At 44.2% G+C, this 71,882-nt stretch overlaps 3 protein-coding genes across 3 annotated transcripts; 2 read left to right on the top strand and 1 right to left on the bottom strand.

Moving 5' to 3' along the window:
* Window positions 1-35,225: 35,225 nt before the first annotated feature.
* On the top strand, window positions 35,226-37,989 carry d2hgdh (D-2-hydroxyglutarate dehydrogenase). The gene is given in 7 exon segments (XM_082962892.1): window positions 35,226-35,554; window positions 35,652-35,820; window positions 36,014-36,157; window positions 36,277-36,419; window positions 36,554-36,719; window positions 36,924-36,957; window positions 36,959-37,989. Coding segments are annotated over 7 exon segments (996 nt in total). The 5' UTR covers window positions 35,226-35,431; the 3' UTR covers window positions 37,176-37,989.
* A 2,811-nt stretch (window positions 37,990-40,800) lies between these two features.
* Window positions 40,801-50,683, bottom strand: acvr1l (activin A receptor, type 1 like). The gene is made up of 11 exons (XM_014150433.3): window positions 50,539-50,683; window positions 46,470-46,540; window positions 45,853-45,923; window positions 45,504-45,758; window positions 45,190-45,401; window positions 44,999-45,098; window positions 44,664-44,810; window positions 42,996-43,271; window positions 42,598-42,795; window positions 42,323-42,453; window positions 40,801-42,127 (listed from the first exon to the last, which is right to left on the bottom strand). Exons 3-11 carry the CDS (start codon window positions 45,908-45,910, stop codon window positions 41,996-41,998), a joined length of 1,509 nt encoding a protein of 502 aa, XP_014005908.1. The 5' UTR covers window positions 45,911-45,923; window positions 46,470-46,540; window positions 50,539-50,683; the 3' UTR covers window positions 40,801-41,995.
* Window positions 50,684-59,849: 9,166 nt separating this feature from the next.
* Window positions 59,850-64,673, top strand: otomp (otolith matrix protein). Its single transcript, XM_082962450.1, has 10 exons — window positions 59,850-60,052; window positions 60,244-60,380; window positions 60,601-60,703; window positions 60,788-60,866; window positions 62,608-62,714; window positions 62,810-62,984; window positions 63,628-63,695; window positions 63,854-64,038; window positions 64,250-64,409; window positions 64,494-64,673. The coding sequence occupies exons 1-10, from the start codon at window positions 59,956-59,958 to the stop codon at window positions 64,502-64,504; spliced, it is 1,122 nt and encodes a 373-aa protein (XP_082818576.1). The 5' UTR covers window positions 59,850-59,955; the 3' UTR covers window positions 64,505-64,673.
* Window positions 64,674-71,882: the final 7,209 nt, after the last annotated feature.

Raw genomic sequence — 71,882 nt, 5'->3', positions numbered from 1 at the left:
GTGATAGAGGGGAATGAATGGAGGAATGTGTGATGCTCTTGAGTCTGATTGGTTAGATCAACTGGAAAGACATGGATAAGAAACATTTCTAACAAGTTTTTAAACAATGGGCTCTGTTGGCAGGTCTAAAACTACTGTTCTATAGTCAGCTGATATTGATTTCCTTAATTAATAATATATTGAACAACAATACAAGATTTCAGGGACACCTACTCTTCAATCAAATGTTTTAGGCCTAGATAATTACACATCCAGCAGATCTTATTTCTCTACCAGCATGCGTACCGTGAAGATCCCTCGACTGCAACAGCTCTAGTTGATTTAATCCATCAATCGCTCAGGTCACTTGACCAAAATAAACTTATGGTTGAACTGGTTCTTGATTTTAGTGCTGCATTTGACCTTGTTGATCATATGGTTAATAGCTGAGGCCATTGAAGAGAGATGTTCTCTTGAGCACTCACTTCTTTGTTGGAACTTTGTTACTGAGGTGTCCTAGTCTATGGAAGACCTGTTTTACTGTAGTAATGTAGGCTATATATTTTATTAATGATGAAGAGAATGATGAGAAACACTGACATTAGTGGTAGGTTGAGATCAAACAAGTAACCTAAGTAAACCTGGATGCTAGTTGTGAAATCTAAACCATATTGACGTTGAATTAGGCCAAAACAGCTGTATTATGAATGGTCAACCATTTGATAAGAGGTAGAGCATTTTATTTTAATAAAAAATGTGGTTACATGGATTCAATGTAAATATTAGGTATGACTGTGCTGCATAGGTATAAAAAAAGTGAATTGTTCCAGCATTTGATTACACATGAGAGCTTCTGTGGGTAGTCATGGCAATGGGGCCTTCATTGTGACATCACAAGATTCTGATTCTGGGAGGTTAGCTGTTGCACAGACAAACAGAACAGTGCAAAGAGACTGATTCAACTAACCACTGACAGATTATTAATGTCCTATTTCATTAGCGAGAGAACACGCTGCTTACTTGAGAGGTAGGTTGTAATATAACTTACTGTTTAACTATGTTTCTGTAGAATAACTACTTTTCAAATGACTTGTGTAATTAACATGACCTTTTAAGTAGGCCTAACATGCAATCATGGTAACAAGTGAAACTATTGACGAGAGACAGTTTGCATGAATCCATTTGTTTGTGAGAGAATTGTTGATCCTGACACCTGAGATGGCATGTTACAGTTGTTGTAGTGAGCCAGCCTAATGGCAAATACATTCTATTGATGAAAGAAAACCCCATCTCTGTGTTAATCCACAACATATATTGTAAACAATTATCTCTATAAATATGTAACAAAAGGGTCGGTTGAGTAAAAAACAAGTAGGCCAACCTAATTTGTAGTTGCTAATTTAAAAAGAAATAGTAAGGTACAGAGAGAGCCTGAAGTTTGCTTTTTAAAGTCTGTGTGGTGCTTTGTCATCTCCAATGGCGACGCCTTGCATCACAATGATGATGTCGTATAGGATATTGTGCACATAATGATAGGAACAGCCAAAATCAATTTTCCAGTTGCCAACTTTTTACTAGTAATTCAGATAGGCCTATTGCGTAATCATCTCTGGATCGGGATTGTCACTTGCTTAATTGTAAGTAAACGGGAAGAAATGTGTGCACATCGTAAAGAGATGTATTATTCTTTGGTTAGTAACACGCCACTTACTACAACGTTATGTATTTTCCAGTGTTATTGTTAGCTAGGAGGAAGACATGGAGGGTTCAACGCTGACACAGAGGAGGGCTGAGTGTCAGTTGAAGGAAAGGGAGATCCAGACAGACTACATGATGGAGCTGGGAGCCAGGTTGGCTCTGGTGAAGAAGATCCAGAGGGAGCAGGAGAAGGAGATGAAGAGGATTTGGTTTGAGACGAGGAAAATGCCGAGCCTGATTGAGGAGGTAACAAGACCAACTTTGACAAAGTCGACTAGAGTTCTATTAAACAATATTGATTAAAGCAAATATATGTCAATATACGTGCAAAATGTGACATATGCCATTGAATGTAAGCTAACAGTATTTTGTCTGATAACTTTTCTTGTGTTGTATCGTGTAAGTCTCTCTTTGAGTATTATTATATACATAGTTCTCAGTTCTTATGGTTGCCTTGTCTTGAAACATTTTTTTATAACAAGACCAAGCGATCTCTCGTAGACCTTCATATCAGGATTATGTAGTTGTCCCACCTAGCTACCTTAAGTTGAATGCACTAACTGTAAGTCGTTCTGGATAAAAGCCTCTGCTAAATGTCTAAAATGTGCCTCAAAATTGAGCTCAGGTGCATCCTGTTTCCATTGATCGTCCTTGAGATGTTTCTACAACTTGATTGGACAAGTGGTAAATGAAATTGATAGGACATGATTTGGAAAGGCACACATCTGTTTATATAAGGTCCCACAGTTGACAGTGCATGTCAGAGCAAATACCAAACCATGAGGTAGAAGGAATTGTCCATAGAGTTCCAAGACAGGATTGTGTCAAGAAACAGATCTAGGGAAGGGTACCAAAAAAATGTCTGCAGCATTGAAGGTCCCCAAGAACACAGCGGCCAGCCACCATCATTCTTCAATGGAAGACATTAGATTGATGAGCAAAAAAAATGATTTAATCAGTTTTAGAGTAAGGCTGTGAGGTAACAAAATGTGGAAAAGTGAAGGGGTCTGAATACTTTCCGAAGGCACTGTATATGTGATGGTATAAGTCTATAGTGTTCACTCATAAAGTATGTATGTACTGAAGGTGATCACTTTCATCAGGTCTGTTTCTTTTCTCCCGCAGAATGTGAGAGATGTGACCAACCGTCCACTCACTGAGTTCATGGCTCCCTGTATTGACTCCCTCCCACCACTGGCTTTCACCAATCGGAGGCCTATACCAACCATGTTGCATCCCCCCTCTCCATTGGCCATACGCGCTCAGGATGCACAGCGGTTCATTGTATTTTCCTACTTTGTCCCTGCTGAGTGCCCAGTTGCCACAGATGCCACTGCAGATGTATCTGCTGGTAAAAGAGAGGACTTATCGACAGATACACATCTTTCCTCAATGCTTCATCGATACCTGCCACACTTCTTTAACGATGACTCCATTCCACCACAGCAGACAGAGGGAACCACTGAGGTCTCAGTTGCTCCAGTGGCAATATCTAATATCAAGGAAGAGGACAGATTCTATCCTTTCTCCCTTCCACCACTGGCTCAGCGGTTCATTGGCAATTCATTCAATGTCCCGGAAACCTCCCAGCTTGCTGTTTCAGCCACGGAGTGCCGAGTTGCCAATGTGGCCACTGCAGGTACAGCCACTGTCAAGAGAGAGAACCGATGGGAAGCTAGAATTCTTCCTTCAGTGCAGCCTCCATGCCTGCCACCAGTCTTTGACGATGACTTCATGCCTCCAGAGCACACAGTAGAGGATGCCTATGAGGTCTCATTTGCTACAGAGGCCACTTCAGACACAGCTACTGTTGATGGAGTGGACAGATCAGCAGCTAAATGCCCTGTCCCAATGCTGCCTCCAAGTGTGCCAGGTGTCTTTGACATTGACAACAAACTGTCAGGGGCAGCAGCAGAGGGAACCAACAAGTGTCCAGTTGCCAGTGAAACAACCAATGATGTGTCCACTCACCTCAAAGAGGACATGGCAGCTGATCAAAGCCCTCCTGACCCTGCAGCACTGCCTCCAAGCTCACCATATATCTGTGACTCTGACCACAAACTGACCAAGGAGGAAAAAGAGGACGCCACAGAGTCCTCCCTTGCCACAGAGATCACTGCAGGCAATTCCATTGTCCAGGGAGAGGACCTGGATAAAAGCCCTGCTCCAAGGCTGCCTCCAAGCTTGTCACACATTTTGGACAATGTCCATAAGCAGCCAGAGGAGACGATAGAGGGCGCCACTGAGTGCTCAGTCGCCGCAGAGGCATCAGTTGCTAATAGAGAGGATCCATCGGCAGCTACAGCTCTTCACACAGTGCTGCCTTCAAGTCTGCAACTTGTCTTTGACAATGACTACAAACGGCCAGAGGAGGCAGTAGAGGGCGCCAGCAAGTGTCCAGTTGCGAGTGAAGCAGCCGCTTCTGTGTCTACTGTCCTCCAAGAGGAGTTTTTGACTCATAAAAGTCCTCCTGCTCCCGCAGCACTGCCTCTAAGGCTCCACTGCACCCACAACATTGACCACAAACAGCCAGAGGAGACTGTTAAGAACACCACAGAGTGCTCAGTTGACATAGAGGCATGTGCAGTTGCATCCACTGTCAAGAGAGAGGAACTGACAGGTGATAAAAGCCCTGTCCATGCACTTCCTCCAAGCCTGGAATGCATCCATGACAAGGACCACAAGCAGCCAGATCAGAAAGGGAGGGGCACTACTGTGGAGTTGGATATCTGCCCTCACGGTCACCAGCTGGTCTCAGATGCTAACTTAACTCTGGCAACCCGCAATGATGAGCTGCCCACCCCTCTGATCTGCGTGGTCACTAAGACGCCTGTTAGAGTGGGAGCCTCCATATGCAGGTCAGAGGAGGAGGAACCCAGGCCCTGGACCCTGGAAGAGGCAAAGGTAGGTGTCCTATTTTACACTACTACTTTACAGGGATGGTGGTCAGTTCCATTTCAATTCAATACGTTGAAGAGAACTGGAATTTTAGAGTACTTCCTGAATTGACCGGAATTGAAATGGAATTGACCCCAACCCTGCTGCTCTTTGCTCATAGTATAAAACATCACCCCTCACTAGGGTTATTAGGCCATCATTGTATGTTGATCACTCAATTGTGTATTGAATGTGCCACATTGAAACAATTTTACACCTAGACTCAATGTTTTCCTGTTAGGATTATTGCATTGGCATTGAAATTGAGAGTGAAGAGAGGAGCGTCAAGGAGATGAGCCCGAAGGAGGGATTGAAGCATGAGGCAGACTGTGCCCATTCCAAGTGCTCCAATGGGATGGTTTCATCAGAGAGAGCAGTGACCATCCTGGGAAGAGTGGGCTTTCTGGTCATGAACCCCATGAAGAAAATCCCGTTTTTGAAGATGAAGGAAAAAGAGGAAAATAAGAAACTGAATAAGAAGTTGAAAGATGATGAGAAAGAGAGAAAGGAGATGAAAGACAAGGAGGAGGAGCAAAAAAAGAGGGAGAAGAAAGAGATGAATGAGAGAGAGAAAGAGCAGAAGAAAGTCATGAAGGCTGAGAAAAAGAGGGAGAAGTTAGAACAGAAAAAGAGTGAGAAGGAAAGCAAAGAGAAGGAAAAGGCAGAGAAAAAGAGGTTAGAGGGGCTGATGAAGATACATAATGCCATGATGAAAGACAGAATTAAGAAAGAGAAGAAGTGTTATGAGGAGCTGAAAAAGAGAGAGAAAGCTCAAGCTGAGTTCCTGGAGATGGAGCGAAAGATTCAAGTAAAAGAGGAGAAGAAGAGAGAAAAGATGAGGAAAGAGGAGAGGAAGAGACTGGAGAAGAAGAAAAAGAGGGAGCCAGCTGGAGGTGGAACTGAGAGGGTGATAGAAGTGCAGGGAAGGGATGAAAGCTTGAAGATGGATGAGTAGACTGGGTAATAGAGAGAGAGTAGGGAGGGAGGGAGGGATATGGTATTTTTGCATGCAATGAAAAAACAAAGAATTAAAAAATAAATAAAGAATGTTTACTCTGTTCGATTTTTGTTAAGGCATACTGTACAACACTGTATAAACACAAAATGTTTACTTTTCACAAATCTGGGGAGTGTATAAATGTTGAATTCCAAATCTACCCGATGGAGAGGGGCAGTGCTGAGATGAGATGAGGAGGATGAAAAAGGAGGGGAGTGGATGGATGGTGGAGAGGAATATGATAGAGAGGAATATGATAGAGGAAATATGATAGAGGACATATGATGGAGGACATATGATAGAGGGAAAATGATAGAGGGAATGTGATACAGAGGAATATGCTATTTTATTTTATTTATTTTATTTAACTAGGCAAGTCAGTTCAGAACAAATTGTTATTTACAATGACGGCCTACCAAAAGGCAAAAGGCCTCCTGCGGGGATGGGGGCTGGGATTAAAAATAAATAAATACAATTTAAATGTAGGACAAAACACACATCACGACAAGAGAGACAACACAACTTTTTAACCAGGTAGGCCAGTTGAGAACAAGTTCTCACTTACAACTGCGACCTGGCCAAGATAAAGCAAAGCAGTGCGACAAAAACAACAACACAGAGTTACACATGGGATAAAGAAATGTACAGTCAATAACACAATATAAAAATCTATGTACAGTGTGTGCAAATGTAGTAAGACTAGGGAGGTAAGGCAATAAATATGCCATAGAGGCGAAATAACTACAGTTAAGCATTAACACTGGAGTGGTAGATGTGCAGAAGATGATATGCAAGTAGAAATACTGGGGTGCAAAAGAGCAAAAATAAATAAATAACAATATGGGGATGCGGTAGTTGGGTGTGCGATTTACAGATGGGCTGTGTACAGGTACAGTGATTGGTAAGCTGCTCTGACAGCTGATGCTTAAAGTTAGAGAGGGAGCTATAAGTCTCCAGCTTCAGTGATTTTTGAAATTCGTTCCAGTAATTGGCAGCAGAGAACTGGAAGGAAAGGCGGCCAAAGGAGGTGTTGGCTTTGGGGATGACCAGTGAAATATACCTGGTTGGAGCGTGTCCTATGTGTGGGTGTTGCTATGGTGACCAGTGAGCTGAAATAAGGCGGGGCTTTACCTAGCAAAGACTTATAGATGACCTGGAGCCAGTGGGTTTGGCAACGAATATGTAGTGAGGGCCAGCCAACGAGAGCATACAGGGCTTTGGTGACAAAACGGATGGCACTGTGATAGACTACATTTGCTTTGTAGAGTGTTGGAGGCTATTTTGTAAATGACATCGCCGAAGTAAAGAATTGGTAGGATAGTCAGTTTTACGAGGGTATGTTTGGCAGCATGAGTGAAGGAGGCTTTGTTGCGAAATAGGAAGCCAATTCTAGATTTTGTTTGGATAGGAGATGCTTAATGTGAGTCTGGAAGGAAAGTTTAGGTTTGTTAGCACACTGTCCAAAGAAGAGACAGATCTATACTAAATGGTGTCGTCTGCGCAGAGGTGGATCAGAGAATCACCCGCAGCAAGAGCGACATCATTGATATGTACAGAGAAAAGAGTCAGCCCGAGAGTTGAACCCTGTGGCTCCCCCATAGAAACTGCTAGAGGTCCGGACAACAGGCCCTCCGATTTGACACACTGAACTCTATCAGAGAAGTAGTTGGTGAACCAGGCGAGGCAGTCATTTGAGAAACCAAGGCTATTGAGTCTGCAGATAAGAATGTGGTTATTGACAAAGTCGAAAGCCTTGGCCAGGTCGATTAAGATGGCTGCACAGTGTGGTGGCTAATTTCTGCATTACCAAATGAGGAGAGTTACAAACGTCACATACCAGTCAGAGTTATACTTAAACTACATCTTTAATAATAAGAGCTTTTGCAAAAGCACTTTGACTTTCAATGATGCGCTATCTCTATTATGAACCATTGGAAAGTGACTACACAAAAGTACAAAGATCTTTTATAGCCAAGATACACCCCTCTGAACCTACATGACGAACCACAGATCTTAGAAACAGTTCACAAAGGGACTTTATATTTAAGAAAGGAGTATCCCTTAGCCAGATAACATTCGCTATAAATTATCGTTCAGTTTGGTCCCTAATGACGAGGTTCTAATCTCGTTCCTGGTACTTCTTAGTACAAAAACACCATCTCATCCAATGGAATAAATCAATTGTCCGCTCTAGATACTCCCATCTCAAGTAAACCCCCTCTTGATCCCACTCCTGGACAAGCTCACAGAGGGGAGTGACTTGCTCACAGACATTGTGGAGACAAGTAATTGGTTCCCCATTAATCACGCCATCCCTTCACATGGTTTAACAGATACATTCACATATGAAGACAATGTTCCATCCTGTCCTCTTCCCTTTCTGATATTCTGCATAGCACCAGGGATATGTGAAAGACAAGTCTGACCTCTCCCCTCTCTGGGCCCCAAGTGACTGAGCCCCAGCTAAGGGAAGCCATGCAACTGTCAACACCAGAGTCCAAAGGGATACATTCTAATGACAAGTATCTCACATAAGCATATTATGCAAATAAAACATCTTAATTATCTATGTTACTTAACTAATTCTGATTCATCCGCCACAACAGTACTGTCTTTTATCAATTACGTTTTTGATATCGTTTAGGACATTGAGCGTGGCTGTGGTGCACCCATGACCAGCTCGGAAACCAGATTACGTAGTGGAGAAGGTACAATGGGACTCGAAATGGTCGTTGATCTGTTTGTGAACTTGGCTTTCGAAGAATTTAGAAAGGCACGGCAGAATGGATATAGGTCTATAACAGTTTTGGTCTAGAGTGTCTCCCCCTTTGAAGAGGGGGATTACCGCGGCAGCTTTCCAATCTTCGGGGATCTCAGATGATACAAAAGAGGGGTTGAACATGCTTGTAATAGTGGTCGCAACAATTTCGGTAGATAATTTTAGAAAGAGAGGGTCCAGATTGTATAGCCCCGCTGATTTGTAGGGATCAAGATTTTGCAGCTCTTTCAGAACATCAGCTCTCTGAATTTGGGTGAAGGAGAAGCGGGGGAAGGGGGCTTGGGCCCGTTGCTGCGGGGGGTGCAGAGCTTTTGGCCGGGGTAGGAGTTGCCAGGTGGAAAGCATGGCCAGACGTAGAAAAATGCTTCTTGAAATGATCGGTTGTCATAGATTTATCGGTGGTGACAGTGTTTCCTAGCCTCAGTGAAGTGGGCAGCTGGGAGGAGGTGCTCTTATTCTCCATGGACTTTACAGTGTCCCAAACCTTTTGGAATTAGTGCTACAGGAATAGGGAGAGGCATGTGTAGCCGAGTGATCAAAGGGTCCAATGAGCAGCAATAGGTGAAATTACGTCGGCAGACCAGTCGTGATGGATCGTCGGGGCTCCGTGTCATCAATTAAGGTTCCAGGCCAATTGGCAAAATAGGTATTGTAGCCCAAGAATTAGCTGGTATACCTTTTCGGCTAGCTCAAGGCTAACTGGTGTTTGATTCAGGACAGCGGCGTTAGCCAGCAGTAGCCACTCGGTTGGAGCTAGCCAGCTGCGATGATCCGGTGTAACGGTCCAGAGCTTGCGGCAGGAATCCGGTGATGTGGTAGAGAAAAAGCAGTCCTATATGCTCTGGGTTGATATTCCGCTGTGCGGACTGGCAGGTATTGACCGAGCTGAAGCTGGCTGGTGTCCGAGTTAACGCTGAATACCGCTAGCAGGTGCTAACTGGCTACTAGCTAGTAGATATTTAGCTGGCTATCTTCTGATGGTGGTTCCAGTTCTAAAGTATAAAAATAGCAGATCCGTACCACATTGGGTGAGGCGGGTTGAAGGAAAGTATATTCACTTCATAAATGGAAAGCAAGATTAAAATATATATGAAATATGTACGAATAAACGAGGAAACCGACTATTTACACGGGACAAGACGGGACAAGACAAACACACGTCCGACTGTGTCACAGAAGTTGTCATGTAGAGAAGAGGACCAAGGCACAGCGGGAATATGGATACTCATATTTTAATTTTCAAAAAAAAGAGTAAAGCATCCACTGAATAAACAATAAACACAACAAATCCGATCTTACTTTGCTACCTGACGGTTTTTTACTTTTTCATTACCGTATATTTTTACTTTTTCCCTCACTCAACTTTTTTCATTCATATTTTTACTTTTTACTTTTTCCCTCACTCAACTTTTTTCATTCAACTTTTTCACCCCGGAGGTTTTATCTGGACATGGTTCGTCAGGACTTCAAACAGCCGAAGCTAAGTAACATTAACATGATGCCTTCTAATTGCAGTCGTTGTACTTATAATATACAGGAGAACGATCGCCTTACGGCAAGGATAGCTGTGCTGCAAGCCCAGCTTCAGACGCAATCGTTAGGCAAGGGTAATTTCAGTGTAGGAAAGGATGAAACAGCGTCTGTGCCACCAGTAAGTACAGATAGTAACGTTAGTATAAACCCCCTCGCACGGTCCCCGCAGCCGGACAACTTTCTCATGGCTTCTGGAGGGAAACGCTGTAGGAATGCTCAACCGGTGTCGCTTATTCACCCGACAGAAACTTTCAACCGGTTCTCCCCATTAAGCGAGTCGGAGTCGGAGGCCGAGACTTCTCTGGTCTCTACTCCTCCCGTTGTGGGGTCTGAGACGCCGACGGCTCCCACCATTAGCTCTGACAAATTGAAAACCCTAGTCATTGGCGACTCCATTACCCGCAGTATTAGACTTAAAACTAATCATCCAGCGATCATACACTGTTTACCAGGGGGCAGGGCTACCGACGTTAAGGCTAATCTAAAGACGGTGCTGGCTAAAGCTAAAACTGGCGAGTGTAGAGAGTATAGAGATATTGTTATCCACGTCGGCACCAACGATGTTAGGATGAAACAGTCAGAGGTCACCAAGCGCAACATAGCTTCAGCGTGTAAATCAGCTAGAAAGATGTGTCGGCATCGATTAATTGTCTCTGGCCCCCTCCCAGTTAGGGGGAGTGATGAGCTCTACAGCAGAGTCTCACAACTCAATCGCTGGTTGAAAACTGTTTTCTGCCCCTCCCAAAAGATAGAATTTGTAGATAATTGGCCCTCTTTCTGGGACTCACCCACAAACAGGACCAAGCCTGGCCTGTTGAGGAGTGACGGACTCCATCCTAGCTGGAGGGGTGCTCTCATCTTATCTACGAACATAGACAGGGCTCTAACTCCTCTAACTCCACAATGAAATAGGGTGCAGGCCAGGCTGCTGGCTGTTAGCCAGCCTGCCAGCTTAGTGGAGTCTGCCACTAGCACAGTCAGCGTAGTCAGCTCAGCTTTCCCCATTGAGACCGTGTCTGTGCCTCGATCTAGGTTGGGCAAAATTAAAAATGGCGGTGTTCGCTTTAGCAATCTCACTAGTATAAAGACCTCCTCCATTCCTGCCATTATTGAAAGAGATTGTGATACCTCACATCTCAAAATTGGGTTACTTAATGTTAGATCCCTCACTTCCAAGGCAGTTATAGTCAATGAACTAATCACTGATAATAATCTTGATGTGATTGGCCTGACTGAAACATGGCTTAAGCCTGATGAATTTACTGTGTTAAATGAGGCCTCACCTCCTGGTTACACTAGTGACCATATCCCCCGCGCATCCCGCAAAGGCGGAGGTGTTGCTAACATTTACGATAGCAAATTTCAATTTACAAAAAAAAAAAAACAATGACGTTTTCGTCTTTTGAGCTTCTAGTCATGAAATCTATGCAGCCTACTCACTCACTTTTTATAGCTACTGTTTACAGGCCTCCTGGGCCATATGCAGTGTTCCTCACTGAGTTCCCTGAATTCCTATCGGATCTTGTAGTCATAGCAGATAATATTCAAATTTTTGGTGACTTTAACATTCACATGGAAAAGTCCACAGACCCACTCCAAAAGGCTTTCGGAGCCATCATCGACTCAGTGGGTTTTGTCCAACATGTCTCTGGACCTACTCACTGCCACAGTCATACTCTGGACCTAGTTTTGTCCCATGGAATAAATGTTGTGGATCTTAATGTTTTTCCTCATAATCCTGGACTATCGGACCACCATTTTATTACGTTTGCAATTGCAACAAATAATCTGCTCAGACCCCAACCAAGGAGCATTAAAAGTCGTGCTATAAATTCTCAGACAACCCAAAGATTCCTTGATGCCCTTCCAGACTGCCTCTGCCTACCCAAGGACGTCAGAGGACAAAAATCAGTTAACCACCTAACTGAGGAACTCAATTTAACCTTGCGCAATACCCTAGATGCAGTTGCACCCCTAAAAACTAAAAACATCTGTCATAAGAAACTAGCTCCCTGGTATACAGAAAATACACGAGCTCTGAAGCAAGCTTCCAGAAAATTGGAACGGAAATGGCGCCACACCAAACTGGAAGTCTTCCGACTAGCTTGGAAAGACAGTACCGTGCAGTATCGAAGAGCCCTCACTGCTGCTCGATCATCCTATTTTTCCAACTTAATTGAGGAAAATAAGAACATTCCGAAATTTATTTTTGATACTGTCGCAAAGCTAACTAAAAAGCAGCCTTCGCAAATGGAGGATGGCTTTCACTTCAGCAGTAATACATTTATGAACTTCTTTGAGGAAAAGATCATGATCATTAGAAAGCAAATTACAGACTCCTCTTTAAATCTGGGTATTCCTCCAAAGCTCCATTGTCCTGAGTCTACACAACTCTGCCAGGACCTAGGATCAAGTACTATATCTCTTGACACAATGATGAAAATAATCATGGCCTCCAAACCCTCAAGCTGCATACTGGACCCTATTCCAACTAAACTACTGAAAGAGCTGCTTCCTGTGCTTGGCCCTCCTATGTTGAACATAATAAACGGCTCTCTATCCACCGGATGTGTACCAAGCTCACTAAAAGTGGCAGTAATAAAGCCTCTCTTGAAAAAGCCGAATCTTGATCCAGAAATTATAAAAAAACTATCGGCCTATATCGAATCTTCCATTCCTCTAAAAAATTTTAGAAAAAGCTGTTGCACAGCTACTCACTGCCTTCCTGAAGACAAACAATGTATACGAAACGCTTCAGTCTGGTTTTAGACCCCATCATAGCACTGAGACTGCACTTGTGAAGGTGGTAAATTACCTTTTAATGACGTCAGACCGAGGCTCTGCATCTGTCCTCGTGCTCCTAGATCTTAGTGCCGCTTTTGATACCATCGATCACCACATTCTTTTGGAGAGATTGGAAACCCAAATTGGTCTACATGGACAAGTTCTGGCCTGGTTTAGATCTTATCTGTCGGAAAGATATCAGTTTGTCTCTGTGAATGGTTTGTCCTCTGACAAATCAATTGTAAATTTCGGTGTTCCTCAAGGTTCCGTTTTAGGACCACTATTGTTTTCACTATATATTTTACCTCTTGGGGATGTCATTCGAAAACATAATGTTAAATATCACTGCTATGCGGACGACACACAGCTGTACATTTCAATGAAACATGGTGAAGCCCCAAAATTGCCCTCGCTAGAAGCCTGTGTTTCAGACATAAAGAAGTGGATGGCTGCAAACTTTCTACTTTTAAACTCGGACAAAACAGAGATGCTTGTTCTAGGTCCCAAGAAACAAAGAGATCTTCTGTTGAATCTGACAATTAATCTGGATGGTTGTACAGTCGTCTCAAATAAAACTGTGAAGGACCTCGGCGTTACTCTGGACCCTGATCTCTCTTTTGAAGAACATATCAAGACTGTTTCAAGGACAGCTTTTTTCCATCTACGTAACATTGCAAAAATCAGAAACTTTCTGTCCAAAAATGACGCAGAAAAATTAATCCATGCTTTTGTTACTTCTAGGCTGGACTACTGCAATGCTCTACTTTCCGGCTACCCGGATAAAGCACTAAATAAACTTCAGTTAGTGCTAAATACGGCTGCTAGAATCCTGACTAGAACCAAAAAATGTGATCATATTACTCCAGTGCTAGCCTCCCTACACTGGCTTCCTGTTAAGGCAAGGGCTGATTTCAAGGTTTTACTGCTAACCTACAAAGCATTACATGGGCTTGCTCCTACCTATCTTTCCGATTTGGTCCTGCCGTACATACCTACACGTACGCTACGGTCACAAGACGCAGGCCTCCTAATTGTCCCTAGAATTTCTAAGCAAACGGCTGGAGGTAGGGCTTTCTCCTATAGAGCTCCATTTTTATGGAATGGTCTGCCTACCAATGTGAGAGACGCAGACTCAGTCTCAACCTTTAAGTCTTTACTGAAGACTTATCTCTTCAGTAGGTCCTATGATTAAGTATAGTCTGGCCCAGGAGTGTGAAGGTGAACGGAAAGGCTGGAGCAACGAACCGCCCTTGCTGTCTCTGCCTTGCCGGTTCCCCTCTTTCCACTGGGATTCTCTGCATCTAACCCTTTTACAGGGGCTGAGTCACTGGCTTACTGGTGTTCTTCCATGCCGTCCATGGGAGGGGTGCGTCACTTGAGTGGGTTGAGTCACTGACGTGGTCTTCCTGTCTGGGTTGGCGCCCCCCCTTGGGTTGTGCCATGGCGGAGATCGTTGTGGGCTATACTCGGCCTTGTCTTAGGACGGAAAGTTGGTGGTTGGAGACATCCATCTAGTGGTGTGGGGGCTGTGCTTTGGCAAAGTGGGTGGGGTTATATCCTGCCTGTTTGGCCCTGTCCGGGGGTATCATCGGATGGGGCCACAGTGTCTTCTGATCCCTCCTGTCTCAGCCTCCAGTATTTATGCTGCAGTAGTTTATGTGTCGGGGGGCTAGGGTCAGTCTGTTACATCTGGAGTATTTCTCTTGTCTTATCCGGTGTCCTGTGTGAATTTAAATATGCTCTCTCTAATTCTCTCTTTCTCTCTTTCTGTCTTTCTCTCGGAGGACCTGAGCCCTAGGACCATGCCTCAGGACTACCTGGTATGATGACTCCTTGCTGTCCCCAGTCCACCTGGCCGTGCTGCTGCTCCAGTTTCAACTGTTCTGCCTGCGGCTATGGAACCCTGACCTGTTCACCGGACGTGCTTGTTGCACCCTCGACAACTACTATGATTATTATTATTTGACCATGCTGGTCATTTATGAACATTTTAACATCTTGACCATGTTCTGTTATAATATCCACCCTGCACAGCAAGAAGAGGACTGGCCACCCCTCATAGCCTGGTTCCTCTCTAGGTTTCTTCCTAGGTTTTTGGCCTTTCTAGGGAGTTTTTCCTAGGGAGTTTTTCCTAGCCACCGTGCTTCTTTCACATGCTTTGCTTGCTGTTTGGGGTTTTAGGCTGGGTTTCTGTACAGCACTTTGAGATATCAGCTGATGTACGAAGGGCTATATAAAAATAAATTTGATTGATTTGATTTGATATGATAGAGTGAATATGATAGAGGGGAATATGATACAGGGGAATATGATAGAGAGAAATATGATAGAGTGAATTTGATAGAGGGGAATATGATACAGGGGAATATGATAGAGAGGAATATGATACATGGGAATATGATAGAGAGGAATATGATAGAGGGGAATATGATAGAGGGAATATGATAGAAGGGAATATGATACAGGGGAATATGATAGATAGGAATATGATAGAGGGGAATATGATATAGAGGAATATTTGTCACGCCTGCTCCCGCTCTCCCTCCCTGGCGCTAGAGGGTGCCAGGCTCCCCATCATTGCGCACTCCTGCCATCATCATTACGCACACCTGCCTTCCCCCCTTCACGCGCATCAGCGATTATTGGACTCACCTGGACTCAATCACCTCTGTCATTACCTTCCCTATATCTGTCTGGTTCCCCCCTCTGTTCCCTGCTTCTGCGTTGATTGTCATATGTCCTTGTTTACCCGTATGCTGCAGCTGTTCCTGTCTTGTTCTATGTCTGTTCCCGATTAAATGTTTGACTCCCCGTACCTGCTTCTCATCTCCGGCATCGGTTCTTACAATGTGATCGAGAGGAATATGATCGAGCACAATATGATAGAGGGAATATGATAGAGGGAATATGATAGAGAGGAATATGACAGAGGGCGATATAATACACAGAACATGAAGGAGGGGGATATGATAGAGGGGGATATGATAGAGGGAATATGATAGAGGGAATATGATAGAGGGAATATGATAGAGGGAATATGATAGAGAGGAATATGACAGAGGGCGATATAATACATGGAACATGAAGGAGGGGGATATGATAGAGGGGAATATGATAGAGGGAATATGATAGAAGGAATATGATCAGTAGCGATTTTAGCTTGTAAATCTGGCAAAAAAACGAAACATAAAAATTGCGCGATGCATGCCAAAAAAGCCACTACACAACACTAAACAATACATTAATTGCACTATAACGGTGATAAACGGTGGCCACAAACTGTTAGAGCCTACATAAAGCTGTCCCAACATAAAGCTGTCCCAACAGCAGAGTCCCAACGGCAGTCCCATCACTTTACCACTGCTACACCTGGCTATCAGCGGAGCCTTGTCTGGCAGCGAAATAGTTCATTTATTCAGTGAGGCACATGGGCTACTAACAGCTTACTACACAACATACACTTAATATTACTTTCTTAGCTACAGTATACATATCTCCCTACCGTATTACATCATTTATGCAGAAGCATACAAGACGTTTCTGGACCTTGTTGTGCTGTGCTCACTAGAAAAAGGACTCAACAAAAAAAGCTTGAATCATGATGACATCAGTGATCTTCAGGTCGTAGCTCTAGAAAGAGGCCCGAGTTCCGAATTTACAATTCCGAGCTGGATGAAAGTTCAAAACATATTTTCCCAGTCGTAGCTCGTTTTTCCAGAGTTCCCAGTTGTCTTGAACTTACTAAAGTCAGATTTTGCAGTTCCGAGTTAACAGTTGTTTTGTGAGCGCAGCACAAATCATGCTTCATTGACAGCATGGCCAATGTTGAATGTTTATAATTTTAAACTAGGAAAAGAGACACTTAATCTTAGACTTGGGACCTATGGTGGCAAAATTGCATTTATTTAACAGAATAGAGTATTCTTACCGACTATGTGTGTGTTCTACTGAGGATGGCCTCTTTATCTATAATTAACTCTTCATTATTTCTCTTCATATGATATGGATTAAGAAGGATTTGCCAGCAGATAGTCGACTCCATTCATGATGATGACTGCCAGCTAAGATTTTGAAAGTATGATGTTGACTTGATCCGTCAAATCAAAGCTACTGTAGTTTTTTCATTTGATCTGTGGCCAATGACCTTGAGCCTTCTTGGCTGGGCTGAAACACCTGCATTTTGGAGCTGCCTTACTCAAGAAAACACAAAAGAGACCATGTTTGTATGCAGCTTTATTAGCTCAAAGACATACAGTACCAGTCAAAAGTTTGGACACACTTACTCATTCAAGGGTTTTTCTTTATTTTGACTATTTTCTTAATTGTAGAATAATATTGAAGACATCAGAACTATGGCATTACACATATGGAATTGTAGTAACCCAAAAAGTGTTACACAAATCAAAATATATTTTTAAATTTGAGATTCTTCAAAGTTGCCACCCTGTCACAAGGGTCGTGAAATGGAGACCAAGACGCAGCGTGGATAGTGCTCATTTTCAATACTGGAAACCATACCCGACCGAACATGAAAACCAACTCATAGAAATAGATAACTAGAAGAAACCCACATAGAGAAAAAAAGGCCAAAATACATACAAAACAAACCCCTCTGCCACGCCCTGACCATTCTACTGTGGCAAATGACCTCTTTCACTGGTCAGGACGTGACAGTAGGCGTAGGATATACGTGACAGCAGGCGTAGGATATATTGGGCCGAGGAGCCGCACTAGAGGCCAGATACGTTGAGCCGGCGCACTTTTACCTGGCTGCCGGCTAACTGTCGCACGACAACGTTGAGGAGCCTGTATCGACCGCACCGGGTTGTGAGTGCGTATGGGCGACATGGTGCGCATTACTCCATACTGCATAGCTCTTCCCTCTGTGCGTCTGCTCCGTCAGGCCCTTTCCGCCAGTCCCTCTCTCTGGAATCTAGCGTCGTAATCCGCTCTTGATTCCCCGACTGGCTCTGGTTTACTCCATGGCTCCCTCTGAAATGCCCGGGAAGTTATGCCCCCCCAAATTTCTTTGGGGGGGCTGCCTCTTCACCTCCTCAATTGGAGGATACAACACCTCGTAACACCGTCGTTCCCTCTTAGCTTTTTCCAGTTCCTCCTTCGGGCGCTGGTACTCCCCAGCCTGGCTCCATGGTCCCTTTCCATCAAGGATCTCCTCCCACGTCCATGACTCCAGGTACATCCTCTCACGCTGCTTGGTCCTTTTATGGTGGGTAGTTCTGTCACAAGGGTCTTATTATCCCTTCTTATTATTGGTGTCCTTTAGTAGTTGTTTCTTTGTAGAAATTCGACCATGAATGTCTGATTCATGTAGTCTCCTCTGAACAGTTGATGTTGAGATGTCTCTGTTACTTGAACTCTGTGAAGCATTTATTTGGGCTGCAATTTATGAGGCTGGTAACTCTAATGAACTTATCCTCTGCAGCAGAGGTAACTCTGGGTCTTCCTTTCCTGTTGCGGTCCTCATGAGAGCCAGTTTCATCATAGCGCTTGATGGTTCTTGCGACTGCACTTGAAGAAACTTTCAAAGTTCTTGAAATGTTCCTGATAGACTGATCTTCATGTCTTAAGGTAATGATGGACTGCCATTTCTCTTTGCTTATTTGAGCTGTTCTTGCCATAATATGGACTTGTTTATTTTCTCCAAATAGGGCTATCTTCTGTATACCACCCCTACCTTGTCACAACACAATTGATTGACTCAAACGCATTAAGGAGGAAAGAAATTCCACAAATTAACTTTTAACAAGGCACACCTGTTAATTAAAATGCATTCTAGATGACTACCTCATGAAGCTGGTTAAGAGAATGCCAAGAGTGTGCAAAGCTGTCATCAAGGCAAAGGGTGGCTACTTTGAAGAATCTCAAATATAAAATATATTTTGTTTAACACTTTTTTTGCTTACTACATGATTCCATATGTGTTATTTCATAGTTTTGATGTCTTCACTTTTATTCTACAATGTAGAAAAAAGTTAAAATAAAGAAAAAACCTTGAATGAGTAGGTGTGTCCAAACTTTTGACTGGTACTATATATATATATTTTTTTACAATGTTTGCAAACGGATATGTGACATATATTGATGTCAAGCTAACACACGAAACAGGAAAGCCATTTTTTTGCAAAAAATGCCCTGAATGTCGCGTCACCACTGAATATGATAGAGGAACATGATAGAGTGTCACGCCCTGACCTGAGAGAGACGTTTTATTTCTCTATTTTGTTAGGTCAGGGTGTGGGGTGGGCGTGATATGTGATATATTTCTATGTTGTTTTTTTCTTTAATTGGCCTGGTATGGTTTACAATCAGAGGCAGCTGTCTATCGTTGTCTCTGATTGGGAATCATACTTAGGCAGCCCTTTTTCCCTCCTTCAGTGTGGGATCTTGTTTTTGTACAGCTCAGTGAAGCCTGTAGAATGTGACGTTCAGTTTCCGTTGTTTTGTTATTTTAAGTTAGTGTTCTGAGTTACAATAAATATAAATATGAGCACTTTCCACGCTGCACCTTGGTCTACTCCTTTCGACGACGAGCGTCACATAGAGGGGAATGAATGTGTGATGCTCTTGAGTCTGATTGGTTAGATCAAATGGAAAGACATGGATAAGAAACATTTCTAACAATTTTTTAAAAAATGGGATCTGTTGGCAGGTCTAAAACTACTGTTCTATAGTCAGCTGATATTGATTTCCTTAATTAAAAATATATTGAACAACAATGCAAGATTTCAGGGACACCTACTCTTCAATCAGATGTTTTAGGCTTAGATAATTACACATCCAGCAGATCTTATTTCTCTACCAGCATGCGTACCGTGAAGATCCCTCGACTGCAACAGCTCTAGTTGATTTAACCCATCAATGGCTCAGGTCACTTGACCAAAATAAACTTATGGTTGAACTGGTTCTTGATTTTAGTGCTGCATTTGACCTTGTTGATCATATGGTTAATAGCTGAGGCCATTGAAGAGAGATGTTCTCTTGAGCCCTCACTTCTTTGTTGGAACTTTGTTACTGAGGTGTCATAGTCTATGGAAGACCTGTTTTACTGTAGTAATGTAGGCTATATATTTTATTAATGATGAAGAGAATGATGAGAAACACTGACATTAGTGGTAGGTTGAGATCAAACAAGTAACCTAAGTAAGCCTGGATGCTAGTTGTGAAATCTAAACCATATTGACGTTGAATTAGGCCAAAACACCTGTATTATGAATGGTCAACCATTTGATAAGAGGTAGAGCATTTTATTTTAATAAAAAATGTGGTTACATGGATTCAATGTAAATATTAGGTATGACTGTGCTGCATAGGTATAAAAAAAGTGAATTGTTCCAGGATTTGATTACACATGAGAGCTTCTGTGGGTAGTCATGGCAATGGGGCCTTCATTGTGACATCACAAGATTCTGATTCTGGGAGGTTAGCTGTTGCACAGACCCCACATCTAGTGGTGTGGGGGCTGTGCTTTGGCAAAGTGGGTGGGGTTATATCCTGCCTGTTTGGCCCTGTCCGGGGGTATCATCGGATGGGGCCACAGTGTCTTCTGATCCCTCCTGTCTCAGCCTCCAGTATTTATGCTGCAGTAGTTTATGTGTCGGGGGGCTAGGGTCAGTCTGTTACATCTGGAGTATTTCTCTTGTCTTATCCGGTGTCCTGTGTGAATTTAAATATGCTCTCTCTAATTCTCTCTTTCTCTCTTTCTGTCTTTCTCTCGGAGGACCTGAGCCCTAGGACCATGCCTCAGGACTACCTGGTATGATGACTCCTTGCTGTCCCCAGTCCACCTGGCCGTGCTGCTGCTCCAGTTTCAACTGTTCTGCCTGCGGCTATGGAACCCTGACCTGTTCACCGGACGTGCTTGTTGCACCCTCGACAACTACTATGATTATTATTATTTGACCATGCTGGTCATTTATGAACATTTTAACATCTTGACCATGTTCTGTTATAATATCCACCCTGCACAGCAAGAAGAGGACTGGCCACCCCTCATAGCCTGGTTCCTCTCTAGGTTTCTTCCTAGGTTTTTGGCCTTTCTAGGGAGTTTTTCCTAGGGAGTTTTTCCTAGCCACCGTGCTTCTTTCACATGCTTTGCTTGCTGTTTGGGGTTTTAGGCTGGGTTTCTGTACAGCACTTTGAGATATCAGCTGATGTACGAAGGGCTATATAAAAATAAATTTGATTGATTTGATTTGATATGATAGAGTGAATATGATAGAGGGGAATATGATACAGGGGAATATGATAGAGAGAAATATGATAGAGTGAATTTGATAGAGGGGAATATGATACAGGGGAATATGATAGAGAGGAATATGATACATGGGAATATGATAGAGAGGAATATGATAGAGGGGAATATGATAGAGGGAATATGATAGAAGGGAATATGATACAGGGGAATATGATAGATAGGAATATGATAGAGGGGAATATGATATAGAGGAATATTTGTCACGCCTGCTCCCGCTCTCCCTCCCTGGCGCTAGAGGGTGCCAGGCTCCCCATCATTGCGCACTCCTGCCATCATCATTACGCACACCTGCCTTCCCCCCTTCACGCGCATCAGCGATTATTGGACTCACCTGGACTCAATCACCTCTGTCATTACCTTCCCTATATCTGTCTGGTTCCCCCCTCTGTTCCCTGCTTCTGCGTTGATTGTCATATGTCCTTGTTTACCCGTATGCTGCAGCTGTTCCTGTCTTGTTCTATGTCTGTTCCCGATTAAATGTTTGACTCCCCGTACCTGCTTCTCATCTCCGGCATCGGTTCTTACAATGTGATCGAGAGGAATATGATCGAGCACAATATGATAGAGGGAATATGATAGAGGGAATATGATAGAGAGGAATATGACAGAGGGCGATATAATACACAGAACATGAAGGAGGGGGATATGATAGAGGGGGATATGATAGAGGGAATATGATAGAGGGAATATGATAGAGGGAATATGATAGAGGGAATATGATAGAGAGGAATATGACAGAGGGCGATATAATACATGGAACATGAAGGAGGGGGATATGATAGAGGGGAATATGATAGAGGGAATATGATAGAAGGAATATGATCAGTAGCGATTTTAGCTTGTAAATCTGGCAAAAAAACGAAACATAAAAATTGCGCGATGCATGCCAAAAAAGCCACTACACAACACTAAACAATACATTAATTGCACTATAACGGTGATAAACGGTGGCCACAAACTGTTAGAGCCTACATAAAGCTGTCCCAACATAAAGCTGTCCCAACAGCAGAGTCCCAACGGCAGTCCCATCACTTTACCACTGCTACATCTGGCTATCAGCGGAGCCTTGTCTGGCAGCGAAATAGTTCATTTATTCAGTGAGGCACATGGGCTACTAACAGCTTACTACACAACATACACTTAATATTACTTTCTTAGCTACAGTATACATATCTCCCTACCGTATTACATCATTTATGCAGAAGCATACAAGACGTTTCTGGACCTTGTTGTGCTGTGCTCACTAGAAAAAGGACTCAACAAAAAAAGCTTGAATCATGATGACATCAGTGATCTTCAGGTCGTAGCTCTAGAAAGAGGCCCGAGTTCCGAATTTACAATTCCGAGCTGGATGAAAGTTCAAAACATATTTTCCCAGTCGTAGCTCGTTTTTCCAGAGTTCCCAGTTGTCTTGAACTTACTAAAGTCAGATTTTGCAGTTCCGAGTTAACAGTTGTTTTGTGAGCGCAGCACAAATCATGCTTCATTGACAGCATGGCCAATGTTGAATGTTTATAATTTTAAACTAGGAAAAGAGACACTTAATCTTAGACTTGGGACCTATGGTGGCAAAATTGCATTTATTTAACAGAATAGAGTATTCTTACCGACTATGTGTGTGTTCTACTGAGGATGGCCTCTTTATCTATAATTAACTCTTCATTATTTCTCTTCATATGATATGGATTAAGAAGGATTTGCCAGCAGATAGTCGACTCCATTCATGATGATGACTGCCAGCTAAGATTTTGAAAGTATGATGTTGACTTGATCCGTCAAATCAAAGCTACTGTAGTTTTTTCATTTGATCTGTGGCCAATGACCTTGAGCCTTCTTAGCTGGGCTGAAACACCTGCATTTTGGAGCTGCCTTACTCAAGAAAACACAAAAGAGACCATGTTTGTATGCAGCTTTATTAGCTCAAAGACATACAGTACCAGTCAAAAGTTTGGACACACTTACTCATTCAAGGGTTTTTCTTTATTTTGACTATTTTCTTAATTGTAGAATAATATTGAAGACATCAGAACTATGACATTACACATATGGAATTGTAGTAACCCAAAAAGTGTTACACAAATCAAAATATATTTTTTAAATTTGAGATTCTTCAAAGTTGCCACCCTGTCACAAGGGTCGTGAAATGGAGACCAAGACGCAGCGTGGATAGTGCTCATTTTCAATACTGGAAACCATACCCGACCGAACATGAAAACCAACTCATAGAAATAGATAACTAGAAGAAACCCACATAGAGAAAAAAAGGCCAAAATACATACAAAACAAACCCCTCTGCCACGCCCTGACCATTCTACTGTGGCAAATGACCTCTTTCACTGGTCAGGACGTGACAGTAGGCGTAGGATATACGTGACAGCAGGCGTAGGATATATTGGGCCGAGGAGCCGCACTAGAGGCCAGATACGTTGAGCCGGCGCACTTTTACCTGGCTGCCGGCTAACTGTCGCACGACAACGTTGAGGAGCCTGTATCGACCGCACCGGGTTGTGAGTGCGTATGGGCGACATGGTGCGCATTACTCCATACTGCATAGCTCTTCCCTCTGTGCGTCTGCTCCGTCAGGCCCTTTCCGCCAGTCCCTCTCTCTGGAATCTAGCGTCGTAATCCGCTCTTGATTCCCCGACTGGCTCTGGTTTACTCCATGGCTCCCTCTGAAATGCCCGGGAAGTTATGCCCCCCCAAATTTCTTTGGGGGGGCTGCCTCTTCACCTCCTCAATTGGAGGATACAACACCTCGTAACACCGTCGTTCCCTCTTAGCTTTTTCCAGTTCCTCCTTCGGGCGCTGGTACTCCCCAGCCTGGCTCCATGGTCCCTTTCCATCAAGGATCTCCTCCCACGTCCATGACTCCAGGTACATCCTCTCACGCTGCTTGGTCCTTTTATGGTGGGTAGTTCTGTCACAAGGGTCTTATTATCCCTTCTTATTATTGGTGTCCTTTAGTAGTTGTTTCTTTGTAGAAATTCGACCATGAATGTCTGATTCATGTAGTCTCCTCTGAACAGTTGATGTTGAGATGTCTCTGTTACTTGAACTCTGTGAAGCATTTATTTGGGCTGCAATTTATGAGGCTGGTAACTCTAATGAACTTATCCTCTGCAGCAGAGGTAACTCTGGGTCTTCCTTTCCTGTTGCGGTCCTCATGAGAGCCAGTTTCATCATAGCGCTTGATGGTTCTTGCGACTGCACTTGAAGAAACTTTCAAAGTTCTTGAAATGTTCCTGATAGACTGATCTTCATGTCTTAAGGTAATGATGGACTGCCATTTCTCTTTGCTTATTTGAGCTGTTCTTGCCATAATATGGACTTGTTTATTTTCTCCAAATAGGGCTATCTTCTGTATACCACCCCTACCTTGTCACAACACAATTGATTGACTCAAACGCATTAAGGAGGAAAGAAATTCCACAAATTAACTTTTAACAAGGCACACCTGTTAATTAAAATGCATTCTAGATGACTACCTCATGAAGCTGGTTAAGAGAATGCCAAGAGTGTGCAAAGCTGTCATCAAGGCAAAGGGTGGCTACTTTGAAGAATCTCAAATATAAAATATATTTTGTTTAACACTTTTTTTGCTTACTACATGATTCCATATGTGTTATTTCATAGTTTTGATGTCTTCACTTTTATTCTACAATGTAGAAAAAAGTTAAAATAAAGAAAAAACCTTGAATGAGTAGGTGTGTCCAAACTTTTGACTGGTACTATATATATATTTTTTTTTACAATGTTTGCAAACGGATATGTGACATATATTGATGTCAAGCTAACACACGAAACAGGAAAGCCATTTTTTTGCAAAAAATGCCCTGAATGTCGCGTCACCACTGAATATGATAGAGGAACATGATAGAGTGTCACGCCCTGACCTGAGAGAGACGTTTTATTTCTCTATTTTGTTAGGTCAGGGTGTGGGGTGGGCGTGATATGTGATATATTTCTATGTTGTTTTTTTCTTTAATTGGCCTGGTATGGTTTACAATCAGAGGCAGCTGTCTATCGTTGTCTCTGATTGGGAATCATACTTAGGCAGCCCTTTTTCCCTCCTTCAGTGTGGGATCTTGTTTTTGTACAGCTCAGTGAAGCCTGTAGAATGTGACGTTCAGTTTCCGTTGTTTTGTTATTTTAAGTTAGTGTTCTGAGTTACAATAAATATAAATATGAGCACTTTCCACGCTGCACCTTGGTCTACTCCTTTCGACGACGAGCGTCACATAGAGGGGAATGAATGTGTGATGCTCTTGAGTCTGATTGGTTAGATCAAATGGAAAGACATGGATAAGAAACATTTCTAACAATTTTTTAAAAAATGGGATCTGTTGGCAGGTCTAAAACTACTGTTCTATAGTCAGCTGATATTGATTTCCTTAATTAAAAATATATTGAACAACAATGCAAGATTTCAGGGACACCTACTCTTCAATCAGATGTTTTAGGCTTAGATAATTACACATCCAGCAGATCTTATTTCTCTACCAGCATGCGTACCGTGAAGATCCCTCGACTGCAACAGCTCTAGTTGATTTAACCCATCAATGGCTCAGGTCACTTGACCAAAATAAACTTATGGTTGAACTGGTTCTTGATTTTAGTGCTGCATTTGACCTTGTTGATCATATGGTTAATAGCTGAGGCCATTGAAGAGAGATGTTCTCTTGAGCCCTCACTTCTTTGTTGGAACTTTGTTACTGAGGTGTCATAGTCTATGGAAGACCTGTTTTACTGTAGTAATGTAGGCTATATATTTTATTAATGATGAAGAGAATGATGAGAAACACTGACATTAGTGGTAGGTTGAGATCAAACAAGTAACCTAAGTAAGCCTGGATGCTAGTTGTGAAATCTAAACCATATTGACGTTGAATTAGGCCAAAACACCTGTATTATGAATGGTCAACCATTTGATAAGAGGTAGAGCATTTTATTTTAATAAAAAATGTGGTTACATGGATTCAATGTAAATATTAGGTATGACTGTGCTGCATAGGTATAAAAAAAGTGAATTGTTCCAGGATTTGATTACACATGAGAGCTTCTGTGGGTAGTCATGGCAATGGGGCCTTCATTGTGACATCACAAGATTCTGATTCTGGGAGGTTAGCTGTTGCACAGACAAACAGAACAGTGCAAAGAGACTGATTCAACTAACCACTGACAGATTATTCATGTCCTATTTCATTAGCGAGAGAACACACTGCTTACTTGAGAGGTAGGTTGTAATATAACTTACGGTTTAACTGTGTTTCTGTAGAATAACTACTTTTCAAATGACTTGTGTAATTAACATGACCTTTTAAGTAGGCCTAACATGCAATCATGGTAACAAGTGAAACTATTGACGAGAGACAGTTTGCTTGAATCCATTTGTTTGTGAGAGAATTGTTCATCCTGACACCTGAGATGGCATGTTACAGTTGTTGTAGTGAGCCAGCCTAATGGCAAATACATTCTATTGATGAAAGAAAACCCCATCTCTGTGTTAATCCACAACATATATTGTAAACAATTATCTCTATAAATATGTAACAAAAGGGTCGGTTTGGTAAAAAACAAGTAGGCCAACCTAATTTGTAGTTGCTAATTTAAAAATAAATAGTAAGGTACAGAGAGAGCCTGAAGTTTGCTTTTTAAAGTCTGTGTGGTGCTTTGTCATCTCCAATGGCGACACCTTGCATCACATTGATGATGTCATAAAGGATATTGTGCACATAATGATAGGAACAGCCAAAATCAATTTTCCAGTTGCCAACTTTTTACTAGTAATTCAGATAGGCCTATTGCGTAATCATCTCTGGATCGGGATTGTCACTTGCTTAATTGTAAGTAAACGGGAAGAAACGTGTGCACATCGTAAAGAGATGTATTATTTTTTGGTTAGTAACATGCCACTTACTACAACGTTATGTATTTTCCAGAGTTATTGTTAGCTAGGAGGAAGACATGGAGGGTTCAACGCTGACACAGAGGAGGGCTGAGTGTCAGTTGAAGGAAAGGGAGATCCAGACAGACTACATGATGGAGCTGGGAGCCAGGTTGGCTCTGGTGAAGCAGATCCAGAGGGAGCAGGAGAAGGAGATGAAGAGGATTTGGTTTGAGACGAGGAAAATGCCGAGCCTGATTGAGGAGGTAACAAGACCAACTTTGACAAAGTCGACTAGAGTTCTATTAAACAATATTGATTAAAGCAAATATATGTCAATATACGGGCAAAATGTGACATATGCCATTGAATGTAAGCTAACAGTATTTTGTTTGATAACTTTTCTTGTGTTGTATCGTGTATGTCTCTCTTTGAGTATTGTTATATACATAGTTCTCAGTTCTTATGGTTGCCATGTCTTGAAATGTTTTTAAATAACAAGACCAAGCGATCTCTCGTAGACCTTCATATCAGGATGATGTAGTTGTCCCACCTAGCTACCTTAAGTTGAATGCACTAACTGTAAGTCGTTCTGGATAAAAGCCTCTGCTAAATGTCTAAAATGTTAACTGTTATGCTGGGTGTAGGGCATGTATTTGTACACTTAGTTGACCCGTTGGCTGGAAGACCCAGGGTTGGTACAGACTGGTGCAGAGCATCTGAGAGGACACTAGATATATACAGTGCCTTCGAGAAAGTATTCAGACTACTTTACTTTTTCCACCTTTTGTTACGTTACATCCTCCTTCTAAAATGAATTAAATAAAATAACAATTCTCAGCAATCTACACACAATACCCCATAATGACAAAGCGAAAAAACTTTAAACATTTTTTTTGCAAATGTATTAAACTTAAAAACAAAAATAACTCATTTATATAAGTATTCAGACCCTTTGCTATGAGTCTCAAAATTGAGCTCAGGTACATCCTGTTTCCATTGATCGTCCTTGAGATGTTTCTACAACTTGATTGGACAAGTGGTAAATGAAATTGATAGGACATGATTTGGAAAGGCACACACCTGTCTATATAAGGTCCCACAGTTGACAGTGCATGTCAGAGCAAATACCAAACCATGAGGTAGAAGGAATTGTCCGTAGAGTTCCAAGACAGGATTGTGTCGAGAAACAGATCTAGGGAAGGGTACGAAAAAATCTCTGCAGCATTGAAGGTCCCCAAGAATACAGCGGCCATTTTCCATCATTCTTCAATGGAAGACGTTAGATTGATGAGCAAAAAAAATGATTTAATCAATTTTAGAATAAGGCTGTGAGGTAACAAAATGTGGAAAAAGTGAAGGGGTCTGAATACTTTCCGAAGGCACTGTATATGTGATGTATAAATATATAGTGTTCACTCAAAGTATGTATGTACTGAAGGTGATCACTTTCATCAGGTCTGTTTCTTTTCTCCCGCAGAATGTGAGAGATGTGACCAACCGTCCACTCACTGAGTTCATGGCTCCCTGTATTGACTCCCTCCCACCACTGGCTTTCACCAATCGGAGGCCTATACCAACCATGTTGTATTTTCCTACTTTGTCCCTGCTGAGTGCCCAGTTGCCACAGATGCCACTGCAGATGTATCTGCTGGTAAAAGAGAGGACTTATCGACAGATACACATCTTTCCTCAATGCTTCATCGATACCTGCCACACTTCTTTAACGATGACTCCATTCCACCACAGCAGACAGAGGGAACCACTGAGGTCTCAGTTGCTCCAGTGGCAATATCTAATTTCAAGGAAGAGGACAGTTTCTATCCTTTCTCCCTTCCACCACTGGCTCAGCGGTTCATTGGCAATTCATTCAATGTCCCGGAAACCTCCCAGCGTGCTGTTTCAGCCACGGAGTGCCGAGTTGCCAATGTGGCCACTGCAGGTACAGCCACTGTCAAGAGAGAGAACCGATGGGAAGCTAGAATTCTTCCTTCAGTGCAGCCTCCATGCCTGCCACCAGTCTTTGACGATGACTTCATGCCTCCAGAGCACACAGTAGAGGATGCCTATGAGGTCTCATTTGCTACAGAGGCCACTTCAGACACAGCTACTGTTGATGGAGTAGACAGATCAGCAGCTAAATGCCCTGTCCCAATGCTGCCTCCAAGTCTGCCAGGTGTCTTTGACATTGACAACAAACTGTCAGGGGCAGCAGCAGAGGGAACCAACAAGTGTCCAGTTGCCAGTGAAACAACCAATGATGTGTCCACTCACCTCAAAGAGGACATGGCAGCTGATCAAAGCCCTCCTGACCCTGCAGCACTGCCTCCAAGCTCACCATGTATCTGTGACTCTGACCACAAACTGACCAAGGAGGAAAAAGAGGATGCCACAGAGTCCTCCCTTGCCACAGAGATCACTGCAGGCAATTCCATTGTCCAGGGAGAGGACCTGGATAAAAGCCCTGCTCCAAGGCTGCCTCCAAGCTTGTCACACAATTTGGACAATGTCCATAAGCAGCCAGAGGAGACGATAGAGGGCGCCACTGAGTGCTCAGTCGCCGCAGAGGCATCAGTTGCTAATAGAGAGGATCCATCGGCAGCTCCAGCTCTTCACACAGTGCTGCCTTCAAGTCTGCAACTTGTCTTTGACAATGACTACAAACGGCCAGAGGAGGCAGTAGAGGGCGCCAGCAAGTGTCCAGTTGCCAGTGAAGCAGCCGCTTCTGTGTCTACTGTCCTCCAAGAGGAGTTTTTGACTCATAAAAGTCCTCCTGCACCCGCAGCACTGCCTCTAAGGCTACCCTGCACCCACAACATTGACCACAAACAGCCAGAGGAGACCGTTAAGAACACCACAGAGTGCTCAGTTGACATAGAGGGATGTGCAGTTGCATCCACTGTCAAGAGAGAGGAACTGACAGGTGATAAAAGCCCTGTCCATTTACTTCCTCCAAGCCTGGCATGCATCCATGACAAGGACCACAAGCAGCCAGATCAGAAAGGGATGGGCACTACTGTGGAGTTGGATATCTGCCCTCACGCTCACCAGCTGGTCTCAGATGCTAACTTAACTCTGGCAACCCGCAATGATGAGCTGCCCACCCCTCTGATCTGCGTGGTCACTAAGACGCCTGTTACAGTGGGAGCCTCCATATGCAGGTCAGAGGATGAGGAACCCAGGCCCTGGACCCTGGAAGAGGCAAAGGTAGGTGTCCTATTTTACACTACTACTTTACAGGGATGGTGGTCAGTTCCATTTCAATTCAATACGTTGAAGAGAACTGGAATTTTAGAGTACTTCCTGAATTGACCGGAATTGAAATGGAATTGACCCCAACCCTGCTGCTCTTTGCTCATAGTATAAAACATCACCCCTCACTAGGGTTATTAGGCCATCATTGTATGTTGATCACTCAATTGTGTATTGAATGTGCCACATTGAAACAATTTTACACCTAGACTCAATGTTTTCCTGTTAGGATTATTGCATTGGCATTGAAATTGAGAGTGAAGAGAGGAGCGTCAAGGAGATGAGCCCGAAGGAGGGATTGAAGCATGAGGCAGACTGTGCCCATTCCAAGTGCTCCAATGGGACGGTTTCATCAGAGAGAGCAGTGACCATCCTGGGAAGAGTGGGCTTTCTGGTCATGAACCACATGAAGAAAATCCCGTTTTTGAAGATGAAGGAAAAAGAGAAAAATAAGATACTAAATAAGAAGTTGAAAGATGACGAGAAAGAGAGAAAGGAGATGAAAGACAAGGAGGAGGAGGAAAAAAAGAGGGAGAAGAAAGAGATGAATGAGAGAGAGAAAGAGCAGAAGAAAGTCATGAAGGCTGAGAAAAAGAGGGAGAAGTTAGAACAGAAAAAGAGTGAGAAGGAAAGCAAAGAGAAGGAAAAGGCAGAGAAAAAGAGGTTAGAGGGGCTGATGAAGATACATAATGCCATGATGAAAGACAGAATTAAGAAAGAGAAGAAGTGTTATGAGGAGCTGAAAAAGAGAGAGAAAGCTCAAGCTGAGTTCCTGGAGATGGAGCGAAAGATTCAAGTAAAAGAGGAGAAGAAGAGAGAAAAGATGAGGAAAGAGGAGAGGAAGAGACTGGAGAAGAAGAAAAAGAGGGAGCCAGCTGGAGGTGGAACTGAGAGGGTGATAGAAGTGCAGGGAAGGGATGAAAGCTTGAAGATGGATGAGTAGACTGGGTAATAGAGAGAGAGTAGGGAGGGAGGGAGGGATATGGTATTTTTGCATGCAATGAAAAAACAAAGCATTAAAAAATAAAGAAAGAATGTTTACTCTGTTTGATTTTTGTTAAGGCATACTGCATAACACAGTATAAACACTAAGCACTCTTACATCTTGAAAGTATTGGATAGATGTACAGGGAGATATAGGTGTAATATGGCAAACATAGCCTATCAGAGGGAATGCTAGAGCATTCAGTGCTTATACTTATACTTATATTACCAGCGCTTATATCGTTGGGATAGATAGAGAAAACTCTAAAACAAATCTCATAAGCTGTCATCCATAGTCAAATGAACTTCTGTCGTCTGGGGTAATGCAGGTGTTGATGCAGGTGCTGCTAAATGACTAAAATGTTGATGCCCTCAAGAGACTACAGATAGCACAATAAAAGGCAGCAAGAATGGTTCTCCAATGTGGTTATGAGATGTCCTCCATAGAATTACATAATGCACTTGAATGAGTCTAACCTTCAATTGAGTTAAAATTGTTCAAATAAAAAAATAATTGTATTCAAAAACAGGCGTGTCACAATTATTGGCTCTCCTAGAAATTCTTATCAACAAAATATAGTTGATGTATATTCTGATTAAGATTTTACTTTTTAAAATAGGTGGTCATCCAAGACTTCCTGTTTCACTGGGGTATAAATGAGGTGACACACAGGCTAAACTCCCTTAGCCATCCATCAACTTAGAAAAGGTCAAAGAACACACAAATGAAATGAGACAAAATATTGTTGAACTTCAAAAAAACAGGCAATGGCTATAAAAAAGATAGCTACACTCCTGAAAATACCCATCTCCACTATTAGGGCAATAATTAAGAAATGTAAAACAACTGGAGCTGTGATGAACCTTCCTGGAAGAGGACGCAAGTGTATTTTGCCCCCACGCACAGTGAGAAGGATGGTTCAAGTGGCAACAAAAATCTCCAAGGATCACAGTTGGAGAATTGCAGAATTTGGTTACATCTTGGGGTCATCAAGGCTCCAAAACTACAATTAGACGCCACCTCCATGCCAACAAGTTATTTGGAAGGGTTGCCAGAAGAAAGCCTTTGCTGTCACCAAACCACAAACGTAAGCAGCTGGAGTTTGCTAAATGTCATTGGAACTATGATTGGAATCAGGTTCTATGATCTGATGAGACTAAAATATAGATTTTTGGCAATAAACACCAGAGGTGGGTTTGGCGTAAAAAGTGTCATGGCCATGCAGAAAATAACCTAATCCACACTCTTTTACTTCCAAATGCCATGGGAACCTTGTTAGGTTATATGGCATCATGGACTCCATCAAGTACCTGGAGATTTTAGGTCGAAACTTGTGCCAGGAGGCTAAAACTGGGTCGTTGTTGAATCTTCCAGCTGGACAACGATCCAAAGAATACCTCCAAATCCACACGAAAATGGTTCACTGACCATAGAATCAAGCTTTTGCAATGGCCATCCCAGTCCCCCGACATAAACCCCATTGAAAAACTGTGGGGTGAGCTGAAGTGGAGAGTCCACAAGCAAGGACCAAGGACTGGATCTGGAGAGTCTTTGTATAGAGGAATGGTCTCAAATCCCTTCCCTTCCTATGTGTTCTCCCACCTCATCAAACATTATAGGAGATGACTCAGAGCTGTTATCTTGGCAAAGGGAGGGTGCACAAAGTACTAAATGCAGGGGTGACAATTATTGTGAATAAAATAATTATTTCTTGATGACGATTATTTTTTTCTTTGAATAATTTTAACTCAGTTAAAGGTTAGATTCATATGATATTTTGAGTGTAAGATCAAGCTGATAAACAACAACAACATTTTTTCACCACCTTTTTGTTAATATTATAGACATATATACATAAGGTGCCGATAATTCAAGAGGGCACTGTATGAGTTCCTATTTCTACAGTTGATCATACTTTCTTAAAATGATGTATTAGTCGAGGAAATCCCAGACCTAGGGCAATGGAACATTGTTAACATTGTGGGAGGTAGGCAACCCAATCTTGTATGCCTAGGGAGATTCATTTATTATCAAATTCAGAAAATGAACTGCTGATAAAATAAAAGCTTGCCTTTGTTATGATTTGTTTTGTTATACCCAGATATCATTCATAGACCAGTGGCTATTGAAATGTTATATAATAAATCAAAATATTATTCTAAAGTTTTAGGAGAGTTTTTATCAGATATAAGCTTTTATTGTGAAGGTTCAAAACCGGAAATAACATTTTTGTGTTGCACCTCCTCAGAACTGTGTTTTCAGCAAAACGGTCCTGACCTCCCACTCGTTCTTACATACAAGGTTCCTAACTATCTGTCCTTGATGTAAACAATTGATTGACCAACAATCTTGACGTTGTAGACGTTATACAAAGTAATGTTAGCTAGCTATAGCCACATCTTGTATTTTTCAGTGGTTGACGTGTAACATTAGTAGCTAACTAGTTAGCTAATAATAGCCCATGTCATAACAAGTCTGATCTAAAGTTGCAGTGCTGTTGCGTTCAAGGAAAACGTCGTCCATCTATTGACAATGGTGCACATTCTAAGAAGCTAAGAAAAGCACAAACGCGACTGAACTACAGTGACCGGTACAGTATGTTAACGAAAGTGGGTTAACAAGGGGAAGTATGGCATTGTTGCATGGCACTAGCTTACTGTATTTGTGTGTGTGTGTGTGTGTGTGTGTGTGTGTGTGTGTGTGTGTTTAAACCATTAGATTGTGGTTAGATTTACACAATTAGATTGTGTCGTTCTATGATTGGTTTTAGTTCTGCAGGAATACTTTGTCAAACTTAAATTAAAGTCAGTGCATGTAAAACATCCAAATATACACTTTGCAATTTAACTAGTATCCCTCCCCATCCACTCGAGGCATCCGCTCTCTCCCCAGCCATGGCTGGTCTCCTCCACAGAAGGTTGCGTCTGAGGACTGCTCTCAGGTGGCTGAGTCCCCTCAGCACTGCCTCACCTCCAGCCCTGGTCAGAACTTTACCCCCAGGCTTCAGCAGCGGCCTGCTCCAGACACCCAGGCCCGGGTCTTGTGGTGTCCACTGTCAGGAGCTCCATGCTGGGGGAGAGAGACCCACCCCGTCCCCCGCAGCTGCCCCAGAGAGGAGGCCTTTCTCCAGTGTAACTCCAGAGGACTTGGCCTTCTCCAGCAAGATAATACCAGGCAGGACCATCACTGACCCAGATATACTGGGGACCAGTATTGTGGACTGGCTCAAGTCCGTGAGAGGTGAGAGAGAAAGAAAGGGAGGGAGAGAGTGAGTGGGTGAGAGAAACAAATAGTACAAACAAATATGAAAATGTGTGCACTCATTACTGTAAGTCGCTGTGGATAAGAGTGTCTGCTAAATAACTAAAGTGTAGAAAGATAGGTCAGAGGAGGGAGATTGTGGAGGAAAGAGCTTGCTATCTTTGTCTCCTCTGTAGGGTTGTTAGGAACTGTTTATGTACTTCTTATTGTTGTATTGAGTTGATGTGTTGATCTCCTCTCTCTGTCTGTGCAGGTTTCAGTGAGGTTCTGCTGAGGCCCCAGACTACAGAGGAAGTTTCTCAGATCCTTGGGTATTATTCTCCAGTCTTCTAGTGTATGAAGCCAGGTTTCCTCTACTGTTGTAGTGTTACATGACTGGTAGCAGGCAGTGTACCTGTGTTCTAATGTTGTGTTGTGTTTCTCCTGTAGGTACTGTAACAGTCGTAACCTGGCAGTGAGTCCTCAGGGTGGTAACACAGGGCTGGTGGGAGGCAGTGTTCCTGTCTATGATGAGATCATCCTCTCTACCGCTCTCATGAACATCGTCCTCAACTTCGACTCTGTCTCCGGTCAGTATCGTCTGTAACTCTAGGGTTTCTGTCAGTATTCATTAGTCAGTTACACGTCAAATTTCCTGTTCCAATTCTCAAAGTTTTGCCCTAGTGTTTTACAGTCCAATCCAGTTGAGCCTCTCTCTCTCTCTCTCTCTCTCTCTCTCTCTCTCTCTCTCTCTCTCTCTCTCTCTCTCTCTCCCTCTCTCCCTCTCTCCCTCTCTCCCTCTCTCCCTCTCCCCCCCCCCCCCCCCCCCCGCTAGGTATTCTGTCGTGCCTCTCCCGCTTGGTATTCTGTCGTGCCTCTCCCGCTTGGTATTCTGCCGTGCCTCTCCCGCTAGGTATTCTGCCGTGCCTCTCCCGCTAGGTATTCTGTCGTGCCTCTCCCGCTAGGTATTCTGTCGTGCCTCTCCCGCTAGGTATTCTGTCGTGCCTCTCCCGCTTGGTATTCTGTCGTGCCAAACAGGTTGTGTGTTGGAGAGCCTGTCTCTTTTCCTAGAGGACAGGGACAACATCATGCCTCTGGACCTGGGGGCAAAGGGAAGCTGCCATATAGGAGGCAACGTAGCCACTAACGCTGGAGGGCTGAGGCTGCTACGCTATGGATCCCTACGAGGGACAGTATTAGGACTGGAGGTGGTCAGTAGGGGAGGGGGGAGATAGGGGGCTATGCCTGTTGAAATTCAACTAACTATAAAGGACAGCACCAATACTCTGTGTGTGTATTTGTGTGTAGGTGCTAGCAGACGGAAGGGTCCTGGACTACCTAGCCACCCTGAGGAAGGACAACACAGGATATGACCTCAAACAGCTGTTCATCGGGTCAGAGGGCACGCTGGGGGTCATATCCGCGGTAACCATCCTGTGTCCACGGAAACCTAAAGCCGTCAACGTGGCCTTCCTGGGTAGGTGTTACCTGATCTCATGACCCCTCCTGACCTTGTAACTGGTGATCATCACATATGCATCCTCCTTTTGACTTATTTATATTTTTACAGACTCTCACGCTGTCTAATATATGATGCATGTGATGTGTTTCTTCTGTGAGATGATTGTCATGACAATTTATTGTGATGATATGGTCGTGTGTGTGTCCAGGCTGTGAGAGTTTTGAGCAGCTGCTGCAGACCTTCCAGCTGTGTAGAGGCATGCTGGGAGAGATCCTCTCAGCCTTTGAGTTCCTGGACAGAGAGTGTATGAGACTACTGAACACACACCTCAAACTGGCTAACCCCATCACAGGTACACACACACACATTTTGTAATGCTTTTGAACTGAACGTTCTAGTAATTGTTAGTTTGACTAATTCTAACTCTGATTGGTTCAAAGCCACTTATCTATTTCCTGCTTTGTTCTGCAGATTGTCCGTTCTACATCGTCATAGAAACGTCCGGCTCTAACCCCACCCACGATGAGGAGAAGTTGCACCAGTTTCTGGAGGAGGCCATGACATCATCCCAGGTTATCGACGGGACCGTAGCAACGGAGGAGGCCAAAATCAAGGTGACTTTCATTTATGGATATGTTGATATCAAACTGACAAATAGAAGAGAATCATTCAAAAGAATGATAAAACATTGGAGGATGCAAGACATGTTGCCTCATTCAGTTTTCTGTGTGTTCCTGTGTGTGTTTAGGCTCTCTGGTCATTGCGCGAGCGGGTAACAGAGGCTTTAACTCATGATGGTTTCACATATAAATACGACATCTCACTTCCTGTGGAACGGATCTACCAGCTGTTCACAGATATGAGAGAACACCTGAGAGACAGGGCCAAGAGTGTGGTGGGATACGGACACGTTGGTAAGACTGTGTGTGTGTGTGTGTGTGTGTGTGTGTGTGTGTGTGTGTGTGTGTGTGTGTGTGTGTGTGTGTGTGTGTGTGTGTGTGTGTGTGTGTGTGTGTGTGTGTGTGTGTGTGTGTGTGTGTGTGTGTGTGTGTGTGTGTGACTGTCTAACCGTGTGTGTGTGTATGCCTGACTCTGCGTGTGTCCTCTCCTCCCACCAGGTGATGGTAACCTCCACCTGAACATCACCTCTCCTACCAAAGACCCTGACCTCCATTGAACCCTTTGTCTATGAGTGGACGGCCCGTTTCCAGGGCAGCATCAGCGCAGAGCATGGCCTGGGCCTGAAGAAGAGGAACTATATTTACTACAGTAAAGCCAGCCTGGCTGTCGCTCTGATGGGGAAAATTAAGACCATGTTAGACCCCAAAGGCATTCTCCCTTATAAGACCCTGCCGGACGACCTGCTATGACCATATTGCTCCTTACCTGATTAACTTAATTCACCCTAACACCTGACCTGACCTTGACTCAAGTCTCATAAGACACTACCAGATGACCTTTCACCCTGCACGACCGTACCCGATGAACTCAATTAACCCTGACCCAAACCCCCCTCCAGACTCCTGACCACCTCCACTCCAGACTCCAGGGCCCAGGTTCGCAAAACCTTCTTAAGAAGAAATGTCTTACTTGTTTTGCATAAGAAGTGTTTTGTGGATCTGGGCCCAGGACTCTGGTAGGGTGTTATTGTTGTGTAAAGGTACTGTAAGGCTTGTCTAGGCTAGGATTCAATCTGATCGCGCTTTGTCGGCAGTGCACGTTTAAAGGCAATATTTACGAGTTCAGAGACCACATTCACAGTATACCCTGCATATGTCTGCTCAATCGGAAATTACCTTTAAGTGGTGCATTGTCCAAATCCGCGATCGGATTGAATCCCGGCCCTAGTGAATTACCTCTGATACTCAACTCTAACCTGCACTGATGAGGCCCTAGTAGACCTGTCTGATTAGGGGGCTAACCGTGGCCATAGTTCTCTCATAGTACAAGTGTCTGATCAACTTCTAATGTAAGCATCATCTGTATCATCTGCGTAAATTCATTGTAAATAGAGCTGATTATATATTTTTTTACCTAATCAATTTGTTATTTACCACCAGAAATGAAGACAGCAGATGGTGTTTGGTAACAGTGCAGATATTGTTTTATTACATGTAAAAAACAAAAAATGTACAGCAACAAAATAAGCTCATTTTGTGAATGAATACGGAATCTCTAAAACTAGATGTACGGCTGGTTCTTTTTATGTCAATAATTGTGCATGCTCATTTCCCAAAAGGGACCCATAGATGCCCAATTCCCAACTGACCCCTAACCCCTACACTATATACTGGTGTAGGTCTGAAAGGATTGCAGCGGTATAAACAATATGGTGGTAGCTCCACCTTGCCCTCTGATGTTAAAAGCTCAGTGGAGTTTTTCTTTTTCGATCTTGTTCTGAGGGGAGAATAAATGTGATTGGTTGGATATAGGCAGAGTTTGCAGCAACAGGTGAATGTCAAATAAAGAAAGGCTTGTTAGGTGGTAAAACATGTTTTATTTAACCTTTATTTAAAAGGGCGGCAGGTAGTTTAGTGGTTAGAGCGTTGATCTTCCACACTACGGAATTAATCCAGCCCTTATTCGGAGGGCAGCTAACAAATGTGATTGGTTATGTTAAAGCAATAAATATGAATGGGGTTAGAAAACTGGAAGGTTGCTAGGTCGAATCCCTGAGCTGACAAGGTACAAATCTGTCGTGTGCCCCTGAACAAGGCAGTTAACCCACTGTTCCTAGGCCGTCATTGTAAATAAGAATTTGTTCTTAACTGACTTGCCTAGTTAATTAAAGGTTAAATAAAACATTTTAAAAAATGTAACTAGGCAACTCAGTTAGGAATAAATTCTTATTTACAATGACGGCCCACCCGGCCGGTCTGTGGTGGCGCCTCTAGCACTGAGATGCCGTGCGGTAGAGGGTGTACAAAATTAGTTTCGACACACAAGGTCACTAGTTCGAATCCCAGTGTGGTTTCAGTTCTCTAACCCAACATACGTAACCAATCACATTCCCAAATCTACTGTCATTCTGACAAACAGCTTTATATATGTGCGGTAAAAAGACTGGTGCCTCCCACCTAGTGGCTCAATGGACTAGGTACAGGGACCAGAAGGTCACCTTCTGATCTTGTTGATGCCCTGATGTTCAAATCTCTGTGTGGATGTTTTCTAACCCCATTCATATTTATTGCTTTAACGTAACCAATCACATTTGTTAGCTGCCCTCCGAATAAGGGCTGGATTAATTCCGTATTGTGGAAGATCTGCGTTAAAATGTAACGGTAATTTCCGATTGAGCCGACATATGCAGCGTTTACCGCATTGTCTTACTTCGGATAGGGAGACGATTCGGCATGCACTGATATTGGTTGAGGGACGAGCGTCGCCGAGGAGGGACATCATCTGACGTGAGACAATGGCGTTTACAGTGAATACAGTCTCCGAGAACTCAGGAACGTTGCCTTTCAATTTCAATCGCGCTATAACATGGATCTTCCTCGATACGGATCTAATCCAGCCCCTAGAAATACACCAATCTGCCCTTAAAACACGTTTTCTCTGTTGACCTCGAGTAGGTAGAAGTTGCCTGATACAGGGTTTGATATGTCATCCCCGTAGTGGTTAAGGTTAGGATGTGGGTAGTATGGTAATCTGATTATAGATCTGTGGTTAGGGGAAACTTCTACCCGGAACCTTAATTGAGCGACACCTGGTTATCTTCAGTACCAGTGTGAAAACAGATCACCTTACAGCTCTGAGTCTTATCGGGGAATCAACTTTAAAAACCTTGCTACTAGTACAACCCTATTACAAAGATATGTATTTTCCAGACACTGTTCCTTACATATTTAAGGTCAGGATTCAATCCAATCAAAGCAGTTACACCACCGACCCCCAAAACAAGCAATGTGTTTTTCAGCTAACCAGGCTACTGCGGATCGGATTTAATCCTGGCCTTTTCCTGTAAAACATTCTCTCAAAAGGAACAAGTCTGTTTCCTAGGCATTGGCGATCCTGTCCACTAATCCCGATCAAGTAAGGTCCTGGGGTGAGCAGAATCATTAGGGGCACGCGATTAAACTTGCCTGACACTCCGGCAGTGCCAATTCCAGACATAAGCGGTCACTTGGGGCCTATGGATCCCCCCCAGAAAATGAACTCAGTTTATTGAGAGTAAGAATAGTAGAATATACCAGCTGCAATTTAAACATGTGATTGTGCAACAGCAGTTTCTCTTATGTCAGTCACTCAGTTAACCATGTCAGCTAACAATGTTTAGATTGGTAGCTAGTCTAGCCAGCTACCTAAATTTGCAGTAATCATGGCCAAATACTGAGGGCACATGCCCATGGTCCCTGACCTCCAAGGGGGCCCCATTGATTTTGTTAGTCATTCTCACTCAAATATCATATTAACATGACATGTCATTTCAATGTGTAGAATTACAGGAAATTAGCTTAATAACTGTGAAAATTATTTGTTAATGTTTACGTTTTTTCTCTGCCCCAAAACTTCTGAGGTTCAATGCAGCCGTTTTTATGTCCATATCAAATCATTTCTGGGGAACATTTAAGGCCTACTATGGGATTTTTGCAACAAGCCCCCTTTTTTTTGTCATTTAGCAGACACTCTTATCTAGAGCGACTTACAGTAGTGAGTGCATACAATTTCATACCTTTTCTACTTCCCCAAGTCAGATGAACTCGTGGATACCATTTGTCTCTACGTGCAGTTTGAAGGAAGTTATTAACTAGCGTTAGCGCAATTGCTAACTAGAGTTAGCACATGCTAGTAGATAGCTTAGACTAGTTAGCATTGGCTCACGAGACTACCTCCAACTGACTTCATACAGGATGCAGAGACATACAAATGGTATCCAGTTCTGGGGAAAGAGATAAAGGGCTTCATTGCTAAAATACAGAAGTATCCCTTTAAGTACCTGTGATTGTTTTCAATTAAAATAGTCAAAAATAGAAATTACTCTTGCTAAGAAGCTAAGGCAAAAAACTTTACTAGCACTGTCTGGGAGTGGAAAACTAAAAATGTTATTGGCAGAGAGGTTTGGAACTCTTTCTTATTGGTCTATTAACTAATTTACCACATGGTGATGTCACCATGGAAGGCCGAAACTTCCTCCCACCAAAATAGGCCGAAATTCCAAACAGCTACTACACTAAAAGGGCATTATCATCATGTTCACAGTATTATTCCAACCTCATACTGTGGAAATATATATAACACAGTAAAATCACATTAAAAAAAAAAAAAAACACTCTCTCCGCCGTAAAGAGGGGGCCCACTAAAATGTTTTGTCACGAGGTGGGGGGCCCCACAACCAAATCTGGCTTAGGGCTTCAAAGGCTAGAGCTGGCCCTGCACTCTGGGTAGGCAGAGTTTTTAGCTTTTGAAACCAGTCAATTGGCCCTAAGGTGAAAACTCTGCCAACATGGCGCGGGTGTGAGCTAAATCAAGAGCACTGGGTGGAATTCTACAAAGCATACAACACTGAATCAGTATGCGGTTCCTATATTTATAACTGTAATGCATTCACAGCTCACAATTCAAAGCATGTGGAGGCATGTCTCCTGACTTCCTTTGTAAATACACAATGTCTTACTCGCCAAAAAAACTGCATTTACATGGGTACATAAAGTTTCCTTGTAATGTAATCAGTTTTCCCTTACCAAGACCAACTCCCAAACTCCTAGTCATAACATTACAAATCATCATAGTCCCACCCTACACATAAAGCACATTACATCAATATTTTACTATAGAGTTCACAACCATAGCGTTCATTCGATCCTATTGGCTCTGTTCCTGTGTAACTGAACTCAAGATTGTGTGTGTGTTCGTTAATGTGTGTACCTACATTGGAATACACATTTGAGTGTCTGAGTAGAGCAACATAATATCATTGGCTGAACATTGAAACGACAAATGGGCAGAAGTGCGTGTGTGTAGAGGGTCTGAGCCCCAGCCTTGACCCGTGCAGCGTGCACAAGCCTTTAAAACAGGGTACGGCAACACCATCTCACACTGAGTGACCAGCTAGTTCAGTTCAGCATTCAGCCAATAAGGAAAACAACATTCATGTTCAGTAGCAGCAGCTGTGTCCATCTGATCTGGCATCTCCACTCCCCTGCCTTCTTTCTATCTCTCCTCTGGCAGTCGTCCTCCTTTCCTGTCCTCACGACTTCTTTCCTTTCTCCAGGGAGCTATGGATCTTGTTCAGGGTCTTTTTGATGCGCAGGGCTGTGAGGCGAGCCGAGGGGTTCTGGTACCAACACTCCTTCATCAGTTTCACCAGGGCAGACAGGGTCTAGAGAGAGAGAGAGGGGAACAGAGAAAGAGGAGAGGGGGAGAGATGGAGAGGGTCATTGTAAGTTGATATACAAGAAGACAGGGTTTGAAACACAGAAACCTGAGAACAGATTACCTTAATTTAGTGTTACCGTTAAGGTCATGGTACCAGTGTGTGTGGTCATTTAACGGTAAAAGTAGTGGTCACACTCACAGGGTCGGAGAACCAACGGTTGGGGATGAACGGTCGTTGTTGTTCCACACACACCACCTTCCTCATGTCCTCAAAGCTGGGGTCGTTAGGCACCTGGTCATAGAACGGAGGCTTGTACTCCTCCACAATACCTGATCACAGGGGTAAGAGGACATCTAGTGTTAGGGTCAAGGGTTACAGGGGCTAGGTGAAGGAAAGGGGACGAGGAGAGGAAGCCACTTGACGTCAGAGGTTCCTGAACTATTTAAGGTAATAAAAACATTATTAGTCCTCACCGTTGCTGTAGGTTCTACTAGCGATCTCCCACAGCACCAGACCGAAGGCCCAGATGTCCACTCTCTTATAGGCATCAAAACAGTCTGTCTGGATGGACTCATCCAACACCTCAGGAGCCATGTAGCGCTTGGTGCCCACCTTGGGGTTGTTTCCTACATCCAGCTGGTTGTCTGACTGGGAGTGGGTTACCGCCAGGCCTGTAGGGAATAGGGAAAGAGGAGAGAAACTGGTCAGTACTGGCACAAAATGGCTACTCTGTGTGACTGTGGGTGCCCTGTTTTTTTTCTTATATGGCTCTGCGTCTATCAATCTCTGACATTTCTTTCACACTGGATTTAAGTACCGAAGCTAATTAGTAGCATGTAAAGACAGACACTCAGACACACACACTACTGACCCAGATCAGCTATACAACAGTGTAGATCCTTGGTCACCAGTATATTCTTGCTCTTCAGGTCTCGGTGAGCGATGGCCGGCTTCCCCTCGGTGCCGAAGATCTCCGTGTGCAGGTGCACCAAACCGCACGCCACCGACGTCGCCATCGCTAGGCCCTCCCCCGTCTCCACGGGAACCCTCTGGAGGTAGTCGTAGAGCGAGCCGTTGTCATGGTAATGTGTGATAAGCCAGAGCTGGGTGCTGGAGTTGCGAGACGTCATATCTGACGCCATGAAGCCTGGAAGGAAACGGAGAGGTCAAATATCTTAACTAATAACTATTATTTTAATATTACCATCAGGGTTCTCCCCAGGAATTTTTAACAAGGTGCTGCTGAGTACAGCGGGAGATTTCTGAACACCTGTAATGGTCTACAGGGCATTCAGAAAGTATTCCGACCCCTTGACCTTTTCCACATTTTGTTACGTTACAGCCTTATTCTAAATTGGATGAAACTATTTTTTCCCCCTCAATCTACACACAAGAACCCGATGGTCACTCTGACAGAGCTCCAGAGTTCCTCTGTGGAAATGGGAGAATCCTCCAGAAGGTCAACCATCTCTGCAGCACTCCACCACTCAGTCCGTTATGGTAGAGTGGCCAGATGGAAGCCACTCCTCAGTAAAAGGCACACGACAGCCCACTTGGAGTTTGCCAAAAGGCACCTAAAAGAGTCTGACCATGAGAAACAAGATAATCTGGTCTGATGAAACCAAGACTGAACTCTTGGCCTGAATGCCAAGCGTCACGTCTGGAGGAAACCTGGCACCATCCTTACAGTGAACCACGGTGGTGGCATGTGGGGATGTTTTTCAGTGGCAGGGACTAGGAGACTCGTCAGAATTGAGGGAAAGATGAACGGAGCAAAGTACAGAGATCCTTGATGAAAATCTGCTCAGGACCTTAGACTGGGGGGGGGGGCGAAGGTTCACCTTCCAACAGGACAACGACCCTAAGCACACAGCCAAGACAACGCAGGAATGGCTTTGGAACAAGTCTCTGAATGTCCTTGAGTGGCCCAGCTAGAGCCCGGACTTGAACCGGATCGAACATCTCTGGAGAGAACTGAAAATAGCTGTGCAGGAACGCTCCCTATCCAACCTGACAGAGCTTGAGAGGATCTGCAGAGAAGAATGGGAGAAACTCCCCAAATACAGGTGTGCCAAGCTTGTAGCATCATACCCAAGAAGACTCGAGGCTGTAATCGCTGCCAACGGTGCTTCAACAAAGTACTGAGTAAAGGGCCTGAAAACTTATGTAAACGTGATATTTCATATTTTTTTCCCGTGCAAACATTTCTACAAACCTGTTTTTGCTTCGTCATTATGGGGTAGTGTGTGTAGATTGAGGGGGAAAAAACGATTTAATCCATTTTAGAATAAGGCTGTAAAGTAACAATGTTGAAAAGTTCAAGGGGTCTGAATACTTTCCGAAGGCACTGTATATGATCACACCACCGCTCTTACATTCTTAGCGGAGAACCCTGACCATTATTAAATATGATTTGAATATTACCATTTCATATCATAACATTGTTCAATATGCTGTTGTGCGCTTGTGTCCAATATAGCGTGTGGGAGCTGGATGTGGGAGCTGGATGTGGGTTAGAGAGCGAGATGCTCCTACTCACCCAGTATGTTCTCGTGTCTCAGTAGCACTGTGTTGTAGATCTCAGTCTCTCTGAACCATGACCTCTCGTCTCGGGAGGAGAAGATCTTCACAGCCACGTTCTCCCCCTGCCACTGACCCCTCCAGACCTCTCCATAACGCCCCTTACCTAAAGACATGGGGAGAGACACCTCATTCGTTACAAAACCCCTGTTTACATTTCTACTATATGTGTTTGTCTGTTATATGTGTTGTGATTCTATGTACCTACACACTCCAGCAGGCTGATCTAATTGTTGCCTTTCTACGTACCTACACACTCCATCAGGCTGATCTAATTGTTGTGTTTCTACACACCTACACACTCCATCAGGCTGATCTGTCTGGCCACAGTTCTCTGGACCAGGAAAGGCAGGCCTGAACCACTGCCTGACGTACAGGAGTGGTCCAACAGCTCCTAGAGAGAGAAGTGGGGGAGAGACAGAGGTCATCAGGGTTCTCTCTATAAAATATTTGCAAACAAACTCATACAAGTCTTTTCTTCTTACAGCCAGAGTGCTGTCCCCAACATTAGAGGTGATGAGTCCGTCAATCGCATCTTGTTCTGGGTCAAACTCCTGTAGTCTCTGTAGCCTGCCGTGGTGCAGCCTCCTGCAGCCCAACACAGATAGGACTGACAGGAGGGTTAGGATCACTACTGGACCCAATACAAACAGGGCCAGAGTCTCCACACGATACCTCACAGGCTCTTCTTCTGGAGCTGGAGGGAGAAAGGCAGAAGACAGAGAGAAAATGCAACATCACTATAACTGGACCCAGCATGCCATGAAATAAGCCAAAGTTTAAGGGGTGCAGTTCCCACCTGTAGTGAGGAGGGGCAGTAGTGAGCTGGCGGTAGCGTTGCGGTTGCACATGAAGCTGGAGCAGCAGAGCAGGGCATGGCTGAGGGAGGAGGCCGTAGAACAGATCAAACGGGTCTTCTCTGATCCCTGCAGGCAGCCCCGTGTTACTACGGCCCCATGGCTACTGACCGCCACCGACGAGTAGCACTGAGAGCCCTCGCACTGGGCGGAGTTGAGGCAGCCGCTGCCCTCACACACACACAGCAACTGGCCATCTAATAGAGAGAGAGAAGAAGGGGAGAGAGTTAACCCATATGCAAAACAAATGGCCATCTGAGAGAGAGAAAGGTAGATATACTTCATGTCTACCTTCGGCCAATGTCTGCAGGGTCTGTAGCAGCAGGAACAGAAAGACACAACGACCCATTTGGTTCACTGCACTGTAGGGGAGAGGGAGACGGTCAGCACTCAGAACTGGTCACAGTCATTTTATTTCCTCTCTTTCAGGGACACAATGTCTTTTGTCTCAACTGATCGATCCTCTGCAGTGTGGGTGAGTGAATTAAACTGGGCTGCAACTCGCAATGTTGACAGGGAAAAATACATAGCTTGTTGTTGTCTTAGGTCTCTTTTGGTAGTGTTGTGGTGTCTCTCTTGTCGTGATGTGTGTTTGGTCCTATATTTTTATTCCCAGCCCCCGTCCCCGCAGGAGGCCTTTTGTCTTTTGGTAGGCCATCATCGTAAAAAAGAATTTGTTCTTAACGGACTTGCCTAGTTAAATAAAGCATTTAAAAATAAACAAATAGCAGAATATAAATGGCAGAATGTAAGATCCACATCAGACCATGGATTGGGTCAATTTAACTTCTATTTAGAGAGGAATTGAAACTGAATTGAAATTGCTACTCACTCTCTGAATAGACTGAATTGCATTGGAACTGACCCAAACCCTGGTCAGATATGGGCTTACTACTAGCAGGTCTTACTTGTAGTGGTCCAGTTGGGATGCTCGGCTGTGCCTTAGGGCTCAGACATAGCCAGTCTGGCCTCTACAAATCTCCGGAGGGGACAGGAGAGAAGCGCAAACAGTAGCAGGATTCAGTTAGACACATTCTCATATCAGGTAGCCATCATACATGCATTACTGCTTATTTTATAGCCGAGTTTCTCAACTGCACAATGTACAGTCGTGGCCAAAAGTTTTGAAAATGACACAAATATTAATTTTCACAAAGTCTGATGCCTCAGTTTGTATGATGGCAATGTGCATATACTCCAGAATGTTATGAAGAGTGATCAGATGAATTGCAATTAATTGCAAAGTCCCTCTTTGCCATGCAAATGAACTGAATCCCCAAAAAACATTTCCACTGCATTTCAGCCCTGCCACAAAAGGACCAGCTGACATCATGTCAGTGATTCTCCCGTTAACACAGGTGTGAGTGTTGACGAGGAAAAGGCTGGAGATCACTCTGTCATGCTGATTGAGTTCGAATAACAGACTGGAAGCTTCAGAAGGAGGATGGTGCTTGGAATCATTGTTCTTCCTCTGTCAACCATGGTTACATGCAAGGAAACACGTGCCGTCATCATTGCTTTGCACAAAAAGGGCTTCACAGGCAAGGATATTGCTGCCAGTAAGATTGCACCTAAATCAACCATTCATCGGATCATCAAGAACTTCAACAAGAGCGGTTCAATTGTTGTGAAGAAGGCTTCAGGGCGCCCAACAAAGTCCAGCAAGCGCCAGGACCGTCTCCTAAAGTTGATTCAGCTGCGGGATCAGGGCACCACCAGTACAGAGCTTGCTCAGGAATGGCAGCAGGCAGGTGTGAGTGCATCTGCACGCACAGTGAGGCAAAGACTTTGAGGATGGCCTGGTGTCAAGAAGGGCAGCAAAGAAGCCACTTCTCTCCAGGAAAAAACATCAGGGACAGACTGATATTCTGCAAAAGGTACAGGGATTGGACTGCTGAGGACTGGGGTAAAGTCATTTTCTCTGATGAATCCCCTTTCCGATTGTTTGGGGCATCCGGAAAAAAGCTTGTCCGGAGAAGACAAGGTGAGCGCTACCATCAGTCCTGTGTCATGCCAACAGTAAAGCATCCTGAGACCATTCATGCGTGGGGTTGCTTCTCAGCCAAGGGAGTGGGCTCACTCACAATTTTACCTAAGAACACAGCCATGAATAAAGAATGGTACCAACACATCCTCCAAGAGCAACTTCTTCCAACCATCCAGGAACAGTTTGGTGATTAACAATGCCAATTCCAGCATGATGGAGCACCTTGCCATAAGGCAAAAGTGATAACTAAGTGGCTCGGGGAACAAAACATCAATATTTTGGGTCCATGGCCAGGAAACTCCCCAGACATAAATCCCATTGAGATCTCGTGGTCAATCCTCAAGAGGCAGGTGGACAAACAAAAACCCACAAATTCTGACAAACTCCAAGCATTGATTATGCAATAATGGGCTGTCATCAGTCAGGATGTGGCCCAGAAGTTAATTGACAGCATGCCAGGGCGGATTGCAGAGGTCTTGAAAAAGAAGGGTCAACACTGCAAATATTGACTCTGCATCATCATCATGTAATTGTCAATAAAAGCCTTTGACACTTATGAAATGCTTGTAATTATACTTCAGTATTCCCTAGAAACATCTGACAAAAATATCTAAAGACACTGAAGCAGCAAACTTTGCGGAAATTAATATTTGTGTCATTCTCAAAACTTTTGGCCACGACCGTACAACACATTAATGATGTGATGTACATCAGTCTAGGAAGTACAAAACCAACACTGTAGTAAAGTTACTGGTTTGACTCATTCAGTCAACCATAAAACACGTATAGCTAGTTAGACAATAACGTTAGCTACCTAGTGAAAATGTTCTCGATAGCTAGTTGGCTAGACATGATTTGTGTCATGCCCTGGAAGGTTTAGCGAAAGCTAACTGGCTAGCAATCAGTCTCCACATGTCTGTTCTCCTCGGCCATCTAGTTAGCTACTGTTCGCTAACGCAGGCAGACAACTTGGCTAGCTAGTTATACCATGGCATTGTTGAATGCACCTTTCTGATTGGCTTGAAGGGCATTCTGGAGCGTGCATTATGTAAGGGATAATCAACGAGTTCTATGGGAAATGATGAACGGTGAAGGTGTGTTCCACGACGCGCTAGAGGAGTGAACTAACCTTCCACAGAGTTGCATTATTTTGAGAACGTATAGAGCCCCGAGTTCATTATCCCTTTCATACCATGGCTATAATTTAACACATTTGCTGCTATAAATGTGTTCAACATCCAGTAGCTAGCTAGTTTACTAGCTAGCTACAGTAGTTGACTTGGTAACCAGACTTGCTAGTTTAGCTATAATAGCAATAAGGCACCTCGGAGGTTTATGGTATATGGCCAATATACCACGGCTAAGAACAGCCCTTAGCCGTGGTATATTGGCCATATACCACCACCACCCCCCCCCCCCAGCCTTATTGCTAAATTATACCATGGCATTGTTGAATACTCTTGAAGGTCATTCTAGAGCGTGCATTATTTCAACTGGATGTTTAACACATTTCTAGCGGCAAATGTGTTAAATTATGACCATGGTATAAAAGGGATAATCAATTCGGGGCTTAATGAGTTCTCTGGAAAATAATGCAACTCCATGGAAGGTGAGTTCCACACCTTCCACGTCGTTCATTATTGAAATTGAGCTCAGGTGCATCCTGTTTCCATTGATCATCCTTGAGATGTTTCTACAACTTGATTGGAGTTCACCTGTGTTAAATTCAATTGATTGGACAAGAGTTGAAAAGGCACGCATCAGTCTATATAAGGTCCCACAGTTGACAGAGCAAAAACCAAGCCATGAGATAAAAAGAATTGTCCGTAGAGTACTAAGCAATCGGGGGAAAAGGGCCTTGGTCAGGGAGGTGACCAAGAACCCGATGGTCACTCTGACAGAGCTCCTCTGTAGCGATGGGAGAACCTTCCAGAAGGACAACCATCTCTGCAGCACATAACCAATCAGGCCTTTATGGTAGAGTGGCCAGATGGGAGCCACTCCTCAGTAAAAAGGCACATGACAGCCCGCTTGGAGTTTGCCAAAAGGCACCTAAAGTATCTCAGACCGTGGGAAACAAGATTCTCTTGTCTGAAACCAAAATGTAACTCTTTAGCCTGAATGCCAAGCGTCAGAGGAAATCTGGCACCATCCCTACGGTGAAGCTTGGTGGTGGCAGCATCATGCGGCGGGGATGTTTTTCAGCAGATCGAGGGAAAGAAGAACATAGCAAAGTACAGAGAGATACTTAATGAAAACCTGCTCCAGAACGCTCAGGACCTCAGACTGGGGCGAAGGTTCACCTTCCAACAGGACAACGATCTTAAGTACACAGCCAAGACAACACAGGAGAGACTTCAGGACAAGTCTCTGAATATCCTTGAGTGGCCAAGCCAGAGCCTGGACTTGAACCCGATCTAACATCTCTGGAGAGACCTGAAAATAGCTGTGAGGCAATGCTCCCCATCCAACCTGACAGAGCTTGAGAGGATCTGCAGAGAAGAATGAGAGAAACTCCCCAAATACAGGTGTGCCAAGCTTGTAGAGTCATAACCAAGAAGACTCGACTAAAATAAAGTACTGAGTAAAGGGTCTGAATACTTATGTAAATGTGATATTTCAGTTTGTATTCTCTATACATTTGCAAAAATCTAAAACCCAGTTTTTCCTTTGGCTTCGTCATTATTGGGTTTTGTGTGTAGATTGGGGGGGTACAATTTAATCAATTTTAGAATAAGGCTGTAACGTAACAAAATGTGGAAAAAGTAAAGGGGTATTGACTTTCCGAATGCACTGTACTATTGTATCAAAACGTCTAGTTAGCCAACGTTTACTTACGGATTTATTAGTTTGCATTTCACTAAAAGCTATTGTAAATTTTAGCTACGCTAACGTTGAACCAGTTTACTTGTTCTAGCTCAGCTTCGTTAGCATGCCCTTAGCTGGCTAGTAGCAGCTAGCTCCCCAAAAGCTTGCGAAATGGTGCTTACCTGGGCTTAATTAACTGATTTAGATAGGGCTACTCCAAATTAGCGTGCTAGTTCAGTTTCTTTTACTGTAAAAAGGCTGAACGAATCGACCACCACCCACAGGCTTCTTGTTGGGTCGTGCAGTTCTAGCGCAACAACATGACGTCACAACGTTCCCATTATAATGCATTGTGGGTTCCCCAGTCCTCCAAACCATTTTGGGGTTCTCCCCAGTACAAAGTTATTTTTGTTTAGGTGATTTTGTACCCAAATCTCATGTAATTCATTGAAGCATTTACAATGAGTCTGTCTGATGTAGCACAAGTCTGCAGGAGGCAGACAGCCAGGTATCTAGACAGGTGAAAGCAAGTTCACTTGGGTAATATTTATTTTTTCTCATTGCCTTGAACTCATTCTCTCAGCTTTCCTGGTCCCTTGACCCCGTCCTTCCCCTTCTGTGTTTACAGAATGCAGATATGAAACACTGTGGACAGGTGGCGAACCAATATGGAGTAACCTTCCCTTTGCCTAGAATGCTCGGTGGACCTTCGCCATAATGCTTAGATCCAGCCTACTTGGATGAGATCTGACAATGGTCAATCACACCTATCATAAGCTCTAGGATGAAGTTTCCTCTAGGTACAAATCTAGGATCAGCTTCCCCTCCCTGATCATAATCATTAGTTGGAATAATGCAAAACTGACCCAAGAACATATTTTAAGGGCAACTTCGCCCTACTCCCATATCACAAGTCTAGGGGTGTTAACCTCTGTCCAACGGCTAAACTCCAAACCTGACCTCACCTCATATAGCCTACTACTGCAATGCGCTACCCTCCCTCCCCAAAATATGCACCCATTCACTCCCTGTCTTCTCTACACTACAGCTGCAGCAATTGTTCTAGAAGTGCTCTGATAGATTGTGATTATATTACACGTTTTTGTCTTTTACCACATAGTTCGGTACCGTTTCACAAACAAACTGTACTGAGACATGAGATCACTGCAGTTGGAGACTTCTCACAGTCTCCTGCAACATCGATTGAACTGAACTGCTACGTGTTGAAACTTCTGATAAAATGTTCTCTTTTTTATCGGAACGTCCTTTATGGCTTTAGTAATTTTCCACTGAGTATGACGTGTCTCTTGTACACGTACTGCTTAACTGAGCTGTGTGTATATAAGTCGGGGGTCTGAGCCTCATAAAGTGCATCATATCTGAACAGGTATTGTATCAGAATGAGGGGTGCTGTAGATCTGCTGGTGTTGTTGTTCTGTCTGTCTGGGGCATGGACTCAGGAGGAGAGTGTTCTGTCTGTCTGGGGCATGGACTCAGGAGGAGAGTGTTCTGTCTGTCTGGGGCATGGGCTCAGGTGGAGGGTGTTCTGTCTGTCTGGGGAATGGACTCAGGAGGAGAGTGTTCTGTCTGTCTGGGGAATGGACTCAGGAGGAGAGTGTTCTGTCTGTCTGGGGCATGGACTCAGGAGGAGAGTGTTCTGTCTGTCTGGGGAATGGACTCAGGAGGAGAGTGGAGGGGTCAGAGAGAGTGACATCACTCAAAAGGGTCACAGTGCAGGGAGAGAGAGCCAAATGACTTGCGCTTCAGAGACAACCAACGAACAGATGACCACCTCACCTGACATCTGGACTGAGATGAAGGAGCTGAGAGACATGGGGCACAACCTGGGAACTATCGTAGTGGAGCAGAGAGAGGAGCTGAGGAACATGGTGCACAACCTGGGAACCATTGTAGTGGAGCTGAGGAAGGTGAGCTGAGGAGGTCAGTGACACCCAGTGAGGCTGAGGCAAAGGAGCAGAGAAACACAGTGACCGATCTTAGGGTGGAGCTGAGGGTCACCAAGAATAATGTGGAGAAGGAGAATGCAGGTCATTTAAGCTTAGTATTTATTGCTTTAAATCAAATCAAATGTATTTATATAGCCCTTCTTACATCAGCTGATATCTCAAAGTGCTGTACAGAAACCCAGCCTAAAACCCCAAACAGCAAGCAATGCAGGTGTAGAAGCACGGTGGCTAGGAAAAACTCCCTAGAAAGGCCAAAACCTAGGAAGAAACCTAGAGAGGAACCAGGCTATGAGGGGTGGCCAGTCCTCTTCTGGCTGTGCCGGGTGGAGATTATAACAGCACATGGCCAAGATGTTCAAATGTTCATAAATGACCAGCATAGTCAAATAATAATAATCATAGTAGTTGTCGAGGGTGCAACAAGTCAGTAACACAAGAGTAAGTGTCAGTTGGCTTTTTCATAGCCGATCTTTGAGAGTATCTCTACCGCTCCTGCTGTCTCTATAGAGTTGAAAACAGCAGGTCTGGGACAGGTAGCACGTCCGGTGAACAGGTCAGGGTTCCATAGCAGCAGGTCTGGGACAGCAGGTCTGGGACAGGTAGCACGTCCGGTGAACAGGTCAGGGTTCCATAGCCGCAGGCAGAACAGTTGGAACTGGAGCAGCAGCATGGCCAGGTGCAAGAAGTCATCAAGCCAGGTGGTCCTGAGGCATGGTCCTAGGGCTCAGGTCCTCCGAGAGAGAGAAAGGGAGAATTAGAGAGAGCATATTTAAATTCACACAGGACACCGGAAAAGACAAGAGAAATGCTCAACCCCCCCCCCCCCCCCCCCCGCCCCCCTGGGGTTACATTTGATTGATTGTCAGTGAGAGTGGAAATAATGAAAATTTAACATTCTGGATGGACATTTATTTCAGTTTAGTTTGTAAGGCACTTACGCCTTATTATGCCAAGAGGCACATAAGGCCTCAACAATGTCCCACCATATTTCCTGTCCTGGGATTTTTCAGACCCTCTTTGTACAAGCAGAAGCAAGGTCAACATGAACGGTTTTTCATATTTCTATCATTCTAGACCTGACAGCTGGATTGAGTGGCAGTAAGAGCCAGGTGGAGGAGCTGCAGACAGAATGCAGGTCATTCTCTATATTGCTTATATGAACAATCATGATTATTTCTCACCTGTTTCCATAAGTTCAGCTGCTTGGGCTAAAATATCAGCCATTGGGGACAGAGTGACAGCCAGTGAGGCTGAGAATGCAGGTAATAAGAGTGATTTACTGGTTGTTAAAAAGGGATAGTTCGCCTAAATGACAGAAATACTTGAATATTTCCTTTTAATCATTCTATGGAATATGTGGTATCCTGCAGGTATGTTTACATAATGTATATTATAAGTGCTACTGTACTTAACCTTACTGTTCATAGGAAGTCCATTATACATAAGTGTAGTCCTTACTTTTTAATGATTGTTCAGCCCTGGAGACCAGACTGAGTGCTAGTGAGAGCCAGGTGGAGGAGCTGAAGAGAGCAACTGCAGGTAAAACAGATGATTGCCTTGACATCCGCGTCAAGCATACACACGTCTAGCAAAACATTAGCTTGTTACTCTGAGAGCCACAGTTGAGTCTTCGATCTTAGGAGGGTGATGTCACAGTTCAGTTAAACTCTACAACACACACACAATTGAAAATGTAACAATTGATTCGCCTGCTCTGTTTCAGTTTTTAATCTATCCAAACACCACAAAGCTTCTCTACTCTCCTAGTTTGGCTGTATTCAGCTCCCCCCTACTCCCTGATAGTTCACATCTGCCATAGAAGAGTTCTATCATGTGGAGACATCACTCTCCCTGAGATCTCACTGAAAGCTCCAACAATTAGCCTTATGCTGTTTCACTCTGCAACACTGATTCATACATGGAATGCTTATTAACAACGTTTCATCTTTTGCCAGAGGGTGTAATGCAGTTTTCGCTGCGGACTTGAGAATACTAGAAGTACGGTATGTCATTCAATCTGTATGTTATCTTTCCTGTGTTCGCAGACAGGCCAAAGGTGGCCTTCTCTGCTGGTTTGACTGATTCAAGAACTGTTGGACCCTTTGTTGCTGAAACCACACTGGTATACACCAAAATCTTCTCAAACATTGGCAAGGCCTACAACCCAGCTACAGGTAGTCTACTTTCACTGATCTCTGGCCTGATTTCAAACCAACGCTTTGTCCATTTTTGAACGCCCCTTGCAAATGTGATATGTATTTGTCGCTCTTTAGTCTTGCGTGGCCATCCTTCCAAATCCTCCTTCATAGGCCTGGGCTTCTGAGGCCAGTCGCTCTTATGGCCATTAGGCTAGGAGGTTAAGTAGTCTGGTACTTACTTTAGCTACAAAGTTATAACTGTTCTTGTTTAGCTATCGGGTGTCAATGGCATTCTGTTTTGTGTGATTTTTGTTGCATGCCAAAAGAGAACATGAGAAACAGAAATAGTTGATTCCTCTTTACTCTCCTCTGATACAGGTGTCTTCACAGCACCAGTGAGAGGACTCTACTACATTAGCTTCCCTGCCATGAGTGTCCAGACCTTGTTTTACCTTTATGCATACATGTATAAGAATGGACAGAAAATCATGTATAGTCAGGGATATAATGGTGGCGGTTATGAGACGCTGTCTAATGGAGTCAGCCTGGAGCTGGAGGAGGGAGATGTGGTGTACATGCGCATCCTTGCAAGCTATGATGACTCAACTAATCACAACATCTTCAGTGGCTTCCTGCTCTTCACTGTGTGAGAACATAATGAATGCTGTAATGGTCTCTGGTGGAGTGTATGTCGGGGCCTTTTGGAGCCAAAATGGCTCCCGTATTAATAAATGCATCAATAAAATAAAAGCAGAATTTTGTATTATTTATGTTTTGCAGTCTGTATGACATCCTGATGAATGTGTTAATTAGTTCAATATGACAGTAGCTCAGTGTTTCTGGTTGGAGGGGAGAAGAAGGTTTGCGATGGATTATTAGGTTACATTATATAGTCATGGCATAGTCTGTCCACAAGGCCCAAATGTACCTATCGTTAGCACCAAGTAAAACTCAAAGTCTAAACAGAAGAACTCTTAATTTACGCTTTACCTCAATACCATACTCCTTATAGTTTATTTAACCTTTTAATTAGACCTGAGACCTGTTTCATTTTCATCTGGGGGAAAAAACAAGTGCAACTCTGCCCCCTGAGATAGTTGCCAATGAAATCCCCCATATAACTAAATTGTTTACCGGCAATGTTGCTATCCATCTGCTAGTGTTGGTATCTGACTGACTGTTTATCAGTATGGCTCCAAGGACATACAGTAGGGAGCTCTAGAGGGAAATAGTCTTTACTTCTTGGTAGTGGCCTAGAGTTAGATGAACTACTGTGCCCTCCGGTATCTGGACAGACATCAACACCTTTTTTTGTTGCTTTATTATAAAGCAATTTCAATGTATAAATAAAATCAAATAAAGGTAGGTCTTTGGACACAGATGCCTTGATCAGCTTTTATCACACCGCTTTTCAGTATTTTCTATACTTCAGTCTCCTCGTCAGCAATTTAATGCATGCGTGCTCGATAGGTACAACAACTTGGGCAGACAACTTTGCAGTCTTTTTCCCTAATTAACGCCTTCTCTATAATAATATAGAATATGACATTTTAGCAGATGTTTTTGTCCAAAGCAGCTTACAGTAGTGCATGGATACATTTTCTTATGGGTGGCCCCAGCGGGAACCAACCCACAATTGTGACATTGTAAGGGCCTTGCTCTACCAGCTGAGACACACAGGACCAACATGAGAAATAAAAGGTGACATTCTGTGCTTTAGCCTAATTTAAATAAGTTAGGAGGGCACCGTAGATCTCATCTCTGTACACTGCTCTGGGTTTGGCTCTGTGTCCATGCCCCTTCAGGTCCTATCATCTTAGCACCCTCCCCATTATCTGGAGCAGTGTTTTCAACCTGAAATCTGATGACCTTGGCGACTGGCAACTGACAATGACAACAAGCAGTCTCGTAGCCTCATTGATCGAAATGACCTGTTTTAAGGAAACACCTCAATTGTCTTCTATTTTATCAGTCTTTGGTTTTATTATTGTCTAGACTTCACCTTTGAGAACACGTGCAGCTTGTGTCCCATGTTGTGGTTCACTACGATGTGTGTTCTCTGTGTTCTCTAAGGAAGGGAACTGAGCTCTGTAGACTATCATATCTGAAAAAGCCTTGTATCAGAATGAGGGGTGCTGTAGCTCTGCTGGTGTTGCTGTTCTGTCTGTCTGGGGCATGGACTCAGGAGGAGAGTGTTCTGTCTGTCTGGGGCATGGACTCAGGAGGAGAGTATTCTGTCTGTCTGGGGAATGGACTCAGGAGGAGAGTGTTCTGTCTGTCTGGGGAATGGACTCAGGAGGAGAGTGTTCTGTCTGTCTGGGGCATGGACTCAGGAGGAGAGTGGAGGGTGTTCTGTCTGTCTGGGGAATGGACTCAGGAGGAGAGTGTTCTGTCTGTCTGGGGCATGGACTCAGGAGGAGAGTGTTCTGTCTGTCTGGGGAATGGACTCAGGAGGAGAGTGTTCTGTCTGTCTGGGGCATGGACTCAGGAGGAGAGTGGAGGGTGTTCTGTCTGTCTGGGAAATGGACTCAGGAGGAGAGTGGAGGGTGTTCTGTCTGTCTGGGGTATGGACTCAGGAGGAGAGTGGAGGGTGTTCTGTCTGTCTGGGGAATGGACTCAGGAGGAGAGTGTTCTGTCTGTCTGGGGCATGGACTCAGGAGGAGAGTGGAGGCTGTTCTGTCTGTCTGGGGAATGGACTCAGGAGGAGAGTGGAGGGGTCAGAGAGAATGACATCACTCAACGGACAGGGGAACAAAATATGGTGAGTGAATTTCAGATAGCGACTCAAAGAACTGAAGCTACAGGCACGACAGGCAAACGCACGACCACACCACCTGATGTCTGGGCTGAGCTGAGAGCGCTGAGAGACATGGTGGTTGAACAGAGAGTGGAGCTGTGGAATTTGGGGGCCAGACTGCAAGCCAGTGAAAGTGAGAGTGTAGAAAAGCTTATTCTTGAATTAGTGGGAGAGTCAGTATGATTATTAAAGTTGCATTGGATTGACTGCCAGTGAGAGTGAAAATGCAAATATGATAAAGTCTATCAGTTCACGTTCTACAGTGGATTGGTCATTTAATGTCTCTCTCAGTTTTAACTGTGAGGTAACTAGTGTTTCTGCTGATATTATTCTAGCATTGGCAGCAAGACTGAGTGCCAGGGAGAGGAAGGTGGAGGAGCTAAAATACCAAGAATACTGGCAATGTACTTTATTTAATATGACAGAACATGCCTTTATAGAAAGCAATGAAATACTCGTTGAGTACAAATGTAAAGTAAGATGCTGTATGCAGATTTTAGTCAAAATAAAAAATCTGTATTTTGTTGGCCACCAGAAATTGGAATAGTGTATATTGTTCCTTGTTATATGATAGAATGAAAATGAAGGGCAAGGAGGAGGAGGTAAAGAGAGGTGAAACATTTTGAGAACTTCACTTGTTCCCATGTTGTTCAATTATGGTATTGGAAAATTTCTCTTCACTTTCAAAAAACATCTCATTAGAAACTAAGTAGTTTCTTACTTTCCAAAAACGTCTTCATCTTCTTTCACTTCATCCTCCACTCCAAAAACTGCATCCTCCTCCTTTTTATTCACAGTAACATCCCCCTCATCTTTCACTCTGAAAGCGTCTTCCTCTTCTTTCTCTGTAACATGTAAGTAAAGATATTTTCTAAATCGGAATTTCTGCGTATTTTCAGTGAAATGTCCTAAATAAGTATACTTTCTCTCCTGTGTTCACGGACGGACCGAAGGTGGCCTTCTATGCGGCTTTGACTGATTCAGGAGCAGTAGGACCCTTCAGTTCTGAAACCAATCTGATCTACACCAAAGTTTTCACCAATATAGGCAATGCCTACAGCCAACATACAGGTAGCCTACTTTTACTAAACGTACTGCCCAGTATCAAACCGACCCCTGGCCTCAACCACTAGGCCCTTTATAGAGGCTTTGACATTAGACTGTTGATCAATATGGACTGCATCCATATCAATTGTGCTATTTTACTTGTATATGCCCATTGCATTAGGGCTTCTTCCCTCCATTAAGCTCAACTGCAGCTTTGACTCACATTTTCCTCATCTTAGCTCATCCCCACTAGCTATAACCAAAAGATCTTGTGGCCACAATTTAAAAGGTTGTTCCCTTTCTTCTTGCCCTGTGCTTCAGGTGCCTTCACAGCACCGGGGAGAGGAGTCTGCTACTTCAGCTACACGGCATCTGATCATCGAAATAACCTTTTTTAATGACATTTTTTTTCAGTCAGATACACACTCAGATAAACCCAAACAGCCTACCCGACCGCTCTGAGGCGTCCGCATGGTCCTAAAGCACACCGTTGCCTTGTTTTGTATCACATTCCAATGATAAAACTTGGGGGGACAAAAATGCAATTTCAGACTGGAGGGGACAAGTCCCCCCCGTCCCCAGTGAAAGTTGCACCTCTGGATGCAATAGTTAAAGTGGTTTGGGTATCAAACACATCATTTTATGGTACTGTTGTTTCCACTGGTTTTACCAGTTTTTTTTTTGCCTATTCCAAGATTTAAAATCTCTTAAATCAAGGTAGAGCTAGACATTATGTACGTGTGTCTGTGCGTGTATGTGTACCTGCCTGCTTGTGAGCTGAGACCCAGAGAGAGGGGTAGAGGTATCGGATAGCCAATACGTTTTCCTTGACTGGCTACTGTACACCTGAACAATACACAGCCTGTTATGGCGGCTAGGCTACATCTTTAATCTCAGCCCAGGCGGAGCGGGACCCAGGGAGTATCCACTCTCCCTGGCAAAGCCTCCCACCAGACTTCCACACAGAGACACTCTGTCTGCATCACTCTTTTAATTAGAGAGATTGCTGGGCTATGCCAGGTGTACTGGAGTGGGTACGCCAAGCCAAGTAGCCAACCTGCCTCCCCTATCCCCCTCCTCTACTACTCTCCCTTTCCTCTCCCTCCTCTCTCTCTTTCCCCCCACCCTCTCCATCAACTCCCATTCCTTCCTCTACCTCTCCTCCTCCCTCCCTCGATCTCTTCACCTTCTCTTTCCCTCCTCGCTCTCTCTCTCTCCGTCAACTCCCCTCCTCTACATCTCTCTATCCTCTCTCTCTCTCTCTTTCCCTTCCTCTCCCCTCCCCATCTCTTCCCCCATCTCCTCCCATCTCTCTCTCCCCTCCTCTCACTTTCTAAAGCTAACGGGATAGCTGTCTAACGTTTCTCTTTCAATTATCAGGAGATTATCCACCAGGGCTTAGAATTTTTGGAATGGAGGAGAATAATGAGATGTTTTCTTCTTACCTGACCCCCTCCCCCCTTCCCCCATCCCTCGCTCCGCTTGAGGGTTCCTGAGGACAAAGGTATAAGAGGGGGTCGATGTGAAAGCATTTTTCCCCCATAAAACCTCAGGTTACTGGTTTCTCCACTGTAGCATTCAGTTGGAGTGTGTCTCGTGTGAGAGGAGATTTCGTCTTCACAGTGTGTGTTTGAGAGAGAGAAGATTTCTATGATTTTGCCAGTCGACATGGATCATCTGGACAGAAGGCTGGCAGTGACTCTTCTCCTCTTCTCGTTCATCTCGTTCTCCACTCAGAAAACCTCAAGTAAGTCTGGGAGTCTTTAGGTCAGATGTATTCTGTGTTTTCACCTTGGTTCCGATGAACCTCATCCTAATGTGAAAGCTATTGAGAATTTCTGTAGCATTTGCAACAGATGCGTAGATGCAATGCTGGCACCTGTTTTTCTCCAGTGGGAATAAAGTTGAAAACAGTTCAACATTCCTTGTCTTTCCCAGTCTCCTGGTGTGTAGTGTCGGAGGCAGAGGAGCAGAAGTGTCTGGATCTGGCTGGGAGCGCTACAGCTCGGAATATCAGAGGAACGCTGCTGTGTGTCCGTGGACAGAGTCCCACAGACTGTATGGAGAAGATCAAGGTGTGTGGCAAAACAGCCTTATGGCTGCAGAAATCCTGGTTGGAAGATTCCATGGAATTACAAGAGAATAAGCAGGAAATCCGGGAACCCTCCAACCAGGATTTCTGGAAAGTTACCAGAGTTGTGCAACCTTAAACAACCTGTAGAGAAAGTGTAGTTGAATTGTGCAACAATTCTTTTATTGCTTCTTTAATCAGTAATATGACCTATGTCTGTTCAGAATGGTACAGCGGATGCAGCAGCCATGTTTGCTGATGACATCTACACAGCTGGCTGGTGCTACGGACTAGAACTGGCTGCTGGAGAGTCTTACAACGGAGTGGGTGAGTGAGGAGGGGGGAGAGGGGGAGAAGGACACAGTGTGTAAAACTTGAACCTGTCTTACCTTATCCTGTCTGCTCTCTCAGATGGTATCAGCTACTATGTTGTAGCTCTGGCTCGTCGCTCCTCCAGTGACCTGTCCCTGTTGGAGATGCATGAACGCAGGTGAGAACAGATTGACGAATTGATTGATTGATTGTTTGTTAGATTTGTATTTAGTTTTTTGTAATTTTTTTTAGGGTCCGTATTTAACTGCTGCCAAGGCAATGGCTGCTCTTCCTGGGGTCCAAACAGGAAACGCAACACAACAAATAAAATACATAGTATACATAACAATACAATATACAATACATAATACAATATATAATATATAATATAATACTTAATACAATACAGAATACAATATACAATGCATAATACAATACTTAATACAACACATAATACACGATAAAATACATAATACAATACTTAATACAATACATAATGCAATACCTAACACAACACATAATGCAACACATAATGCAACACATAATGCAACACATAATGCAATACTTAATGCAACACTTAATGCAACACTTAATACAACCCATTATACAATACATAATACAAAATGCAATACATAATACAATGCATACTACAATACATAATACAATACGGGGCGGCAGGTAGCCTAGTGGTTAGAGCGTTGGATTAGTAACCGAAAGGTTGGAAGATGAAATCCCTGAGCTGACAAGGTAAAAATCTGTTGTTCTGCCCCTGAACAAGGCAGTTAACCTACTGTTCCTAGGATGTCATTGAATATAACAATTTGTTCTTAACTGACTTGCCTAGTTAAATAAAGGAAAAAATATATAAAAATACACAATACATAATACAATACTTAATACAACATATAATATAATACTTAATACCATATACAATACAACACATAATACATAATACAATATGCCATACATAATACAACACATAATACAATATGCAATACAATACATAATACAAGATGTAATATATGAACATTTCTGTGTCTCTTCACAGTCCCTGTCGTGCCGTAAGGTGTCATATTTTTTAAACTGGTCTTATTTCTAGCTTGAGTTACCTGGGGTGGCAGAGAGTTCCATGTAATCATGGCTCTATTTAATACTGTGCGTTTCCCAGCCTCCGTTCTGGAGCTGGGGACTGTGAAGAGAGCTCTGGCCTTCTAAGTGGAGTTCCTCTGTCTAGTGTAAATAATTTTTATTGGCCAGTCTGAGATACAGCTTTTTCTTTGCCACTCTGCCTAAGGCCAGAATCCCGGAGTCGCCTCTTCTGTTGACGTTGGCGTAAATAAGAATTTGTTCTTAACTGACTTGTCTAGTTAAATAAAGGTTAAATAAAATGTAAAATGTTTTAAAAAATATTCCATTGAAAATCAGCCGTTTCCAGCTACAATAGTCATTTAGAGCATTAACAATGTCTACACTGTATTTCTGATCAATTTGATGTTATTTTAATGGACAAAAAATATGTTTTTCTTGCAAAAACAAGGACATTTCTAAGTGACCCCAAACTTCTGAACGGTAGTTTTCTGTAAAATAACATTGTATTTGATCAAGCATGTTTGTTTCGAAAAGTTTGCTATGCACCGGTAATAGGCTCATTGGTCGGCTGTTTGAACCATTAAAGGGTGGTTTGCTATTCTTGGATAGCGGGATTACCTTTTCCTTCCTCCAGGCCTGAGGGCACACACTGTCTTCTAGGCTTAACTTGAAGATGTGGCAAAGAGGAGTACAGCTTCAGCAATTTACCATCCAATTTGTTGGTACCAGGTGGCGTGTCCTTATCGACAGAAAAAAAAAACCTTGCCTCTTCCACACCAACTTTGCGATTTGAATGATTGACTCATTGATTGATTGATTGGATATTGTAGCTCCTGTCACCCAGGGATCCGTACCACGGTGGGCTGGACTGTTCCTATTGGCTTCCTGGTCAACACCTCACAGATCAGTGTCGATGAACAATGCAACTTTCCTAAAGGTGAGACCTGTGTGTGTGTGTGTGTGTGTGTGTGTGTGGTGTGTGTGGCCCTGACTCTATGTGTGTATTGTTGGTGTTATTGTGTGTCCCTCCAGCGGTGGGGGACTTCTTTGGCTACAGCTGTGTACCAGGAGTAAAGGACAGAGAACACGACCCCAGAGGAAACAACCCTAAGAACCTGTGTGAAGCCTGCATAGGAGACGACAACGAGAGACATATATGTGTTAACAATCACCGAGAGAGACACTATGGAGAGGCTGGGGCACTGAGGTAGGTAGGGAGGAGAGAGGGAGAGGCTGGGGCACTGAGGTAGGTAGGGAGGAGAGAGGGAGAGGCTGGGGCACTGAAGTAGGGAGGAGAGGAGGAGAGGGAGAGGCTGGGGCACTGAGGTAGGTAGGGAGGAGAGAGGGAGAGGCTGGGGCACTGAAGTAGGGAGGAGAGGAGGAGAGGCTGGGGCACTGAAGTAGGGAGGAGAGGAGGAGAGGCTGGGGCATTGAGGTAGGGAGGAGAGAGAGAGAGAGAGAGAGGGAGAGGAGAGGAGGAGAGGCTGGGGCACTGAGGTAGGGAGGAGAGATGAGAAGAGAGGAGGAGAGGCTGGGGCACTGAGGTAGGGAGGAGAGATGAGAGGAGAGGAGGAGAGGCTGGGGCACTGAGGTAGGGAGGAGAGGAGAGAGGGAGAGGAGGAGAGGAGCTGTTTCCCCTACTTGAAAGTTTCTCAAACCAATCCATGGGGACCCCTAACCATCCCACATAATTGATATATTCCAACACCAGTCTACAAATTTAACTAGTCAACGAATCACCAAGCCCTTGATTAGTTGAATGGGGTAGAATTGCTGTGGATCCCAGAGGACTGGTTTGAGAAACAATGTCTTATTTAACTAGCTGTGTTTGACTTGAGTCTTTCTTCCAGGTGCGTGGCTGAGAATTTGGGCGATGTGGCATTTGTCAAACACACCACCATTTTTGACAACATGGATGGTGAGAGTCTGATCTAAATCTAACCAAAGACCAACATTCAGAATGTCTCCTCTCTTAGCAAACTTCAGCATTTCTCCCTCGAGACACTAGGTGTCAGTATTAGTTTTTCTGATCAGCCTCCTCCACATCACTTCACCAATTCTTCTACTCTACCCTAGGCAACAATATGGAATCATGGGCCATGGACCTGGAACTGGAGGACCTAAAGCTGCTGTGCCCGGATGGCAGTGAGGCCGGGCTGTTTGACCATGAGACGTGTCACCTGGCTGTGGTGCCAGCTAACGCTGTGGTGGTACGCCTAGAGGACAAGTGTAGAGTCTGGAAATACCTGGAACGCCTACAGGTGTGTGTGTGTGTGTGTGTGTGTGTGTGTGTGTGTGTGTGTGTGTGTGTGTGTGTGTGTGTGTGTGTGTGTGTGTGTGTGTGTGTGTGTGTGTGTGTGTGTGTGTGTGTGTGTGTGTGTGTGTGTGTGTGTGTGTGTGTGTGTGTGCCTGCGTATGTATGTGAGCATTTAAAATGTTTGACATCTCACCCCTTCTCTTCTCTCTCTATAGAATGTGTTTGGGAACACCACCATGTTCAGCTCAGTGGGCTACACCCAATCAGATCTCCTGTTTTCTGACTCCACTCACCACCTGCTCAGGGTTGTGGGTAGTTACACTTCCTGGTTGGGTCCTACATACACCACTGTCCTGCAGGCCTTCGAGTGTGAAAGTAAGAGAGTGAAGAGAGAGTGAGGAGAGAGTGAAAGAGAGAAAGTGTGGTTCATTCTCTCATGTCTTGTGTTTCTTCCCACAGGTTTGTGCTGATCCTTCTAGAAAGAAATCAACCAGCATCCTCACTATCTCTCCACCTCTTTCTTTCCCTCCCTCCATATCCTATCCTCCCTTCCTCTATCCTCCCCTCCCTTCCTCCATCCTCCCCTCCCTCCCTCCCTCCCTTCCTTCCTTCCTTCCTTCCTTCCTTCCTTCCTTCCTTCCTTCCTTCCTTCCTTCCTTCCTTCCTTCCTTCCTTCCTTCCTTCCTTCCTTCCTTCCTTCCTTCCTTCCTTCCTTCCTTCCTTCCTCCCTCCCTCCCTCCCTCCCTCCCTCCCTCCCTCCATCCTCCCCTCCCTTCCTCCTCCTCCCCTCCCTCCCTCCCTCCTCCCCTCCCTCCCTCCTCCCCTCCCTTCCTCCATCCTCCCCTCCCTCCTCCCCTCCCTTCCTCCATCCTCCCCTCCCTCCCTCCCTCCCTCCCTCCCTCCCTCCCTCCCTCCCTCCCTCCCTCCCTCCCTCCCTCCCTCCCTCCCTCCCTCCCTCCTCCCCTCCTTCCTCCATCCTCCCCTCCCTCCCTCCCTCCCTCCTCCCCTCCCTTCCTCCATCCTCCCCTCCCTCCCTCCCTCCCTTCCTCCATCCTCCCCTCCCTCCCTCCCTCCATCCTCCCTCCCTCCCTCCCTCCCTTCCTCCATCCTCCCTCCCTCCCTCCCTCCCTCCCTCCCTCCCTCCCTCCCTCCCTCCTCCCTCCCTCCCTCCCTCCCTCCCTCCCTCCCTCCCTCCCTCCCTCCCTCCCTCTGTGTGATGATATAGTAGATATCCGGAGTGTTTCTTTGCTCCCACACAGTTCCAGTAGTCACTTTTACTCCTATAAAAAATCTCAATGTCATTAACTCTCTCAATCACTGTGTGCGTGTGTGTGTGTGCGTGCGTGTGCGTGTGTGCGTGTGTGTGTGTGTGCGTGCGTGCGTGTGCGTGCCCTTGGTTCACTGCGTTCCCACGGTTGGTACAGCAGACCACCATGCTAGTCACACAGTCACTCTACACCTGACAGAGAGGGGATTACAGCTGTAAGTCGCCACCAGACACTGATCTAAGGTCAGGTTAATGTTTTGGTGGTTAATGTTCCATTTTGGGAAGGTAAACTGATCCTAGATCTGTGCTAAAATAGGAACTTCTACCCAGAGCAGTAATCCATGATACTCTATACACAGCAATTCAAACAAATGCTGACTTACACTGCGTCAAACCATGTATCCAGAGCGTTTTGATTGACCTTGAAGGTGCTGAAATATTGGTGATAATATATGTGATAAGATGTTTGAAGCCACTAAAATTATGTTTGTACTGTAAATCATTGACCACCATTGAATGAACAGGAATTACATTTTTTTTCTTTCATTTCTTCTGGAGAATGTTCTCTCTATCAAAACTATTCCTTATGACCTCTATATTTTGTTAATGTTGTACTCGTAGAGTAACTCATTCTACGGAGGTATATTGGTGCTTTGACACTACAGTATTTTCTGTCTTCAGGATATACATTGTTCTAAAGAGACCTGTGTGTAAATACTTTTCACCTGCTTGTATTTGTAGTTCTGCAACCTCTTTAAATATATTAAAGAAATGATGACAAAATGTTGGCAAAGGCATCTTTGCTTTGGAAGAAGTGGATTCTAGGCGCTGTTATAGGGGGGTAACACACACACACACACACACACACACACACACACACACACACACACACCTAAGCCTTTAGCCTACTTACACTGCTGACGGCTCAAATTAGAGCTGATTTGACTTGAAGCTGTGGATGGAGGGATTGAAAGAAAGGAGAGGTTGACAAGGATGGAGGGATGGAGGACGGAGTAGTGACAGGTGATCCATCAGGATCTGTACTGTCATTATTCAATTACCACCCATCCTTTACACTACTGATAACCCGTGCGCACACGCACGCACACAGACACACACACACACACATGCTCGCGCGCACACACTGCGGTAAGTGGTTGGCTGTATTGAAGGGTCAGTTCTGCTTAGTCAAGGGAAGTGTGTACAGTGTGTGTGTGGATAATGAGTTTGGCACCGTGTTTCCATATGCTTTTAGTGCAGTAGACCCTAAAATCTCTCTCCCTCCTTCTTCCCACTGTTCCCTTTTTCATAACCTCCCTCTCTCTCGCTCTCTCTCCCCACCCTTCCCTTTATCATACCCCCACCTCTCTCCCCCTTCCCTGTTCATTTACCCCTAAGTCGCATTCTCTTTCTCTCTCTGTATATCGCCTTCCCCCTCTCCTCCACAGCTCACAGTGAGAATATGAGTCAGATTAGACATGAGATGTATTTCCCCCCGTCACACACACACCCAGTTTAGACACTAGATGGCACCCTAGGGCCATTACTAAACGTGTGTGTGTGTGTGTGTGTGTGTGTGTGTGTGTGTGTGTGTGTGTGTGTGTGTGTGTGTGTGTGTGTGTGTGTGTGTGTGTGTGTGTGTGTGTGTGTGTGTGTGTGTGTGTGTGTGTGTGTGCATGCGCATGTGGGGGCGCACGCGTGTGTGTGTGTGTACGCATGATTGTATGTGTTAAGTTAAGCACCGTTGCAGGAGCTAGAGCCGGAGATTACCTGGGTATGATGAGTTTGGGAACGATAACAGAATACACACACACACAACCTGGGAATGATAGTGTTGTTACATTTCCCACCCAGCAATCACACTGGCGCTGCATTAACTGGAACCCGGGGGCGTGTGTGTGTGTGTGTGTGTGTGTGTGTGTGTGTGTGTGTGTGTGTGTGTGTGTGTGTGTGTGCCAAGAGATAGTTGTATCCTGCTGTCAAACTACACTGTTTGGTAACCTAGGTTATGTCACGAAGTGGTAAGACCACTATTAAGACTGGATGGAGGGAATAAGGAACATTTATTACAGAAATCCTTCTTAACCTTCATCTGTCTTTCCCTCCATCCCTCCATTTCTCTTTTCCTGCCTTCTTTTAATCTCTCCATTCCTGTCACCCCCCTTCTCTTGTTTTATACCTATTTCTAATGACCTTTCTTTCTATTTATCCCTCTATTCTTCCGTTTCTCAAACACTTCCTTCCTCCCTTCTTTTCCTCTCCCTCTTAACGTTTCTGTCTTTCCTTTTGTCTCTCTCTTTCCCTGTGTGTGTGTGTGTGTTTGTGTGTGTGTGTGTGTGTGTGTGTGTGTGTGTGTGTGTGTGTGTGTGTGTGTGTGTGTTTGTGTGTGGTGCACATGCGTGAGTGTGTTCATGTGTGCGGTTTGGAGATTGAGCTTTTCATTATTAATTGAACATATTCACTGGAAATGTAGAGAAAATCAGAGCTGTTAACGGAGAGCATCTTATCGCCCTGACAACACACACACACACACACACACACACACACACACACACACACACACACACACACACACACACACACACACACACACACACACACACACACACACACACACACACACACACACACACCCTACAGTACTTCCCCCTCCCTTCCCCTCCCCTCTGTCAACCCTCGTCCTTCTCTTTTGGTCTCTTTGTTAAACCCTCCTTCAATATCTCTTCTCTAAAACATGGAAGAGCGAGAGAGAACATTCGAGGTGTTTCATCATCATTTCTAAAGACACATTCCTTCGTACTGACAGGACATCTCAGCTGACTGGCTTTATGGCTGCTTAGATCTGTACCATCTAGCCTCTCATCTCTTCTCTTTGTCTCTTTTTTTCTCTTTCTTTCACAGTCTCTGTCTGTGATTAAAAAGAGATGAATACTGTCTAGTGTGATGCAACTCCCGGCACCAGTTAACTGAACTGGAGATCACGACAGCGTGCAAAGTGTGTGTGAGTGTGCCTTTGTGTGTGTGTGTGTGTGTGTGTGTGTGTGTGTGTGTGTGTGTGTGTGTGTGTGTGTGTGTGTGTGTGTGTGTGTGTGTGTGTGTGTGTGTGTGTGTGTGTGTGTGTGTGTGTGTGTGTGTGTGTGTGTGTGTGCCTGCCTCTGTCTGTCTTACTCTACAGGGGTGTGATGGTGAGACTAGAGTGTGTAAGGTCGTAGCTGGGTGAAACCAGTTATCAGTCAGGTCAGCCAGAGTTCACTGACTGAGACTACTACTGAAAAGCATCATATGCACTCTGCCGAGGTGTGTGTGTGTGTGTGTGTGTGTGTGTGTGTGTGTGTGTGTGTGTGTGTGTGTGTGTGTGTGTGTGTGTGTGTAACCTACTGAAGGAGATCAGATGGAAGACATCAGAAGGTATTGGTAGAGAGGTGCTGCGGTTTTGACAAACAGGAAGCAGATCACTGGGGTTCATTAATTCACGCTATATACTGTATCAAACCAGATAGTCAACAGGAAGTTTCCTTATAAATACTATGATAGTATTGTCTCAAATCTATTAAACTAGTATTTTTTTTAAATAATTATTCATTTAAACTCTGTATACTATTTAAGTTGGATTTTAATTCAAATGAATTGTTTTGTTCCAAATTAGTTTAGGGACAATCTGTCAACATGTTGCATGTTTTATTTTATTTATTTAACCTTTATTTAACTAGGTAAGTCAGTTAAGAACAAATTCTTATTTACAATGACGGCCTACCCCGGCCAAACCCAAACCCGGACAACGCTGGGCCAATTGTGCGCCGCCCTATGGGACTCCCAATCACGGCCAGTTGTGATACAGCCTGGAATCAAACCAGGGTCTGTACTGACGCCTCTAGCACTGAGATGCAGTGCCTTAGATCGCCGCATTACTTTGATATAGAACAACCATGAGAGAGTGTATGATCCACAAGGTGACAAAGGAGAGATGACAATGGAAAAGAGGGGGAAAAGATAGAGGGACAAGGAGGAAGAGAGAGAGAGAGAGAGAGAGGGATGATTAGAAGAGAGTGTGACACGGGGAAGACATGGATGTGATTAAATATTCTGGTGAAATATTAATCCAGATGGTTTGACTGGAGGTTGACCTCACTATAAACCAACACCTCTGGGACAGGGTACACACACTGGGAGGGGGAGAGGAGGAAGGGAGAGGAAAGGGAAGGGAAAGGGGGATACCTTGTGAGTTGCACAACTGAATACATTCAACTGAAATGTATCTTCCGCATTTTACCCAAGTCCTCTGAATCAGGAGAGGAGAACTGAATACACATACAGGGAGGGGGAAGAGAAGAGGAGAGGGGCAAAGAGGAGAGGGGTGAAAAGAAGGGGGGTGAAGTGGAGGATGGTGGGTAGGCTGGGGAGGAGAAGAGGAGAGGGGTGAAGAGGAGAGGGGTAAGGAGAAGAGGAGAGGGGTGAAGAGGAGGAGGGGTGGGTAGACAGGGGGGAGGAGAAGAGGAGAGGGGTGAGGAGAAGAGGAGGGGGGAGAAGAGGAGGGGAGAGGGGTGAAGAGGAGGAGGGGTGGGTAGACAGGGGGAGGAGAAGAGGAGAGGGGTGAGGAGAAGAGGAGGGGAGAGGGGTGAAGAGGAGGAGGGGTGAAGGGGGAGTACACACACATGGAGGGGGAGAGAGGGGAGGAGGGTGAGGAGGAGGGGTAAGGAGGAGTGGTAAGGGGTGGCAAGGAGGGGGAGTACACACACAGGGAGGGGGAGGTGGAGAAGGGGTGAGGAGGCTCCCTGCCACTGAGTTTTTAGGTGTGAGGAAAAAGGAGAGAGATGGAGTGAGGAGAGCTGAGTGTGTGAGTATGTCTAGTTTAGTCAATATTCACAGGACAAACTATTATCATTATCATAGTGTTCACCAGCTATGTGTCTGTGTGTGTTTTACCAGCCGATACCTCATCAATAACCTTCAGCTGTTGTATAGGGCCCCCATACTATCACAGTGTCGTTTTGGTTTCATTACCATAGTGTTTGTGAGTGTGTGTGTGTGTGTGCCCGGTCACAGTGATTGCTGGGAGTTGGCAGGTTAATAAATCTACAGCTTATTCACGGAGCTACTATAACCTTTACAGAAACAGAGAGAGAGAGAGAGAGAGAGAGAGAGAGGGAGAGAGAGGTGCAGAGAGAGAGGAGGGAGGGGTAAGGTGAAAGAGGGGAGGAGGTGAGAGGAGGGCCCTTGTTGTGTCCAAGTGCTCATGCTCGTATGCTGGTACAGTATGCGCGCGTGTGTGTGTGTGTGTGTGTGTGTGTGTGTGTGTGTGTGTGTGTGTGTGTGTGTGTGTGTGTGTGTGTGTGTGTGTGTCTGTCTGTCTGTCTGTCTGTCTGTCTGTCTGTCTGTCTGTCTGTCTGTCTGTCTGTCTGTCTGTCTGTCTGTCTGTCTGTCTGTCTGTCTGTCTGTCTGTCTGTCTGTCTGTCTGTCTGTCTGTCTGTCTGTCTGTCTGTCTGTCTGTCTGTCTGTCTGTCTGTCTGTCTGTCTGTCTGTCTGTCTGTCTGTCTGTCTGTCTGTCTGTCTGTCTGTCTGTCTGTCTGTCTGTCTGTCTGTCTGTCTGTCTGTCTGTCTGTCTGTCTGTCTGTCTGTCTGTCTGTCTGTCTGTGTGTGTGTGTGTGTGTGTGTGTGTGTGTGTGTCTGCGTGCGTGCGTGCGTGTCTCTGCGTCCGTGCGTGCGTGTGTGTGTGTCTGTGCGTGTCTCTGCGTGCGTGCGTGCGTGTGTGTGTGTCTGTGCGTGTCTCTGCGTGCGTGTGTGTGTGTCTGTGCGTGTCTCTGCGTGCGTGCGTGCGTGTGTGTGTGTCTGTGCGTGTCTCTGCGTGCGTGCGTGCGTGTGTGGACTGCTTTAGGCCTATAAACCTCTACTAGCCCCTCAGGACTCTCCCAGGCTGCTGGCTATAAATGTTTTAATATACCTGGTGGCTCTACGGCCAAGGTTACTGATAAAACACAGATGGGGGGAGAGAGGGGTGGAAAAAGATAGAAAGAAAAAAGAAATATAGATAGAAAGGAAGAAAGAGCAGGACAGTGTGTTATCTGTTATCATTTGAACCCTTGAACCCTGAATTAATTCCTCTGAACAAAGGCATTGTGTCAGTGTGTGTGTGTGTGTGTGTGTGTGTGTGTCAAGGTTATTATAGTAAACTAAAACTGAAACAAAAACCTAATCATAAAAAAATATTTTGTAAAATTAAATTAAATAATTAACAAACCCGTTTGAAAAACTAAAACTATACTGAAAATATTATCTTTGACTCCAAAACGAACTAAAATCAAATAAAAACCATCATGAATTATGTTCCGTTACATTTTTTACCCTCATTTTTTTCTCTCGAGACTTGGGGGTTTTAATGGGGGTTTTAGGGGGTTTACTGAATCAGCCAGCTAAATGCTTCGCTAGTCTCAGTTAACTCAGAACTAAAGCCTTGCGTAATTGGTCAGCTGCTCAATTAAGTTCTGGCTCCATACATATTAAGAGAAGCGATGAAGAGATGCTAGAACAAGGAGTGGAACTGGAACGAGGACCTCCACCCTCTATCTTTGCATGTTACAGGCATG

The sequence above is a fragment of the Salmo salar genome, chromosome 16, assembly GCF_965601325.2.
Source record: "Salmo salar chromosome 16, fSalSal1, whole genome shotgun sequence".
Classification (NCBI taxonomy): Eukaryota; Metazoa; Chordata; class Actinopteri; order Salmoniformes; family Salmonidae; genus Salmo; species Salmo salar.
This window is presented reverse-complemented; position numbering and strand designations above follow the sequence as displayed.

Excerpts from the sequence above, each read along its gene's own strand:
- acvr1l (XM_014150433.3), bottom strand. The coding sequence starts at position 45,910 with ATGGGTCGTTGTGTCTTTCTGTTCCTGCTGCTACAGACCCTGCAGACA. Across the intron at positions 42,796-42,995 it reads CTGTTGTATAGCTGATCTGG|GCCTGGCGGTAACCCACTCC; the intron begins GTCAGTAGTGTG and ends TATTCCCTACAG. Across the intron at positions 42,454-42,597 it reads TAGTAGAACCTACAGCAACG|GTATTGTGGAGGAGTACAAG; the intron begins GTGAGGACTAAT and ends CCCTGTGATCAG.
- otomp (XM_082962450.1), top strand. The coding sequence starts at position 59,956 with ATGATTTTGCCAGTCGACATGGATCATCTGGACAGAAGGCTGGCAGTG. Across the intron at positions 60,381-60,600 it reads ACTGTATGGAGAAGATCAAG|AATGGTACAGCGGATGCAGC; the intron begins GTGTGTGGCAAA and ends ATGTCTGTTCAG. Across the intron at positions 60,704-60,787 it reads AGAGTCTTACAACGGAGTGG|ATGGTATCAGCTACTATGTT; the intron begins GTGAGTGAGGAG and ends CTGCTCTCTCAG.